The sequence below is a fragment of the Mya arenaria genome, chromosome 12 (genome assembly GCF_026914265.1).
Source record: "Mya arenaria isolate MELC-2E11 chromosome 12, ASM2691426v1".
Classification (NCBI taxonomy): Eukaryota; Metazoa; Mollusca; class Bivalvia; order Myida; family Myidae; genus Mya; species Mya arenaria.
The window spans coordinates 23,357,944-23,430,032 of NC_069133.1; the positions used below are offsets into that span (position 1 = coordinate 23,357,944).

The window sequence follows — 72,089 nt, forward strand, 5'->3', positions numbered from 1 at the left end:
AAATTGCATTAGCGATGATCTCAAGCTTTGCTTATTTGAAAATTAAATTGCATGTAGAAAGATGGTGTGTTATATTTCAAGTACATAATATCATAGCAATTACTCAATTACTCATTTCCAATATCTATTTTTATGATGCATCTTTTTTTCAAATGAAATAATTTACTTTTTTCAATTATCATTTTTACTGAGAATAAAAACTAGTAACAGATATCTGATTGAAATACATTTTATGCTTTGTTTTTGTATCTGCCCAAACAATGTCAATAATTTCAGTCCCATCATTGACACCAACCACATCATCAACAAAAAGTTCAACCGCACAAACCAAGCCGACGTCTTCAGCAGCTACAACGCCAACAACTTCAACTACTTTTTCAACTTCCACTGTATCCGCAACTAAACCAATACGGACAACGAGCATGTTGTTAACATCTTTATCTTCTGCAACATCTGTATCATCGTCGAAGTTGCCATCATCGTTACCAGTTACGAGGCCGTCAACAATACAATCTACCATGAACGTAGCCCAAACCATTTGGGAAACACCAAAACCAACTAGTTTGTCCGGTAATTTGTTCCGGAATTTGATGCAATACAAATTTTGATGAAGTTTCATGTTGTTTAGTTATTCTACAGTGTCCTGTTGTTTTGTCAGTCGAATTACACCTGAGCATACTTTTTCTCTACATACTTAACGTGTTGTAATAATTTCAGTTCATTCAGATTGAGGTGGCTTGGCGAATTATTTCTGGTTGTGTGTTTGTTTAAAATGAATTCATAATTAAGCTTTGAAATATGCATAAAAGTGGCAATTCAAAAGACCGGGATACCATTAAACCATTTATCAAAGTTTACCACTACTTTTTTTCATTTTCTATCGTAATGTGATACCAGAACGTGTATTTTTGAATACTTATGACACCTGTGTTGTAATGCTTTCATTCAGAAGCATGCCCCGCACATATGGGCATCATTGCTCCCGGATTGTGGACCTCCAGTGGCCATTGGTGTTACCAATTTGTGGCCGTCCGAGACACGTGGCAAGGGGCCGAACGTATGTGCAACATTCACGGCGGCCATCTTGTGACCATCGAAAGTGCTCAGAAGGAACAGTTTATTACCTCTTTTCTGAGAAATCACCTTGTGTCTGTTAACATCTGGATTGGCCTCATTGACCGACAAAGAGAATCTTTCTTCAAATGGTCCTCAGGTAAAACAGAATTGCTTCATTATTACTCTTGATGATTTAGAATAACGTACCTGTATATACAAAAATAATCCTCATGTCAGAATAAAGACCAAAATGTAATTTAATCAATTAAGTCATAAATTGAAGTAAGCCATAAACATATACACATTCAAATTAACGTATAGTAGATTGCTTTAAACATTGCCTTTTGTGTATTTTCTTTTTAGGGAAGCGTAGTTGAAGCATTTTGTTTTACATTTTACTCACAAGATGGATCTCTTTGCTGACTAAACACTCGTTTCTGGGAGCCATAGCCTTACTGAACACTTTTTTTTACTTTAGCTGTTATAAGTAATAAGTCATCTCCCTCTATGGCAAAAGATATCAGCGACAAAAAAAGCTTCTCAAACCTTTATTTTCTGATGATTTCTGATTTCTATCATTTCGCGTTTTCGCGACATATGCGACTTATCTGGTAGTCTTAATATTTCAATTTTGATTTTTTGCATTGAACATAAGGAATATCATATCAATGATATGTTCGTCCAAAATATAACAAAAACGTTAATTATAATAATTATATTTGTTTAAAGGTATTGAATCAAATTACAACAACATGGACTCAGGGTACAGCGATCCATTTGCTGACTGTGTCTATCTCCTTCCCTTTACTGGCAAGTGGCGTAAGAGTAACTGCTTCCTTGGCTTCAATTTCTACATCTGCCAGTTTAGTAAGTCTTAATTACATGCTTGATATAACAAATCATATAGTTCATGTTCTACATTTGCAATTTATTTTAGCAAGAATATGTTTACCTGTTGGTGTCGACCAGTCTCCATAAATCTGTGCCTTTAGACGTGGTTTTAATTCATAAGTACATTGTATCAGTTTCCGGGATGATTACGTATTTACTTTATATAAGCCCAGGATCAAAACGACTATTTATCATTTCTGAGTATGTCCGTTTAATCCAAGAATCTTACCATCTATAAGAGTACCGTTTCCATGTATTCAAATATCTTCTTTAGATGCCTCAGATCTAACCTACTGTTTCTATGACTTCCACTTTGTTTTACTTGATTTATTAGGATACCGTTTCTATATCTTCCTATTTAGTGCCATCTTATTTAGCCGCAGATCTAAAGGTCTACCGTTGCTACATCTCGATATTTAATATGAATTCTTGCTAGAAGCATTGGATCAATTAGACTATCGTTTCTATATCTTCATATTTAATATGAATTCTTGCGATAAACTTCGGATTAATTAGGCTATCGTTTCTACATCTTCATATTTAGTAAATATGCTTGCGAGAAGCATCGGATCAATTCAATTAGACTGCCGATTCAACATCTTCATATTTAGTAAATATGCTTGCTAGAAGCATCGGATCAGTTAGACTACCGTTTCTACACCTTCATATTTAGTACATATGCTTGCTAGAAGCATCGGATCAATTAGACTACCGTTTCTACATCTTCATATTTAGTACATATGCTTGCTAGAAGCATCGGATCAATTAGACTACCGTTTCTACATATTCATTTTTAGTACATATGCTTGCTAGAAGCATCGGATCAATTAGACTACCGTTTCTAAATCTTCATTTTGAGTACATATGCTTGCTAGAAGCATCGGATCAATTAGACTATCGTTTCTACATCTTCATATTTAGTAAATATGCTTGCTAGAAGCATCGGATCAATTCAATTAAACTACCGTTTCTACATCTTTATATTTTGTTCATATGCTTGCTAGATGCCTCGGAGCAATTAAACTACCTTTTCTACATCTTGATATTTAGTACATATGCTTGCTATAAGCATCGGATCTATAAGTCTACCGTTGTTACATCTCTATATTTAGTACATATGCTTGCTAGAAGCATCGGATCTATAAGTCTACCGTTGCTACATCTTTATATTTAGTACATATGCTTGCTAGAAGCATCGGATCAATTAAACTACCTTTTCTACATCTTGATATTTAGTACATATGCTTGCTAGAAGCATCGGATCAATTAGACTACCGTTTCTACATCTTCAAATTTAGTACATATGCTTGCTAGAAGCATCGGATCAATTCAATTATAATACCGTTTCTACATCTTCCTATTTAGAATGTTAATTCTTGCTAGATGCCTCGAATGTGACGTATGTGGCCGTTTTTCTTTCTAAAACCTTAAAGTGAATTTAATAATTGAAGCGATATCTTGATAAAAAGAAGTGTTTACTATACACAGTTGTCACAATTCCTGCCATTTTAACTTAAATCACGAATACTTTTTTATAGATACTTGCATGGATTTTTGTTTTATATTCTTTTTCAGATAAGAACACACACCAAGGAGTTCAAATTGTTGGTTAATACTTATACTTGATGGAACTAATAAATAAATATCCACTAATGACTCATTGAATTTCTTCGTGAAAGTGACGGTGTCATATAGTTTTAGAGCTTAATACTATTAGACCCAAGACTATATATGATTTGGCACCTCAGCTTTCCCCGTGGATTGGGAATGTTAAAGGGTCACATCACAGGGTGATAAAAAAACGAAAAAAGTAGTATGTTTATCTCATTCTCTTTAAAATGAATGAAAAAACACATGATTTGTGTACATAGAAAAAAAATAAGTGATACGTTGGCGTTTTTACTGGATAATATGTGGCCACGCATCTATTTATTTAAGACAACAAATTATAAATAAGGGTTAAAATTTATTTATATGTAGGAAAAACATATATAGTTTGTTTCTGTTTTGATCATTGAAGTCAAAAGAAATGGTTTAACATAATTTATTTTCAGAGAACATTGATATGCCACAGTATACAAAATATTGAATACAAGACTTGTGCTGGAATAAAAACGCGCTGAGAGCCCTTATAAAAGGTTTATGAATTGTAGATTTGGGCATATCATGGCTTTTCGGATAAACAATTATGAAAAAAGTTATAGGGATATAAAAATGGAAATCTTTAACTGTTACGTAAATGAATGGATGAACTGCCTGAAGTTTAGTGTATGAGAGTATAGAGGACAGTAGGAGGGCAAAAGAACATGAGAGTGGGAAGATGGGGCGACTTGAATTAAACCATTTGTTTTCCATTTAAATGTGAGCAAAGATTTTTATATATAGACTAATTGGATTGGGGACTAAGTGATACGGTACCGAACAGCTCTAGTGTTAAAGGTGTCAAAACGTGTTAAACATAATAATGCATTAAAATTTCAAAAACAGGGTTATTCATTGTGCAGTATACTATTGATTACAGTCCCTTTGCATTCGGAACACCTCGGCCATTTTCCATCGAAAACAACCTCGGGTGTATACCGGTACATCAGTGGTGGTAGTTCTGAAACATTCAAACAAAAGTAGTGTTTTTACGTATATTCTATGAATTCAAATTGCTTGTCAGTGACTTTTATAAAGTGCGTAAATAATTAAGATTCCCGAAGCGTAAATTAATTAGGTTTAACTGCTCAAATAAAATTATTACGTGATCTACTGGCAGCGAAGTCAAATAAAAAAAAAGTGACATTGTAAACAGTCCATACACATATGAGGTTGTTTTCGATGGAAAATGGCCGATAATTTCCGAATGAATCTCTGGCGAAACAAAAGCCTCGCCGGAATCGGCTGCAGGTTTGTCCCCGCAAACCCAGTTTTAATTGACGTCGCTGCATTAATCTGATGACATTTCAAAAGTTGATTAGCTAATAATGCAATAAATGTTCTTGTTTCGTTATGGTGTGGTATTCTCATTGAGTTATCATGTCCCCGCAGCATCAAATCTTTTATCACATATATTATTCACATATATAATGTAACACTTTCATTGTCGATAAAGTTGACATTCGTAATGTCACAATAACGATAGAACATTAAGACGGGTCACGCTTTTCTTATCACATTTGCAAACATCACATATATGGGACACATTCTGATTAAGAATAAGTATGTACTTCATAAAACGTTAGCATCATGACTGACTTTCTTGTTACCGTTTGTGTTTTGCTGTTTTGTGTGTGTCCGACCGCGGCCGACTACACGTGCATCTGTAACAGACATGTTGAGAGAACAGTATACAAAAATGTAAGATTTGTAAACATTTTATAAATACTAATGAAATTATTAGCGTGATTACGGAAATATCAGAAATATCATTGGCTTAATATAATAACAAGGTAATACCGTATACAAACAACATTTCAGCCCATGAGTTATATAATTATAATACAAACATGTACATTATATAAACATTTCCGATATTATAACTTCGAAATCAACCATAATGTATAAACAAAATAGTTATAACACGTTTGCTTATAATGCGGAAAAGTAAACTTAGTAGAGAAAAGTGTCTATCATCTATATTGACGCATTTCAAAGCCCCTAGAGAAAAAACAACAACATTGTTTTCTCAAATAATAATTTCATGTTCGCTGATGAATTTTGGAATATTTGGAGTGTGCCAATAATATCGCTTAATGTATGTATTAGACATTGTATAATAGACATTTTAGGAGAAAATGGAACTCATCTTGAACCAAATGTCTATTAGCAGTAGCAGCAGCTAATTCAGAATGAAAATGTTTAGTCATGGTATGAGAACTTCACTATACGGCCTGTCACATACTACCAATGCACTTCGCCGGGACTTTAAAAACCGACGCACATAATTAACGACGGCGAGAGAATCGGTGGAGCTCCGTCGAGAAAGCACTTGAAAAATCACAACTGGTCGTACCAATATCGATATAATACCGGCGTTAGAGATGATCTGCTACTGAAATACCACATTTCTGTCACCGATGTTATACCGAAGCGCCGCCATTGTTCTACCGATGTGCCTTTGCAGACCGGAGCTTAAGCGGAGTGATACCGTTGCGATGCCGTTGTACTACCTTTGTACGGTATAAGTATACGGAAGTAGTACGGTATTACATCGCTTAAAACGGTAGTACATCATTGGCTCATCGGCAGGACTACGGCTTCACATATGTTCCAGTACGATACATATGAAGGTCACCAGAGAGCCGCCGATCCAAAACTGAGCACTACCGGTGCTCTCCTGACATTAAAGAAGAAATACCGAATTCTCGTTGATATCTCCAGTAGCGCAACGGCAGAATTTATTGAGCAAGTTCAATTTATACCGTCTCCGGTTGATGCTTTGTTTTCGCCGTTGTTCCGACGATTTACTACCACTCCTAAGGACGTCATATCGTTGCGCTGCCGTACTTGTACAGATTCCCTAAAAATGGCAAAATTTGTGCTCCGGTAAAACTCGGATAACACGCCAAATCGGGTAGGTGTGACAGGCCCTTTATAATGATGGCACGAGCATTCAAAGGTCTATCAGATAAAGTATTAGATTCTTAGAAGAGCGATAATTTAGTAAGTATAATTCATGTAGTTAGAACGGGTACAATCTAAATGACTAAGAAGGGCAGTGCGAGCGAAATAGCGAACACTTCTTTCGATTTAACCTTATATGTCTGAGAATGTAACCTGTTTTAGCAGGATGGGAACCAAATAAACACGTCATGGTTTTTTTTTAAGTTTTAATACTATAAATCTTATCAACGAAGCGTGGTACTTTTTGAAGCCTTCCTGTTGATATTGTGTGTATCTCGTTAAGTATCGGTTAAGTATCGGTTAAGTATCGGTTAAGTATCGGTCCGGATTCAAACCTTGTGCATTTCAACAAAAGAGTAGCTTAAAGCTAGGCTGCTGGGCTTGCTACTGAAGTTTACATCGTACTTTTTCTACATTGTGTACACGTAAAGGGAGTGTGCGAAAGTTTAAGCGGGGTTTTGGAGTCTGCAACACCCTAGTTTGAAGTTTTATTATGGTTGATATTCAGCCTGGTGACACGTCGTTCCCTATCGACAACCTGTATCAAGATGACTGTGTGCAACTAATGGCCGGCACGACGTTTCAGAACTGGTTTGCTGTTGTAACCAATGGAGAGGTAATTAGGAATTGTCGTAATTTCTGTGGCAGGTGATAACTGAGATGTATATTAACAAGTTAAAGTTAATAAATAAGTATGTATTCAAGGTGCCGTCGATGTAAAATGGCTGGACGGAAACCTGTTTTAAAAACAAACACACAAACAAACGGCTTGTATTTTGGTACCCAGGTTCTGCATGGTCTTTGGTCAATATACTTGTAATACGCTTGTTCTATATTAAACATAAGCAGCGGTTTTTGATGAATATTTGAGGACATGAAATGGCATGTAGGTTCAAGTCAAAACCGCGTGTAATGGTTCCACTAAATATACTTTTTCGTCTTTTGACTACTACCAAGAATAATGTCATGTCGCTTTCTCTTAGTACCTTCAGGCAGGTGTATACCTAATTGTCTGTGCCTATAGAGTTATGAGGCTTTTTTCAGGTAGGCTACGTACTTAAGGACTATGAGATGGATATAACGAGCTGTCAAGGATCCCGTTAGTATTTAAGTTGTTATTTTGTATAAAGCATATTTCAGTGAATCAAGAAATTAATAATTGGCCAAATAATTGGCCAAATTAGAGGAATGACTAAGTTCAAAAACGTATTATATATAGTTTGATGCATCATATGTATGTATTATTCTGGCTTCATTTCTACTGCTCATAAATAAAAGTACTTGATATCTGCTTATTTTTTTCAACAAGTTTTTTTTGCATCTATTCAAATGATTTCCTTCATTTCAGCTCCATCATTAAACCCATGGACAGCATCCACAGCAGGTTCGACAAGTCAAACCCGGCCGGCGACTCAAGCAGCTTCAACGCCAATTATTTCCACTGTATCAACAACTACACCAGCATCGACCACCAACATGTCACCAACTTATTCATCTTCTGTCACACCTGTATCATCGTCAGCGTGGACTTCATCGTCACCATCTACAAAACCATCAACAATACAGCCTACCATGAACGTAGTAACCACCGGTAAAAAAACCTGTTGAAAACTAACTAGTTTATCCGGCAATTTGTTATAAAATAACACGTGACCTCAAATGCATCAAATCACGAGAATTTTGGCCATTAAACGATTTTTTTCTGAAATACAAATATTGATGATTTATATATTGGTATTTTATCCCAAATTGCCATGGTCAGTTTGTCTTAGACTGTCAAAATAGACTTGAGAAGATATTGCCTACACGCATTTCACGTGCCATTATGGTTTCCTCTTCAACCAGATCACAGATTCACCAGGTTTGGCGATATACTACTGATTTTAGATCTGATTGCAGATTTCATAATTAAGCTTTGCATTGTGCATCTAATGTATTAACACAAAGGTGAGTAGATAAAAATCTAGAAAACTGGTACTCAATTCTGACTAACTGTTCATCGTCACCTTCAATTGTAGTGTGAACTCAAAGCGTGTATATATATATTTAAATGATAATTACATTATTTTATTCAATATCGATTCAGACGCATGCCCTACACACATGGGCATGGTGGCCGCCGGATTTTGGGCCTCCAGCGACCAATGGTGTTTCCAATTTGTACACGTCTTAGAGTCCTGGCAGGTGGCCGAACACATGTGCAACATTCAAGGCGGTCATCTTGTCACCATCGAAAATGCACAAAAAGAACAGTTTATTACTTCTCTTCTGAAGGCTCATGGATTGTTTTCTAATTTCTGGATTGGCTTAAACGACCAAATGAGAGAGGCTTACTTCCAATGGTCTTCAGGTAAAATCTTAAGTTTTATGTTTTGGTATAGCATAAGTACATGTATTGCTAATAATACGAATGCGGATACGTATATAAAAACAATGCCCTTGTCCTTAAAAGTAAGAAGAATAAAACGCCAATGTATATTGCTTTGAACATTGTTTTGGGGAAATTGCTTGTGAGAGTAGCATTTACTAAATACGATCTTGGCATTTAAATATTGTATGTGTATATGATATGTGCTGAATTCAAATTCTGTTTCTCGATCAGGAATGATATAGAGCATGCGGATCGTCGCTGACTTAAGATTTCCACATTTACGAATGTTACAATTTTGCTTCATTGGAACTTCATTCTGAGAATTTCATATCTTATAATTGTTTTATGTTCGTAGGAATTGATGCACATTATAACAACTTTGAATCCTTGCATACACATCCATTTGCCGACTGTGTCTACCTCTCCGCTGCCACTGGTAAATGGCATGAGAGCCACTGCACCATCGCACGCCATTACTATATCTGCCAGTTTAGTAAGTTTAATTTTCTGGAAATGTCGGATCGTAATACACAGGTACAATATTTGCTAGTTCAGTAAGACTTTGTTGTCAGCTTTGCTTTAACCTTTGCTGTCAATGTCCCGTCTCGGTAAATCGGATTTCATACTTAAGACGTAAATTACTCTTCCATGGTATCAGTTTCCCGATTCTATTATCAACCCATGAAAACGAGTAACGATCTGTTTAATGTTAGAAGCCTAAGACCAAACCATTTGACTACAGTTTCTACATCGTCCCATTTAGTACGTTTAACTTGCCAAAAGCCTCTGATTTAGTACATAGTTGATATAGATAAGTAACAGAATAATCGAATGTGTGTTGGTTCTGTACATAGCGTTATTTAACAACGCCCCGTCCCAGTAATTCAATAATACCCAACGTCCCCGTCCCAAGAACTTCTCCAGTGTCACTAAACCGGGTTTATGTTTAAACTTTTTGTTACTGAGCTTGTTTCACATAAGTATCAAGCGAATTCCTCTATGTCTAAGGGACAACAAAAATATCTGCAATAAACAAAACCCAATCACAATTCCTGTCATTAAAACCTGGAAACAAAATTTCTGTCATTAAAACCTGGAAACATAATTCCTGTCATTAAAACCTGGAAACAATTTTACCTTTTCATTAATACTCGCATGCCACTTGTATATTCTTTTCTTTTTCAGATAAGAACATGTACCATGGAGTTCCAATCATTGGTTGATATGAATATATTTATTGTACAATTAAATAAATATCGAACCAATGACACAATTCCTTTCCTCATGATGGACATGTCGTCAAAATACTTAAAAGATATTTTACTAAAAGTAAACTATACAAATAGATTCATGCTTATTTCTTTGCACGCCGAAATAGGCTATGTTTATACTACTAAGCAAAGTTTATCGCGATACTTTATTGTTTTCGAGTTTATATTAGATGCCGTGATTAATGTATTATGTTAATGTGAAAGTAGGGACAGTTCGTTGAAATTTTATACAACCAATTGCAGTCATGCAATCCTTTGCCGGAAAATTAACATGATTTGATGTCGCAGTATCCTGTTGATGTAATGTCATAATGTAATTGACTGATTATTAGACGTTCTTTACATTTTCAGATGTCAAAACTATTGGTTGTGGATTAATATTCGTCTTGATAAAGCACAATTATTAATCAACAACCAATATTTTTGATATCCAAAAACATCAAGAATGTCTAATATTTAGTCAGTCAATTACAATTTGACATGTGTGTCACGGTGTGTGCGCGCGCGCGCGTGTACGTATGAATGTGCGCGTGCGCGTGTGCGTGTGTGATACGCAACATGTCAATTTCAATTCAATCAGTTTTAGACAAAAGATATCACGTCTTAAGAATTAGGAAATAACGGCACTTTCCTGAGAAAAAAAAAACAACATTATAGGTGTTATGTAATGTAGGTAATTAACATATTAAGCAACCTTAAAATGTATTTTACATGCCGTGAAAAATCCAAATATAATCCGGGAACATCGTTTTATAATACTACCCAAGTATGCATTTTATACCACCCATTCTTATTTCAATGTTTAAATGCATCAAGTGAACTTATTAAAGCATGCAATATATTTAAGATTTAGTATAATGTTGCCTTTTCTTTACCAAAAGGAAGAGACCTTCAGGAGTAATTTCCCTTTATGACCTAGTTAACCGGCACATGTAAACAACACAATCACGTTTCAATGTTATATTTCAGGATGATCACCGTATGACTTTATTTATATACTACTACCCTTTAATATACAAACATGGAGTATCCACCGTTCAAGCTCGGGTCGTCAAGATTTGACCAGGTACTTATAATATTACTTTAATCGTTTATAAACATAACATTATTGGTGTACATGCATGACTGATCACGATGTATTTATGTGGTACATGGTAAAGTTACTGCTCAAAAATATACATGTTTATATGTATTGCATCCAACAAATGTATTATGACTTGCTTGATTTACACATTTTTTATTTATTTCAACTGTGGGTATGCATATCAATATTAAATTAGTGCTTGTATTTTATCTGTTGGTCTAAAATAATAGAAGTGTTATACGGGATTCTTCCAATCCATAACTCAGGGAAACCATATAAAAAATCGTAAAAAAAATCCGTCAACGAACAATTATTTGGACTATTTATCTGTATGCAAGTTCGAGAGTCTTATCTATCTCATTTAGCTTAATAACAATTGAAACCAATGTATTTATAGCTTTAAACTTTCTTTCCGGATCAACAAGTGTATTCAATAATTTCAGTATTCAAACCCTGTTTTAAAGTTTGGACTATTTCAAAGTATAAGTACTAGTCTGGTATGAATGTCTCATGATTTCTTTCACCCGTCCGGATGCCCGGTTTGTTATTCCAGCTGTGTCATAGTTGAGGTTTTTATATTACATGTTACTATTTCTACTGCTACTATTTCTAATACTACTACTACTCCTGCTACTTCTACTTCTACTACTACTCCTACTACTAATACTTGCTATTTCCTACAGTACAAATGCTTTTGCTGCTGCTGTTGCTACTACTACTACTATAACTACCGCACCACCACCATAATCAACACCTACAACCATCGCTTACTACTGCTGCGAATCTAGTAAGGCCTAAAAAAAATATTTGGTTCGGGTTACCCGACCCTACCGTTTTTATAGTCAGTTTAAAAATAATATATGAAAAACAAAAAAATAAAATATATATATATATATGTATATATATAAAATTCAATTGCTTTTCAGTACGTAGTTTAAAGCCTTAAATGCTTACTCAGAAGATAACTTTAACACCATTCCGCAATGATGAAAATGACATTCTTCTATAAACCTAATAAAAAAGGCCTACCTACCTACCTATTTTTGAAAACGATGTAACCCTAACCAAACAATGTTTTTAAGGCCTAATTGATAAAGCAGATTCAAACAGTAAGCCTGACCAGACCTCTACCAAAATAGAGGATAGGAAACCTTGCCGTATAATATACATGTATAATATGTTAGTACAGAGCTGAGCAATATATTGAGGTACATAGAAGCCCGAATTCGAACTATATAAAGATATTACCAAATATAGACCTAGTTGGTTCTATGAGAGAGACACGTTTTGTGGTGTGTAGGCAGCGATGATTTCTCCAGCCGGTTGCCATTAAACGCTTCGTGCAAATAAATGGTCGTTGGTACCAAGGTGAATATGACCTCTGGTGCGACGTGATCAGACCGGGAACCGAGCCAAAGTCATCCTTCATCAGAAGCGCACGCAGATCCACTTACCTGTTTTTGTATCGACGTATACTGTATTTTACCTATATAACCTGTCACAACCACCATACATGTGCACTTGGTATTGGTCTAAGAGAGCCCTACTTCGGCCATGGTGGTGGGAACCAAAACATTCTTTTTAGAAAGTATGCTCAGCGGCTACGCATCTAATATTATAACCGATTTACAAACTTAACAATTAATGTATTTGTTCTTCTTCTGTTTATAGAGCCAATTTTCTGGACGGTTTCGTCATCTATTAGATCTCACAGACCCAAGGCCTCTATTTACATCCCAGGTTTGTATATACCCGAGAAAGACTAAATAGTTTACACAGTTGAAATATTAATTGTGCTGGTATATGACATTGGATAATGTACATCTTGTGAAGGAAGTCACTGACCTATTATATTTTGCATCAGGTTTAAGCAGGCATACCGTTATGTCTTTTGTGTTTGACTTCCAACCAAGCCCTGTTTTATTTATATGCATATATCTTTTGGAAGGTAATTCCTTTTCCGATTGTTCACAGACAAGTACTGTCGTTTTTCGTTGGTTCACAGACATATTGACCTGTAATTTTACAGACTCACAGACATATATGAATAGGTTATACATTTTCCATTGATCACAAACATATATTGATAAGTAATTCATTTTTCATGGGTACTTAAACATATAATGAAATGTTATATATTGTCTATTGGTCACATACATATAATGATATGAGTTCACAGACTTATAATGATACATTTTCCATTGTTCACAGACTTATAATGTTACATTTTCCATTGTTCACAGACTTATAATGATACATTTTCCATTGTTCACAGACTTATAATGATACATTTTCCATTGTTCACAGACTTATAATGATACATTTTCCATTGTTCACAGACTTATAATGATACATTTTCCATTGTTCACAGACTTATAATGATACATTTTCCATTGTTCACAGACTTATATTGATAGGTTATTCATTTTTCATTCGTTCACAGAAAAAGCTGGATGCGAGTATAGCCCTACTCGAGAACTTTAAACGCAACAGCCTTCCACCCGGTGTTACAGACAAGGAGCTATGGCAGGCACAGAAAATAAAACAGGTTTCACCATTCATATAATGAAATGATTATTCATGAAATTGCTTTGTATTTTTAAATGTATAAATACCGTCTGCTTTGGTAGTGTATACTTTAAATATGGTGGCTGTCGGAAAACGGTCCATCCACATTAGACATATGCCAATGCATGATCCGCGAATTATTAAACATAAAACTTTAACATGCCTTCAGGTTAAAACATAACCAGTCCCTTATAACGGGATTAAGCTAAGCTCACTAATTTTGTACGTTATAAGATGTGTAATTTATACATTCTATAGAGTTTTTATTCTTTATCAGGAGAGTATATTAGTGATATTCACTGATGACCTCATTTAAATCGGATCAAACGTCGTTTTTCAGAGTTTCATTGAACATATGAATGTATTAAAAATGTATTAACATGTGTAGTGTTTATCTGTTTCAAACAATTCATAGTCATGCTCAACTGTATTATAAATACAGTCTACATATCGTTTTACCTTGATTATCTATCTGACGAAGTTGTTAGTTGCGCATACGGAAAAAAAGCATGCCAATGTCAGTGCACTGTCTTAAGGTGTCTTGTATAATTATGTGAACGTTAGTCATCTTTTTTATCATTGTGTCACATAACAAGATCGAACCGTTCAAAGATAGAAATCTCATCATTATTTCAGGGATGACAAAGTTCATGATTTATCCTGACCGTCTGTGGTGTGAAATATTACCTCGGATGTCTTGTTTAAGAGCCTACATTACGTTTCTCCTGTTCAGCTTCTTTTGGTCGTTGTTCCTGCCTTTAAACAAACTCATTTTAAATGTGTAGTCGCTAGACGCGTCTTCGTCATCTGCATCGTATTTACGAAAATCATTGACATTTAATTTCAGAGCATACTTCATCCTGATACGGGCCAGAAGATACTTATGCCATTCCGAATGTCAGGTATTAAACCAGTATTTGAATGTTTTTGTTCACAGCAATGTGGTTTATTACTGAGTACAACAAAATCACACATTAAACTAAACTACATAAATGACAATGAAACTCGTTGAAAGGTATTCTATGTAGATGAACACACAGTGAAATGCTTAACTTTTTTTAAAAATTGTCTAAATCGTTATTTATCGGATATTTATTCGTTTTGCTCTTTACTCGAATTGTTACTCATTTTAATAACTTCTTTTATCTCCGCAGGTTACGTCCCTTTCGGAACGCCAATTGTAAGTTGTACAGACCTAAGTTTAACTTTAAATAGTATAACTGTGTTCAGTTTAATGTAAGCGAATAAATGTTTGGTATGGGTATGCCTTCGAAAACATTATTTCACAGTTATTATAAATTTATTTAAAAAATAACAAACCAACCATAGCACTAGCTTACTATTAAAAATAGTTACATACATAAATATACGTATCATCTGCACATGGTTTAGAGTTGTTCAAGTCTATTTGTGTAATAACGCGTGTGTAAGAAAGCGTACTTGACTGTTTTACCTATTTAGCCCATCGAATAGATGATTATACTTACACTATTTTTTATTGATGGACACAGTTATGTAAGTAATGCCTTTATCTTGGAGACCACCGAACGCCGTCTGCACTTACGGTACACATTCCGCTAATACTCCATGATGGAGCGTTGAGCATTATCGAGTTCATGTACCGGGATATCCGTCGGTGCTTTGGGATACAAAGGCCGACGTATGCACATACTGGTGTTGCTATGTTAAAATTAGATGACTTGAAATTAGATCTTAATACTTAAGATAAGGCGGAGTGAGTGTAGCCAATGTGTGCCTCACCTTGCTCATATAAGACAATGACTGTTGTTGTTACAGGTAGTGGGCATGTTACTTCCTAATCTCACCTTCCCCCAGATGATCTTCTGGCAGTGGCTTAACCAGAGTCACAACGCCTGTTTCAACTATTCAAACAGGAACGCCACAAAGGTTTCATTTATGATGTATACGTTCATTCTGAAAAGGTATCTCTGAAGTGTTAAATACGAAATCAGCAGTCTTAAGGTTTATTGATACTGTTTATTGACAGTAATTGTAAGCGCATCTCTGTCAAGGCCCATGGACACAGGCTTGAGCGAACTAATATTTTCAAGAATCAGGCACCAGCCATACATGTCTTATAACAATTTATGATTTAAAGTTAGAACACAACATTAAATTTAGAATGGCATATACGTGGATGTAAACATAGAGATCATTTGTGACTCAAAGATTGTGAAAGTATCTAATCATATTCTATTTTTATGAACTATGAAAGGTTTTTTAAATCAGCATGTTTGTAAGACAACTATTAAGCATCATCTTTATTTGTTTTACCTTTTCAGCCGACCCCGACAAGTAGATTTGTGGCGGGCTATCTAGGGGCAGTAACCAGTGCAATATCAATAGCTGTGAGTAGAGTTGTAGTTGCTTCCCCTATACATGAAATTAAAGGTACATGATCAATAAACTGAGTAAAAAAGACATTTCTCTTTAAAAGGGATGGTGTATCATATGAGACGAATGCGATATGGATATGAAAACAGCTGTGTGAAGTTAACTAAACATACGACATTGGACATTCAAAATCATATGATATGCTGGCACGACATTGGACATTCAAAAATGAATGTCGTGCCAGCACGGCATTGGACATTGGAATTTCGAAAATGAATGTCATGCTAGCACGACATTGGACATTTCGACATTCGAAATCGAATGTTGTGCTGGCACGACATTGGACATTCAAAATCGATTGTTGTGCTGGCACGACATTGGACATTCAAAAGTGAAAGTCGTGCTGGCACGACATTGGACATTCAAAAGTGAAAGTCGTGCTGGCAAGACATTGGACATTCAAAAATGAATGTCGTACCAGCACGACATTGGACATTGGGATTTCAAAACTGAATGTCGTGCTAGCACGACATTGGACATTCAAAATCGAATGTTGTGCTGGCACGACATTGGACATTGGACATTCAAAGGAGAAATTCGTGCTGGCACGACATTGGACATTCAAAAATGAATGTCGTGCTAGCACGACATTGGACATTGGGATTTCAAAAATGAATGTCGTTCTGGCGCGACATTTGACATTGGACATTCAAAAACGAAAGTCGTGCTTGGCAGTTCACGCGTCCATGAGCTGAATAATACGGGACCAGTACTGTTGTCGAATTTAACTGTTTGGTTTATATTTGAACTATTATTGAGCGCGGTATTTATGAAATGTTGCAGATGTTAGCTACAATAAATTGAAATCCAAATTGAACATAGTTATAGTCATTGTATACATAAAGGCAGTAGATATATCATTACATAATGATCCTTTACAATTGTTACTGTATAACCTCAATATAAATTATTGTTTGGTGGGACGCAATTTTGCAATCGATTGTGTTTTTGTTTTTTTACTCATAAATTGTGTTGATTGCATTTATTGTTGTTATACAACATACGTCTGATTTCAATTTTGATAGTTTTAATCCATCAAAGTTGGACACCCTGCTGAGAGCCGGAATATGTTCAGTAAAGGTGTTATATTTTTATTGCTCAATATAATCCGCAGAAACAATAACGCTTTAACTAGCTCTTTAATTTCACATTTTATTACTTTCATAATCATCAAAGACTTTTGTTTGAAAAATAACAAGGTTTTCATACTTCTGGTGACCAATCAAAAAACCTGATATTAAAAAGGAATATGCCATTTTGTGAACATATCTAAGTAAACCTCAGAGAATGAATGAGTGTCCAGCGGATGATTTCAAACCGTTTTGATTTTGAATGTCCAATGTCCAATGTCGTGCCAGCACAAGATTGGATTTTGAATGTCCAATATCCAATGTCGTGCAAGCACGACATTCATTTTCGAAATCCCAATGTCCAATGTCGTGCTGGCACGACATTCATTTTTGAACGTCCAATGTCGTGCAAGCACAACATTCGATTTTGAATGTCCAATGTCGTGCTGGCACGACATTCATTTTTGAATGTCCAATGTCGTATGTTTAGCTAACTTCACACAGCTTATGAAAACACTATCTGATGGTTGCATTTTTAATGTTTAATATCCAATTAACAAGCGATAGCCTATTTAAGCTGCACTCTCACAGATTGAACGTTTTGACAACTTTTTTAATTGTTGTCTTGGAACGAGCCAATTTATGTGAAAATGCATGTACACCAGTCATATAAGACTGCTTACAAAAAATAAGATCGCAGATTTTTATTTTTAAATTCAAAACTTAATATTTTATGCCTTTTTCTTAAACCGTTAGTAACGCGTTTAGCCATTAAACAATATGGAACGGAAATATGAAAATCTGCGATCTGATTTTTTGTCAGCAGTCTTTTATCATTGGTTTACAGATATTTACGCAAGATTTTGCTAATTCCAAGACAAAAAAATATATAAAAGTTGTGAAAACGTTAAATCTGTGAGAGTGCAGCTTTAAGTGTATATTACATGTAATTTTGTACTAAAGGAAAGTAATGCAATTCAATTCACCAACTTTTTTAGTCATGCTGGACTAGTACATGTACAACACAACGGATGATAAGTCTTGTATTTTTTGTAAATGGTCAATTCACTACAAAGGGACATAACTGTGTTTGTTTGCTTTTTTGGCTAGAGTCAACTGCAAGGGTCCAGAATTACGTGCTATGTCCAAAACCCTGAAAAATATGAATTAAGTGGAGATGAAAAGAACTGTATTTAACAACAATTATGAACATGTGTAAAATATTCAAGCAGCTTTAAACAAGCAAGTTTTATTTGTAAATATCTATTCATAACAACATATTAATAATTTGTCTTTTTTTCTCCAGGTTGGCCTAAGTTATCTGATCAAAAAGTCGAGCTCTTTTTCCCCTGCAACCAAACTAATGATACAGAGATTTGTGCCTTACCCCGCTGTCGGTACGTTGACAAGGACTCTTCTTCCTGTAAAATATACGGTTAATTGCAACCTTTTGTGATCTCGAAAAGGGTCCTTTTAACTCCTAGATGAAAGCTGATGTTGATTCCTTGAGCAAGATTTTTAAACTAGCACTTATATATTGATACCTTCTATTGTTTTTGAGAGAATAATAATGTCCTAACAATAGTTGCGTCGCAATTTTTTATACATTTTTGTTTCCACTTCCAGCGTCAGCGAATATATGTAACGTGCTGTTAATGCGAAACAACGAACTAACGGAAGGTATTGACGTATGTGATGAAAACGGCAACGTTGTTGGGACGTCGAAAATCGCCGCAAGACAGGTGCGTCCTTATAATAGCTTTCAAAAATGACGGAAAATGCACTTGTTATACTTGGACGTTCTTGCATTGTGCCACTTGGCCGGCTTGGTGACCACTAACCAAGCTCACATGCGCCCAGGCCGGGAATCGAACCCAGGTCGCCTTTGCGAGAAGCGAGTGCGCTTACCACTGCGCTTGCCGGACCTCTAGACACTAGACATTGGAAGGTACTTTGCTGTAGGATGTGTTCCTTTATATTATCATGATTCAGATTGTATTTGTTTATATCCATTAGTTGGTTTAGCCAGTGTCCATTAGTAAGTCGATAACTCTTGTAATATCATAGTCATTGTCATTTAGTGGTTTGATAACTTCCATTATGCCAGAACCGTTATCAATAAGTGAGTTGATAAAACTTTCGCTAAGCCATATCCATTGTCCATTAGTTGGTCGATAACTTTTGTTATGCCATAGTCATTGCCCATAAGTCAGTCGATAACTTTTGCTATGCCATTGTCATTGCCCATTAGTGAGTCGATAACTTTTGTTATGCCATAATCATTGCCCATTAGTGAGTCGATAACTTTTGCTATGCCATTGTTATTGCCCATTAGTGAGTCGATAACTTTTGTTATGCCATAATCATTGTCCATTAGTGAGTCGATAACTTTTGCTATGCCATGGCCATTGCCCATTAGTGAGTCGAAAACTTTTGCTATGCCATAGTCATTGCCCATTAGTGAGTGGATAACCCTTGCTATGCCATTGTCATTGCCCATTAGTGAGTCGATAGTTTTTGCTATGCCATGGCCATTGCCCATTAGTGAGTCGATAACTTTTGCTTTGCCATAGTCATTGCCCATTAGTGAGTCGATAACTTTTGCTACGCCATAGTCATTTCCCATTAGTGAGTCGGCATCTTTTGCTATCACATAGCCCATGTCCATGAGTGGATCGGTAATTTCCGCTATGCCATAGCATTTATCAATTACTTGGTCGACAACTTCTGCTATGTCAATGTTATTGTGCATAAGTGGGTCGATACAACTTCCCCTATGCCATAACCATTGTTCCACGTCTCTACTGTTTCTTCTGTTTCCAGGCTGTGCTGTCCACGGCCGGGACGCGAGTCATCTTGCCAGCTCCTCTCCTCATCATTCCACCAATCGTCATGTCTCTCCTGGAAAAGTAAGATGATTCACTAAAATGATTGAAATAAGTTAAATTCTTGAAAATGATGACAAAGTTTTAGTTTCACGTATACCAATTGCAACATTTAAATGTATAGGCATAAGCGCTCATTTGCAACATGGGTAAGAATGTTGTTTATTGCGTCAAGAACCGCATAATTCACAAGACATAAAACAATTTTGTTATTTGCAGGACGCGATTCCTTCAGCGCAACCCCCGATTCCATTTGCCGTTTAACGCTCTTGCCTGCACGTTGTCGTTTGGGCTTGCCCTTCCGGCGTGCATCGCTCTCTTCCCGCAATATGCATCGGTAAGTACAAATTGATTGTTGCTCGCCATACAAAATTCTATACAGTGGTAGAAAATCTATTGGTGTTAGTCGGCGGTCGTTTCTGTATATATTTACATTTTCCACCATACGTCTCTATAAGCCATTTAGCCAGTGAGTTAAAACGACCATTCGATGACATCATAATTGCTCGTCAACTGTACGTATTCTACGCGGTATGCCAAAAATGCATGGCGATAGGTTGTTGTAAATGTTGTTGCCCTTCTCTCGTCCCTCTGGTCCCCAACTGATACACTCGCCTAGTCCAGAGAAAATATGAAAAGGCCAATTGACTAAAACTAGAATTTAACAATAGGCAAAGAAAAACATTATGTAAAATACATTGCATGGTTCGGTTCGGAAATAGCAGGCAAAATTGTCTGTTCCTATTATCTGTTACGGATAGCGGTATAATACCCTGTTTGGTTTTGATGTTTAAGCTCCTGTTGCTGCCTTCTTAGTAATGTCAGGATACCTATATTCGTACTGATGAAAGCCAAATCAAGTCTAGTAGTCGGTTAAACGATTGTCTTTTAGTCTCTCTCTTCCAGCCACGGTCATTCTCTTTAAACTACGGTTTTTCACCTCCAACTACGGTCGTTTCTCTTCCAGCTACGGCTGTTTCATTAAAGCATGTGAGTACACGGTGAACTCATTAAAGCAAAAGCTGTTCTCTTCTAGGTGCCGTGTGTCTCTTAAAGCTGCGGTTGTTCCCTTCCAGCTACGGTCATTCCCTTCAAGCTGCTTTGTTTGTTACCTTCCGGCTACGGTCGTTCCCTTCAAGCAATGACCACTCCCTTCAAGCCACGGTCACTTAATTCCAGCTACGGTTGGTCTATTCGAGATACGTCGTTTCCTTCAAGCTACGGTTGTTCCCTTTCACTTACGGTCGTTCCCTTCCAGCTTCGGTCGTTCCCATCCAGCTACGGTTGTTCCCTTCCAGCAACAGCCGTCCCTTTCCAGCTACGGTTGTTCCCTTCAAGCTACAGATATTGCCTTCAAGCTACGGTCGTTCCCTTCAAGATACGGTTGGTTGTTCCCTTCAAGCTACGGTCGGTCCCTTCCAGCTACAGATGTTCCCTTCAAGCTACGGTCGTTCGCTTCAAGCTACGTTCGGTCCCTTCCAGCTACAGATGTTCCCTTCAAGCTACGATCGTTCCCTTCAAGCTACGGTCGGTCCCTTCCAGTTACAGATGTTCCCTTCAAGCTACGGTCGTTCGCTTTCAGCTACGGTTGTTCCCTTCAAACTATTGTCGTTCCCTTCCAGCTACGGTCGTTCCCTTCCAGCTACAAATGTTCCCTTCAAGCTACGGTCGTTCACTTTCAGCTACGGTTGTTCCCTTCAAACTATTGTCGTTCCCTTCCAGCTACGGTCGTTCCCTTCCAGCTACGGTCTTTCCCTTCCAAATACAGTCGTTCCCCTTCAGCTACGGTTGTTCCCTTCAAACTATTGTCGTTCCCTTCCAGCTACGGTCGTTCCCTTCCAGCTACGGTCTTTCCCTTCCAAATACAGTCGTTCCCCTTCAGCTACGGTTGTTCCCTTCCAGCTACGGTTGTTCCCTTCAAACTATTGTCGTTCCCTTCCAGCTACGGTTGTTCCCTTCCAGCTACGGTCTTTCCCTTCCAAATACAGTCGTTCCTCTTCAGCTACGGTTGTTCCCTTCCAGCTACGGTCGTTCCCTTCCAGCTACGGTCGTTCCCTTCCAGCTACGGTTGTTCCCTTCCAGCTACGGTCGTTCCCTTCCAAATACAGTCGTTCCCTTCCAGCTACGGTCGTTCCCTTCCAGCTACGGTTGTTCCCTTCGAACTACTGTCGTACCCTTCCAGCTACGGTTGTTCCCTTCCAGCTACGGTTGTTCCCATCCAGCTACGGTCATTTCCTTTCAGCTACGGTCGTTTCCTTCGAGCTACGGTCCTTCCTTTCCAGCTACAGTCGTTCCCTTCCAGCTACAGTCGTTCCCTTCAAGCTACGGTCGTTCTCTTCACGATACGGTCGTTACCTTCCAGCTACGGTTGTTTCCATCCATCTACGGTTGTTTCCTTCCAGCTACGGTCGTTCCTATCCAGCTACAGTCATTCCCTTCCAGCTACGGTCAATTCCCTTCAGTTACGGTCGTTCCCTGTCAACTACGATCGTTCCCTTCAGTTACGGTCGTTCCCTGTCAACTACGGTCGTTCCCTTCAGTTACGGTCGTTCCCTGTCAACTACGGTCGTTTCCGTCTAGCTACGGTCGTTCCCTTCCAGCTACGGTCGTTCCCTTCAGTTACGGTCGTTCCCTGTCAACTACGGTCGTTCCCTTCAGTTACGGTCGTTCCCTGTCAACTACGGTCGTTTCCTTCTAGCTACTGTCGTTCCCTTCCAGCTACGGTCGGTCTTTTACAGCTACGGTCACCATATTTCTTCACTTATATCTGGTGATTGACATTACGTCACATACAATTCTTTGTGTCTTAGCGAGTTTGGGAAGTGCTCTGCCGTTTGACGACGACTTTCTTTACCAACACATGGTGAATTATGGTTCCCATATTGTTATAAACTAACAGAGTGAGCAACGTCAATAAAAACGAGACTCCAGAATGGCTTAATATTTACAACTATCGAGTTTGAGACGTTTCTTAAAGGTTGATAATGACTGATGTCCTGTATGATGTTTGAAAAAAGGCAACATGTTGGAAAAGTGTATCCTGAAACATTTCTTTACACTATTTTGTAATACGCGAGTGTTGGCAATTTACGGGACCATTTACGTTTTATTACCCCATGCCATGGGTTCTGGTAATAGGTTTTGACAGACACCGACAAATACACCGTGTACTCACATGCCGCGAACACCCGCTGTCGCCTCCAATCTTGTAAATGACCGAGTTATGGGACTTATCTCACATCATCTAGATTACAAGCTCTTCATAATGGCAGCGGAGAATGTGTATCATTAGACGACTTGACACATTGTTTTTACATTGTTCAGTACCAATATAAAAATAGACGGCTTGTTCCGAGAGGCAATTTCCCCATTTTTTGTCTCTTTCTGTGCCATTATGAGGATAGATATGCTAAATGTTGATAGATCCTGGCCAAGCCACCCACTGACAGGCAATTTGTCAGGGAACAGGGTTTATAGCTCCAATAAAGAAGTAATAATAGGCTTATCATAGCAAGAAAACTTCTACTAATTGACGTGCAGTCGGCCTACGAGTTCTATAAAAACATGCGAGTTGATAGTTAGCATGTGTAAAACAAGCTTGTTTCAGTGTTTCTACAGACTGGGTGTTCTGTCACTTAACTGACAATTTATTAAACAGTTTGTTTGGTTTCCAAAAGTTAACGATTGCTACCCCCTTTATTTGACTATTCGTCATGTGTATAATTACAGTCACACCCCGTTGGCTCGAACTCCTAGGGACATGCGAAAATACTTTGATATGAATTCGAGCCAGCGGGAATGCTTACATTCAGTTTAAATAAATCGGTACTTGACCTCCAGTTCGAGCCAACGAAGAATTGGAGCCAAGCGAGCTTTGACTATGCTTGTCATATTATTCGTGTTGATAGGTGATGGAGCATTTATTAAGTGATTAACCAAGCTTATTTTAGGTGTTTGTTACAGACCTATTCTAGACCTATTCTATACAAGTTTTAAAAAAAAGGTAAAAAAAGACATAAACTTAGTGTAGCATCATTAATAAAAACGCTTAAACAAAAACGTTGGGATACACATTTTCATCAACTCGAATGTTCAAATAAAAAATAAACAAGTGTACGCCAACACATTGTATGGATAAGACTAACATAAGCCTGGCAGTATTGTAAGTAGAAAGGGCGTAGCGATGACGTAGCAACAACAGTATTTGCATAGTTGAGGCGCAGTTTGCAAGGATGGAGTTGTCACTTCGTTGTTGCTACAGTCTAACCGTCAATACAACGTCTCCTGTATGTCTACGCTACGTCAACTGTGCTGTTAGTACCGCTTTAGTAGGTCCCTACTGCGTCCTGGTTGGGCAGTGTCCGCGCTACGTTGGTTTTGAAAATGTCCAAAGTCCACGTAGGAGGAACGCATTCTCCGAAAACAATGTAGATCATATAACGTCAATGAAATGTCCCCAACGTGTCCTCAGTACGTTCTAGGAGTTCGCACTGTGTCCCGGCCTTTTCTCATGGACGCAGCGATGTCTTCATGGACGTACCTCTGGTTTGATTGGGTGTAGATAATGACAAGGAAGACGAAATTAATCTAATACTTGTATATTATTTCTAACACAAAAAGAAAATTGCAAAATAATATCCATGTCATTGTTTTTGAAAATAACTGTTTGCGTATTCTGGCGTAAGAGACAATGCCAATTTATTTTTATTTTTCTCAGATTCCCACGAAGGACTTAGAACCGGAAATTCAAGCTGTTACTTCCGAGAAAACGCTCATCTTCAACAAGGGACTGTAACTCTAGGTGTCAGGGGCGCTGACTCTGTAACACTCTGTCGGATTAGGAGTCGGTCTGGAACGCTTCGCTGAGAGATTTAACGAGGGCTTAGTGATAGACAATTGCAATCCTTTAATTTTTAATCGATTTACAGCCGTCTTTTGCCGAGCTCTTGTCAAATGGATTATCTGCCCCTGTTTGAAAAACTTCATTCATTCGGTCGGACAGTGTCCACATATCAACTGTTGAGTGATATAAGTCGGAATGAAATTAAAAGAGGTTAAACTATTACACCGGTAAAGGGTAAACTAAATATGGCCAGGAATCACTATCTTTTTAATACAAAAGTTTAGAAGTTAGTTTAAAGATTTTTTAACATTTATTTGCTCATAATTATGCTCAATATCTGTCGATTCCAAAGTTTTTTTTAAGAAATGTACAAATCATTTGTGTAATGCAATAAACATAATAATACTTAACCCATATAAAATGTGATAAACTTAACATTTATAAGATAATAATTGCATTTTTTTTATTTGCATGAAGTTGTACTAATGGTTAGTGTGTAAATGTGTACCTACAAAACCAATGGTTCGAAGTGACCCAGTCGCATAAACACTTATATTATGTACTTAACTTACACTCTGTAAATTTTAGTGGTCTATATTATATTGTGTAAACTACCCACTTATTTGGCCTGTCATTGTTTATTTCTACCGCTTTATCTGATTAAAATCAATAACGGCTTACTGCTGTTTTATTGTAATATATATGTATTTGAAAACTTTAGAAATAACGCCTTCTTACTGAACAAAATATAATGTTGACCACTGTTTTAATGATATATTTGCTTCGGTTAGTTTGCAATAGTAATGTTGGTAAGCTGAAGTGATACAAAACAAAATCTTGCCTATTATGTTATAGCTTCTTTGTAACGTTTATTTACGAGATCTGTATACACTTAGTACAGGTACTATCGCGTATATTATTTCAATTTGTTGACGTCTTTAGCTTGCTGTTTCTACATTTCTTCGATTGGTTTTAAGGATAATCGTTTATGCTTATACATTTATGTGATGTCGTTAGCGAAAATGAGGCTTGATTGGAAATTTTGAATATCCAATACAATTCCAGCTCTGAGTTCTGTTCAGGTTAACTAAAGGAGTTTGCGCAAATGTTTAAGATCGCTTGTGTGTGCGCGCTGTCATAAAATAGGGATACAAAAACAATAGAGCTAACATGAGCGACCCATAGCAACAACAGGACGCAGGCCAGGCCCCAATTCCTCGAAACATGGTAAGTCCTGTATAACAAGATAAAGCTAAGCCCACTATTAATTAGTTGTTGTTGTTTTTCTATATCGTTCGTTACATTTACTTGTGTAAGTCTGTTTAACTTCAGTTTCGAGAAATTTGGGCCAGATTTTTTTTGCATGATATTTCAGATACTTTGTATAAGTCGTAAAAATATGTTTATTTCCATGAACTCGACCGGCCCTATATTTTCATCCAGACACTACACCTTTTCCCGTAGTGTGACATTAATAGTTTCGTAATTTCCTAAAAAAATGTGCATTTTTCGATTGAACATGTTGTAATTTAAGCATTTTGTATTTTTTCTACAATGGTGATTGTGCATTTTGTGAGTGAACATGTTAAAAATTGACAATTTTATATCTAAAATTTTCTACAATAGTAATATACCCTGATATAGGTGGCAATGTTACAGAATCCCGGTTCTCAAAATAATGGAACAAAGTTATGACTACCTACCTACACTTTTGTTTTAGGAGATGTAAGAAGAAACAAGGAACTTTTGTTTTTTGCCTTACAAATGATGTTATTAAAACACAAAATACTATTTCTACGATCTTTTTTTGACACATGACACATTCATGAATGTTATTTCAAATTTCTCTTTTGCCCCATTTTCGCTAACGACGTCACCAAGTTTCATACATGAACTTATATGTCCTTGTGAAGGTTTTTATTCTAGCTATCATATTATTTTTTGCAATAAAAATATAATATAAAATTGTTATCTTGTTATAAATTGTTTTCATGTCTGTCTTCTTATAAATGCCACGAGTTTTTAGACTAAAAATGACAACGTCATGTTTATATCTGGAAACGATCAGCGATCTTTAGCTTGATTTCAAACTATTTCAATTAAACAACTCAGGGATGTGTTTCAATAATTATCTTAATTACTTTACTGTCAAGGTATTTTTGTTCAAATTACTGTGTTTAGAAAACAAATTGATTTCCAAATCCGTTCCTTATTAATAATTTCACGCTGAGATGTGAAATTGAATTAGAACGGCATTAAATCATAGAATTAACCAGGGGGATCGACTTTTGTCACTGGTGAATCTCCAAGTTGAATCTAAATGAAAAACGAAAACTGGTGTTTAGCTAATAAAGCATGAACCCATATATAAGGAACCCCATTAATACTGGGTATTTTATGGCTCCTGTATTGTTACGCAGATCGTTAATGAAATAATAATGCCGTTAATTTTACGTTAATTGAAGAGCTATGACAGTTTGTCCTGTAGATATCGGTGGTGATTTGGTGACAGTTTTGTTATGAAATCTGATTGTTAATGCCTCATTACGCTTTGCGTATTAATATTTAAAGCACTTGCGTTCCTCCGAGACCCGGCTGTTGGAATCGCATGGCGCCGCGGAACTATTTCCTTTATTAACACACTCACTTTTTCTGTCAGCATTACAAATCGTAAATCTTGTTTAAATTATTTTATTACATGGGTATTCTGCCTTGAAAAGCGACACTTCACTAACGGGTGGGCTACAGTTTCCATCTGGGAAAACCATTACCATTATTGATATATTACCGTCACCAAATTGGCCGTGAAATATCAAATGTTGTCCCTTTCTCTTGACCAATTGTCGGATAGTACCATAAGAGATATATCTTTTCATTTTAAATAGATTACCAGTATCGCTGAAGTTTTCAAAAATGGTAATTGTCCAATTAATTCCATGATTTGTGAATTACTGTGTCAAATTTATGACCGTGTCAAACGAGTGGGAAGATAAATGTTATTCGATGTTTGTTATTTCGAACTTAAACCATAGAATTAGTGGCAGAGGGACTTCACGGCTGACTGTGAAAGACTGCATGGGTGTGTCTGACCGTGACGGACCGGAGTTACAAAAACAAACTCCGCATACCGCTGTCCTTCGTCCGCCATCACAGCCATCAGATGTTCTGTCGTGTCTTAATTTTCGATCGGCCTCGTTCGAACTTGATTAATATTTGATAGTTTATTAAAGTCTTATCAATACAACATATATACATCACCTATTAAATATACATTCAAATATGCATTGTCACTCAGTATATGAGTTATAAGAGGCTATAGCACACACACAAAAACATAAAACTATACATTACTTATTTAACATCTAAAATCGATAAATACAAAAGTAAGAAACTAGAAACCAATGCTAATCTTGTTTTTAAAACTTAGTTAAATCAAACAAAATAAAATACTGAAAACATGAACGCGCACAAACGTGCATACTTACGAAATGGGTGTAAAAAATCGAATATCACACCGGTCAGACCGTAGATGAACTGATTAGCACTTATTTCTAGCTTAACGTAAAATAACACAATAATTTAAGTTTAAAAAACAACAACAACATTACTTACACAAATAAAACATCCTATAATTAAGAATATCGTTGCAGGTTTTGGCACTAAGTCTTGATTAATGTTGTTAAAGTGACAGTCTTATTCAAAATAAAAACATACACATGTATGACAACATAAAATTGAGTGATAAACCTTTAACTATTTACAAAATATTTATGGAAAATATCAAAAACTGATAAAAGATGGTAACCGTGTATTTTAAAGCTGAAAATGCAAAAATATTAAATGATTGGTGAATGTTAAAAGATTGACTGTGATCCACTATCGTCGCATAAGGTAGAAATAATGTGTTTTCTGCACCTTTCTTCCAAATTTTAAACGCGGTATCATTCATAAGAACCATTGTTTTCGACACTTATTCATCCTTTTAGGTATATTTAAACATTTCCTACCCATATACTCCATTATGTGGCCTTCATATAGTTCCTGTCCATATACTCCATTATATATCATTCCTATAGTTCCTGTCCATATACTCAACTATGTGTCCATCCGCAAGTTTAGATCCCTGTACTCTATTATGTATCCCTCCTAAAATTCAATCCATATTCTCCATTATGTGTCTTCCCTATAGTTCATATCCATATACTCCATTATGTGTCATTCCTATAGCTCTTATCCATATACTGCATTATGTGTCCTCCCTATAGTCCCTATCCATATACTCCATTATGTGTCCTCCCTATAGCTCTTATCCATATACTGCATTATGTGTCCTCCCTATAGTCCCTATCCATATTCTCCATTATGTGTCCTCCCTATAGCTCTTATCCATATACTGCATTATGTGTCCACCCTATAGTCCCTATCCATATACTCCATTATGTGTCCTCCCTATAGCTCCTATCCATATACCCCATTATGTATCCTCTCTATAGTTCCTATCCATATACTCCATTATGTGAACTCCCTACAGTTCCTATCCATATACTCCATTATGTGTCCTTCCTATAGTTCCTATCCATATACTCCAGTATGTGTCCTCCCTTTAGCTCCTATCCATATACTCCATTATGTGTCCTCCCTTTAGCTCCTATCCATATACTCCATTATGTGTCCTCCCTATAGCTCCTATCCATATACTCCATTATGTGTCCTCCCTTTAGCTCCTATCCATATACTCCATTATGTGTCCTCCCTTTAGCTCCTATCCATATACTCCAGTATGTGTCCTCCCTTTAGCTCCTATCCATATACTCCATTATGTGTCCTCCCTTTAGCTCCTATCCATATACTCCATTATGTGTCCTCCCTATAGCTCCTATCCATATACCCCATTATGTATCCTCTCTATAGTTCCTATCCATATACTCCATTATGTGAACTCCCTTCAGTTCCTATCCATATACTCCATTATGTGTCCTTCCTATAGTTCCTATCCATATACTCCAATACGTGTCCTCCCTAAAGCTCCTATCCATATACTCCATTATGTGTACTACCTACAGTTCCTATCCATATACTCCATTATGTGTCCTTCCTATAGCTCCTATCCATATACTCCATTATGTGTCCTCCCTATAGCTCCTATCCATATACTCCATTATGTCTCCTTCCTACAGTCCCTTTCCATATACACCATTATGTGTCCTTCCTATAGTCCCTATCCATATACTCCATGATGTGTCCTTCCTATAGCTCCTATCCATATACTCCATAATGTCAACTTCCTACAGTCCCTATCCCTATACTCCAGTATGTGTCCTCCCTACAGTCCCTATCCATATACTCTATTATGTGTCCTTCCTATAGCTCCTATCCATATACTCCATGATGTGTCCTCCCTATAGCTCCTATCCATATACTCCATTATGTGTCCTTCCTACAGTCCCTATCCATATACTCAAGTATGTGACCATCCTACAGTCCCTATCCCTATATTCCATTATATGACCATCCTACAGTCCCTATCCATATACTCCAGTATGTGTCCTCCCTATAACTCCTATCCAAATACTCCATTATGTGTCCTTCCTATAGTCCCTATCCATATACTCAAGTATGTGTCCTCCCTTTAGCTCCTATCCATATACTCCATTATGTGTCCTCCCTTTAGCTCCTATCCATATACTCCATTATGTGTCCTCCCTATAGCTCCTATCCATATACTCCATTATGTGTCCTCCCTTTAGCTCCTATCCATATACTCCATTATGTGTCCTCCCTTTAGCTCCTATCCATATACTCCAGTATGTGTCCTCCCTTTAGCTCCTATCCATATACTCCATTATGTGTCCTCCCTTTAGCTCCTATCCATATACTCCATTATGTGTCCTCCCTATAGCTCCTATCCATATACCCCATTATGTATCCTTTCTATAGTTCCTATCCATATACTCCATTATGTGAACTCCCTACAGTTCCTATCCATATACTCCATTATGTGTCCTTCCTATAGTTCCTATCCATATACTCCAATATGTGTCCTCCCTAAAGCTCCTATCCATATACTCCATTATGTGTCCTCCCTACAGTCCCTATCCATATACTCTATTATGTGTCTTTCCTATAGCTCCTATCCATATACTCCATGATGTGTCCTCCCTATAGCTCCTATCCATATACTCCATTATGTGTCCTTCCTATAGCTCCTATCCATATACTCCAGTATGTGACCATCCTACAGTCCCTATCCCTATATTCCATTATATGACCATCCTACAGTCCCTATCCATATACTCCAGTATGTGTCCTCCCTATAACTCCTATCCAAATACTCCATTATGTGTCCTTCCTATAGTCCCTATCCATATACTCAAGTATGTGTCCTCCCTATAGCTCCTATCCATATACTCCAGTATGTGACCATCCTACAGTCCCTATCCCTATATTCCATTATATGACCTTCCTACAGTCCCTATCCATATACTCCAGTATGTGTCCTCCCTATAACTCCTATCCAAATACTCCATTATGTGTCCTTCCTATAGTCCCTATCCATATACTCAAGTATGTGTCCTCCCTATAGCTTCTATCCATATACTCCATTATGTGACCTTCCTACAGTCCCTATCCATATACTCCAGTATGTGTCCTCCCTATAGCTACTATCCATATACTCCATTATGTGACCTTCCTACAGTCCCTATCCATATACTCCAGTATGTGTCCTCCCTATAGTTCCTATCCATATACTTCATTATGTGACCTTCCTACAGTCCCTATCCATATACTCCAGTATGTGTCCTCCCTATAGCTCCTATCCATATACTCCAGTATGTGTCATCCCTATAGCTCCTATCCATATACTCCATTATGTGACCTTCCTACAGTCCCTATCCATATACTCCAGTATGTGTCCTCCCTATAGCTCTTATCCAAATACTCTATTATGTGTCCTTCCTATAGTCCCTATCCATATACTCCAGTATGTGTCCTCCCTATAGCTTCTATCCATATACTCCATTATGTGACCTTCCTACAGTCCCTATCCATATACTCCAGTATGTGTCCTCCCTATAGCTTCTATCCATATACTCCATTATGTGACCTTCCTACAGTCCATATCCATATACTCCAGTATGTGTCCTCCCTATAGCTCCTATCCATATACTCCATTATGTGACCTTCCTACAGTCCCTATCCATATACTCCAGTATGTGTCCTCCCTAAAGCTCCTATCCATATACTCCATTATGTGACCTTCCTACAGTCCCTATCCATATACTCCAGTATGTGTCCTCCCTATAGCTCCTATCCATATACTCCATTATGTGACCTTCCTACAGTCCCTATCCATATACCCCATGATGTGTCCTTCCTATAGCTCCTATCCATATACTCCATAATGTCAACTTCCTACAGTCCCTATCCCTATACTCCAGTATGTGTCCTCCCTACAGTCCCTATCCATATACTCTATTATGTGTCTTTCCTATAGCTCCTATCCATATACTCCATGATGTGTCCTCCCTATAGCTCCTATCCATATACTCCATTATGTGTCCTTCCTATAGCTCCTATCCATATACTCCAGTATGTGACCATCCTACAGTCCCTATCCCTATATTCCATTATATGACCATCCTACAGTCCCTATCCATATACTCCAGTATGTGTCCTCCCTATAACTCCTATCCAAATACTCCATTATGTGTCCTTCCTATAGTCCCTATCCATATACTCAAGTATGTGTCCTCCCTATAGCTCCTATCCATATACTCCAGTATGTGACCATCCTACAGTCCCTATCCCTATATTCCATTATATGACCTTCCTACAGTCCCTATCCATATACTCCAGTATGTGTCCTCCCTATAACTCCTATCCAAATACTCCATTATGTGTCCTTCCTATAGTTCCTGTCCATATACACCATTATTCGTCCTCCCTACAGTCCCTATCCATATACACCATTATGTGTTCTTCCTATAGTTCCTGTCCATATACACCATTATGTGTCCTTCCTATAGTTCCTGTTCATATACACCATTATGCGTCCTCCCTACAGTCCCTATCCATAAACTCCATAATGTGTCCTTCCTATACTATAGACCATATCCATATACACCATTATGTGTCCTTCCTATAGTTTCTGTCCATATATACCATTATGTTTCCTTCCTATAGTTCCTGTCCATATACACCATTATGTGTCCTTCCCATAGTTTCTGTCCATATACACCATTATGTGTCCTTCCTATAGTTTCTGTCCATATAGACCATTATTTGTCCTTCCTATAGTTCCTGTCTATATACACCATTATTTGTCCTTCCTATAGTTCCTGTCCATATACACCATTATTTGTCCTTCCTATAGTTCCTGTCCATATACACCATTATGTGCTCTTCCTATAGTTCCTGTCCATATACGCCATTATGTGTCCTTCCTATAGTTCCTGTCTATATACACCATTATTTGTCCTTCCTATAGTTCCTGTCTATATACACCATTATGTGTCCTTCCTATAGTTCCTGTCTATATACACCATTATTTGTCCTTCCTGTAGTTCCTGTTTTTATACACCATTATGTGTCCTTCCTGTAGTTCCTGTCTATATACACCATTATTTGTCCTTCCTGTAGTTCCTGTCTATATACACCATTATGTGTCCTTCCTATAGTTCCTGTCTATATACACCATTATTTGTCCTTCCTGTAGTTCCTGTCTATATACACCATTATGTGTCCTTCCTATAGTTCCTGTCTATATACACCATTATTTGTCCTTCCTATAGTTCCTGTCTATATACACCATTATGTGTCCTTCCTATAGTTCCTGTCTATATACACCATTATTTGTCCTTCCTGTAGTTCCTGTCTATATACACCATTATGTGTCCTTCCTATAGTTCCTGTCTATATACACCATTATTTGTCCTTCCTATAGTTCCTGTCTATATACACCATTATGTGTCCTTCCTATAGTTCCTGTCTATATACACCATTATTTGTCCTTCCTATAGTTCCTGTCTATATACACCATTATTTGTCCTTCCTATAGTTCCTGTCCATATACTCCATTATTTGTCCTTCCTATAGTTCCTGTCTATATACACCATTATGTGTCCTTCCTATAGTTCCTGTCTATATACACCATTATGTGTCCTTCCTATAGTTCCTGTCTATATACACCATTATGTGTCCTTCCTATAGTTCCTGTCCATATACACCATTATGTGTCCTTCCTATAGTTCCTGTCTATATACACCATTATGTGTCCTCCCTATAGTTTCTGTCCATATACACCATTATTTGTCCTTCCTATAGTTCCTGTCTATATACACCATTATGTGTCCTCCCTATAGTTTCTGTCCATATACACCATTATGTGTCCTTCCTATAGTTCCTGTCTATATACACCATTATGTGTCCTCCCTATAGTTTCTGTCCATATACACCATTATTTGTCCTTCCTATAGTTCCTGTCCATATACACCATTATGTGTCCTTCCTATAGTTCCTGTCTATATACACCATTATTTGTCCTTCCTATAGTTCCTGTCTATATACACCATTATGTGTCCTCCCTATAGTTTCTGTCCATATACACCATTATTTGTCCTTCCTATAGTTCCTGTCCATATACACCATTATGTGTCCTTCCTATAGTTCCTGTCTATATACACCATTATTTGTCCTTCCTATAGTTCCTGTCCATATACACCATTATGTGTCCTCCCTATAGTTTCTGTCCATATACACCATTATTTGTCCTTCCTATAGTTCCTGTCTATATACACCATTATGTGTCCTTCCTATAGTTCCTGTCCATATACACCATTATGTGTCCTTCCTATAGTTCCTGTCTATATACACCATTATGTGTCCTTCCTATAGTTCCTGTCCATATACACCATTATGTGTCCTTCCTATAGTTCCTGTCTATATACACCATTATGTGTCCTTCCTATAGTTCCTGTCCATATACACCATTATTTGTCCTTCCTATAGTTCCTGTCCATATACACCATTATTTGTCCTTCCTATAGTTCCTGTCCATATACTCTATTATGGGTCCTTCCTATAGCTCCTCCTATACAAGTATAGGATGACATGACTAGTTTACATTATGACATATTAACGTTCTGACTGAGTGACATTATGACTGAGTTTGACTGAGTGACATTAAGACTGAGTGACTTTATGACTGAGTGACATTATGACAAAGTGACATTATGACTAAGTGACATTATGACTGAGTGACATTGTGACTGAGTGACATTGTGACTGAGTGACATTATGACTGAGTGACATTAAGACTGAGTGACATTATGACAGCTGGAGAATATTGTGACTGGATGACACCTACACAACATCTTTGAATAGGAATTTTGTCTTTGGTTTTAAATATATGAAATAATACTTCCTTCAGGTGAAACACAATTGTTATTTCTAAACATTGAGTTTTAAAGATTTTGTCCATAACTTCTGTACGCAAAAATGGACTGCCAAATGCAAATACGAGAGACAATTTGCCATTTAACTCTACAGATAATTGTTTTGTTCATGCTTTAACTGACAATCCACTTATAATTATTACGAATGGCCAGTCATGTAATACTGAATGATTTGTTGAAATTTCCGACGTACTGATTCCGTTCGAACCAAAACAGATCCTTAACAATTAATACAAATTCTGGTTATAAAACATTTATTGTGATTTATCTTCTGGCATTAATGAAGTTGTCTTGAACGGAATCAAATCACTGATAGACAACCCTGGAACGACCGTGTTAATCTAGGGCCAAATTTAATTGGGACCGAATTGCCTCAATGATTACTGGCGGGCCTCGACGGAGCACCCTTAATTGTAACAAATATGGGTCTAGTGGTCGACAAGAGATGAGCTAATCAGAATTTTACAACATTTCTAGGTGAAGCGTTTCCATAGAATTAACTGGTTAAACAGATTATGATTACCGTGATGGATTGATGGGCCTCCCTCTGGCCGTCCGTGGGTCCCTGATTGCCGCTTGTTGGCGCGATGGTCTCTCAAGTTTAACCTTCAACCATTTAATGTTTTTGAAATAGCATCAGTATTAGTGTCAAATGAGAAATAGAAGACTTGTGCTTAGAGATATTGAGTTTCAAAGGAGTATCTCGTTATTGGAACAGAGAGAGGCGACCTTTTGGAAAACTCATACAATCGTTGTCTCTGTCACAATTTGTCTATGACTTGCATTTTATTCGATAATTGATTTTTCAGTAAAAGACGTCGATCATAATTCCATTCTGTTATTAATGCTTATAATGCGTGGATTAATTTCAAATTAAATAAAATTGCTCTTTCTTGTTTTGTATTAGATAAAAATGCAAAACACACAACGCATCGAAAGGTTGAAAAGATAGCTGATGACTTTAAAAACCTTGTCGGACAAGAATGTTATCTCTTGCGTTTAACCAGCTTAATTGATTAATTTTGTAAGGAATATTCAATTTTCGGTGGATTTTTCCAGATTTGGTAGTAGATAGTTTTCAAAAATCTTATCGCGCAAGTGCGAATTTAGCAAGTGAGTAACAGAGGTCCTTCTAAAATTCACCGGTTCCTTGGTCAATGGCAAAGTGTCAAGAACGACGGATGATCGCCTTATTTAGACAGTTATGTTGCATTCAAAATCAGTTATGTAGAAAAATTGTTTGTACGTTACCCATGAGAAAAATCGGAGAGGACAGACCTCTTTGGGTGTTTACGGGGATATTAAACGGCATATCTGATCACGGGTTTTCACCAAGTTAACTCAGACTAAAGCGTTAATATAGTTGAGAGTCATTAAATATTGCATTGAATATTAAGAATCTTGATTGCTCTATTGACAATGAATATGATATAGCAATAATATTTATTGGCATATCTTGAAGGTTACCAATCATTGAAATGATAAGCTCTGATCTAGTTATAAGGTTTGGTAATATTTTTAAAAAATGGTAAAACATACATGTATTTAGAGAAGGAAAGGGAACTGCTTAAGACCGAGCTTTGGTATAAAATTGATATTTTCTTTCATATGCACATTATTTTCCCAACAACAGATAGTTCCTAAATGATCTCTGTCGGAATAGTATGCCTTTTTTTCTAATAAATTCATGTGCAGAAAACAGAATAAGAACACGACAACAACGGACGACGTTGTTGTTGCTATTGTCGATGATGAGAAAAGAAGCAGAGAGAAGAAATAGTACGAGGAAAAGGAGAGTGAGGAGGAGAGAGAGGAAGTAGGAGGAGATTAGTGGAGGAGAAGGAGATGAATAGAAGAAGGAGGAAGATGAATGGGAAGGGGGTTGTCGAGATTGAGAAGGATGAGAAGGAGGAAGAGAATCGAAAGGAATAGGAGTAGGATGAAGACAATGAGGAAAAAACGAATGAAGATGAACGTTATGAGGACGAGGATGAGTTTTGAGTGAAGTAGGATGAAGAGGATGAAGGAGAGGGGGAGAAAGTGAAAAGAAAGATGATAGAGAGGAGGAGGGTGAATATGAGGAAGAGGAGGAGATAGAAAATGAGGGGGAGTATGATACAGCGGGATGAAGAAAATGACGATGAAGTGAAGAAGAAAGAAGGAGGGGCAGAGGAGGAGAGTGAGGAGGAGAAAGAAGGAAATTAAGCAGAGAGAGGATGAAAAATATTAGGGAGAGGCTGTAGAAAATGAGGATGAGGAGGAGGAGGAGGATCGAAAGGAGCAGGATAACGAGTAGTAGGATAAAGGGGATAAGGTTAAAAATGATGATGATAAACATGAGGAGGATGGAGAAGAGTGTGATGTGAAGTAGAGTGAAGAGGATGAGGGTAAGGAGGAGAAAAAAATGAAGAGGAAGATGATAAAGATTGGGAGGGTGAGGAGGAGAAAGAGGAGACGATATAATATAAGGAGGATGAGGATATATCGGGAGGTTGAAGAGAAAGACTTTAAGAGGGTGGACTGAAGAACGGCGAAAAGAAGGAAGATGTGTAGGAGGAGGATGAAGAGGAGGTTGAAGATGTGCACGATGAAGAGACGGAGGAGGATGAGGAGGGGAAAAAGGAAAGATGTAGAAGAGGGGGGATAACAGTAAGAAGCGAAGGAGACAAAACTAGGTGAGGTCGGTGATGGTAATTATTGGTAGTAGATATAACTTAAAAGATATACATGTATGTTAATTAAAGTATTTGAAATTATCGGATATCCGCTTAGCCTTGAACCAACGGTTTCTCCTGACCCTTTAAAGGGGCTACATCCTCAATCGTCTCATGTCCAGAAGCAGTACCGGGTACCCATTAAGGCCGACGGTATGTATGATCACGACCCGAATTGTTTATGCGGCGGGAAGACTGTCAGTGGTGAGCTGCTGCGCTCGCCCGCCGACGGAGCTGGAATGATAATGCGGCAAACGGTAATTGCTTTTTTGCATGTAAAGTTCACATATTTGATTCAAATGAATAACATTACCGTAGTTTGACACTAAGTAGGCATATCAATATTCTTGTCAGTAAACATGATAATGTCTAAGTGAGCATAATTATTTATAAGTCATTGCAAAGCATTAATGAATTAAAATGATATTTAAAATGCAAGTGTCCGTGACATTATTTAAATCACATATTAGTTTAAATTATGTATTTATCTAGTTCTCAATGACTGTTAAATACCGTTTAGAAAGCCAAGAGGCCATATAGTTAGCATTCAATGTAAGAAGTTCAGTAAGTACTTTGGTATCAAGGTGTTGATTCTTTTCTTACAGGCACATAGGGCCGATTGTTCAGAACTTTGTTAAAGTTAACAACTTGCTTAACGACATCGTTGTTAACTTTTAAAGCTGCACTCACAAAGATTGAACGTTTGACAACTTTTATAAAAAAATTGTCTTGGGACGAGCCAATTTTACGAAAATCCTTGGAAACCAGTTATATAAGACTGCTGACAAAAAATAAGATCGCAGATTTTTATAATTAAGTTCAAAAATTGATGTTTTATGCATTTTTCTTAAACCACCATAAAACATTGATTTTCAAACGGAAATATGAAAATCTACGATCTGATTTTTGTCAGCAATTTTATATCATTGGTTTCTATATTTACGCAAACATTTGCTCTTTCCAAGACAAAAAAATAAAACGTTGTAAAAATGGTAAACCTGTGAGAGCGCAGCTTTAACTATGAACTGTTTGATGATGCGCTCATGTATGTAAATATGAACGAATACAGTTGAAACAGTTGTCTTAAATGTTGTAAGAAATACAGCAGATCAAAAGTGAACCAGTTAAACCGACCAGAGCATTTACGATTTGAAAGTTAACAACGATGACGTTAACAACTTTGTTAACAATAATAAAGCTGTGAACAGTTGGCCCATTTCGTCACGCTTTTGTTTGAAGTTTTATGTTATGGAATATTATCAAATATGAATTCATGTCTGAAAGTGTTATTTCATTGAGACTTTCCTCCTTTCTGACATACATACTTACACTCAGTACACAAACGAGTTTAATGTGCCGTCCCCAACCCCCAACTTAACCTTTCAAGGTCAATTTCGGCGAAATGAACAAACAAAATACGCAACAATCAATATTTCAGACTAAATATATTCTAAATATTGATCGGTGAGGACTCCAAGACCCCCTACCCACGTACAAATATATGCATTTACGTATATCGGTTCTGGGCGAGGGGGGAGGCGTGTGTAAAAAGACTCCCTAATTAACCCCACCCCATCCTAACGCCAAATATTGTAAAACATTATTCAAAGCCTGTTGGAAACTTAAACTTTTAAATACAGATCCATGGCCGTCATTTTTAGAAGTATTTTACAGGCAAAATACAACACCCTGTCAGTGGATAAGTTTCCAATCTCCTTAATTTTAAATTATACAAACTTGGTATAGATGCTCAAGTGTTTTAGATTTGCATTGACTTTTTAAGTGAGTGTTGCTTTGGCAACAACGGATTCTTTTTCAGGCAACTGTTTTCTGTCAGTTTGATAAATGAACAACTATGGTCCCTTAAGAACTCGTATTTAAAACGCGCGGATATGATAATTTGACCTGAGAGACGAGACTAAAACGCAAATTAAGAAATCGCATTAATCAACGTTAAATGGACATCATGAATCAAGTCATGATACGATATCCCACGACTTGACAATTATTATAAACAGGGCTAATTTGGAATCTATTTAGTATTGTATTAGATCGATCGAGCGGCGGTCTGATAAATTGATGATTTTCAATTGCTATCAAATTTGCGATTCTTACAGCGTGTTTAAATCACGATTTGTCAGGCGGGTAATTGCGGAAATTAACAAAACGATATAAAAGGACAGATAAGTAGAGGCAAATCAGTGTCACTTGATTGATTTAAATGCTATTAATTTGTCAAATATCGGAGATCTACATGGAAAATGGCTGATAAATGGCCAAAATAGGTAACGTAAGGACGGATGGTACCGCGAAAGATCCTGGGCAGATATCTATGTTTTTCTTGCCCCGGACCGCGGACCCCTTCCCGTAGCCATGACTCCCATGGACGTCTGCGGGACCCCGGGGACAACGTAAATACTGGGGCGCACCTGATTGTGACAAGACTTTCATAACACGTGCAATTATATAATGACATTGCAGTTTTAATGGTATATTTCTTATGATGGAATATTATATTTCAAAATGGATGTTAAGTTTCATTGTATCATTGAATTTAAAGATCAAACGCTTCTTAAATAATTCGTGTTTTTTTAACTTTTAGAAAACGTGCACATAAAAAACAACTCTTAAAAAAGTTAGACAGCTATGAATAAACACCGATATAATGGTTATCTTCGCTAAATTATCAAATATAATAACAATTAATACCTCCAACCCCTCCCCCCTCACAAAAAAAATGATAAGAATAGTTATACAATATGGAAATAATTTATATTACGATAACATGACAGTATGAAATTGAAAGAAGACAGAAATAAACTATCAATAAATAAGTAGTGCTGATAGAACCATTGAGGACGTACTGACAGACAGACAGACATACATGATATAAGATAATCATGTGCTATGCATGCTGAGAGATAATATAAAAAACACTGACATGTAACTTTGTAATTAGCTTATTTTGATTAAGATACTAAATTAAAAATGTTTTGACAAGGTTAGACCAAAGACAACCAACTACCGCTTATATGAATGTTTATCTTATAAATTCATACAAAGGCATGATTTTTTTTTCAAATACTACAACAATACCAGCAATTCGATATTCCATCATGATCAATTATTTTCTTTTTCGTTAAAGAATATTAAGAGGGTAAAGGGTGATTTAAAAGAACGAATACATCGAGAAAATTCTTGTTAATAGGAGAAAAAGGTTACTCATTTGCCACATTAAAGCAAAGAATGGGATTTCTCATTTATTTCTGATTAATTAAGTCCGTTTATACACTTCCAACGCCCTCTCTCTGATAATTGAAACATTATCCTCACATTACGCCCACTATTTTAAGCCCCGCCCACTAAACTAGTCCTCACATTAAGCTCCGCCCACTAAACCAGTCCTCACATTAAGCACCGCCCACCTCATGAATATTGAATTATTGGAGATGATTTTTATAGTGGTATATATGAGAATTCGATTATCTGGTTGTGAAAATATTTGATAGGCGAAATATACTGTTTCACTGTAGTGAAATAAATTCCAATTATGTTTATGTTTTCTACTTTTAATAATATCAAATAAATATTAAACGGACATGGAACTGTGTGGTATATAAAACATGCATATGATTTTTATATTAGATCAAACTTTTTCCTATACGAATATTACGAAAATAAAACTAGAATACTGCAATAAATTGCTAATAACTTCAAACTTCAAAAGAATGATTGTGAAATATTGAAATCAGAACAAAAGAATCAACTTGATCCTAGAACGTGTGTCGACGTCACAGATTTCAGGAAAAATTCAATAACTTCAACTTCCTGACTTGCGCTGTCTTGTTTACTTTTACCCAATACTTAAAATTAATTCCTTGAACAAATCTTTACATAGCCAATTTCAAATATGAAATAAAAGAACAATTTAACAAAAAGAGTAAATACAATCTGCGACAAATTGTTGACAAGATCAATATTGCTTCGTGTCAATATTATAACTTTCTGCTGCAATTTGTTTAATTAAGCAGATTTTCTGAAATTTCACAGAGACGGAATGCACAATGCAATTTAGTAGCAGAAGTTTAAAGCCCGGAGTCCTAAGACACCAAACTCCCCCTCCAAAAACGCTTCGCTAGCTTAGGGTATCAATTAAAGAAGTCTGTCAATGTTTATTATTTTATCCGAACCAATGAAACAACGGCCTCCCGTTCTATTCATGAGACTGTTATATGACACCATGTTTTCCATTAAACGCCCGATGGGTCAATTCCAACATTTAAGGACTCATTTTTCTGCTTTGTTCGGTTTAAGAACCTAGGTCATTTTTCACTTTTAGAGGGAAGTTTCAAGGATTAGTATTGTGAATTCGATCGCTGTGATTTGTCAGTAATTAGTTCGCGAGAATCAGGCTGATGTGTGAATCATTAATTCAGAAGAAGGGATACTGGCACATATAGTTGAAAACAGACTTAGATTTCTTGTTTATTTTAAGGAACGTTTAGATATTTATTATAAAATAGACTTCGGAAATGAGTTCAACGAAAGTGGCACCGGTGATACCCATTCCTAAACGGGCGAACGGGTTTTCTATAGAGTCAATCATGAGGAAAGACAGCCAGCGTCCTTCAACGTCATCCGGTGACGAAAGCGACTCCGAGAGCGCCGACGACGCACCCCGCCGCCCTCCGTCCCACGAGGACTACCACCCCCAGTCCCTCGGCGCGAGAATACCTCCCCTTCACCCTGCACTTCCGGCGCACGTGCAACAGTTGCTGCTCAGGGACGCAGGTGGACATGGCGCCGCTGAACTGCTTTCAATGCGATCCCAGGCGCTTGCTTTTGGTAACCACCAGCTTGCTGGGATCCCTGGTCTCGGAGTTCACGGTGCAGCTGCGCTTCCGGGTTTCGCCTCTCAGTTCGGGACTCACCAAGGCCCGCTCCACCATGGCCTCGCCCCCCATCCTGGGTTGCTGTCTACAGTCGCCGGAAGGGAGCCGCTCAACTTTCCCCCATGGATGTACAAGCCGGGGTTTATGGGATATCCTTTTGGTAAGTGCATCATTGTGTGAAATGTAAAAACAAATTGCAAATTTGCATAATATGTTGAAAAAGCACGCTTTCACAAGCACAATATCGTGGTTAATTTGTTCTGATACAGTATTTAGTTTATTCTTTAATGTTTTTCCTACCTATTCTATGGGATTTTATTTATTTATTATTTATTTATTTATTTATTTATTTATTTATTTATTTATTTATTTATTTATTTATTTATTTATTTATTTATTCATTCATTCATTCATTCATTCATTCATTCATTCATCACTCACTCACTCATTTATTTATTTATTTTATCTATTTATCTTTCAATTTATTTATTATGTATTTTGATATAGAGTGTCTCATAGTTCATTCTAGGAATATTCTATTTTATTTATTCATTTATTTCCGTATTATTTTTTGTTTTGTTTATCATTTATTTATTCTATCGTTTACCTTGAATTAATTAATTATATGTTAATATAGTTATTATATTTATTTATTTATTTGTTTCAGTCAACCAGTAAATCAATCGTTCATTCACTCATTAATTTATCGATCGATTCATTGATTCGGGTCATTATATTATTTATCTGATATGTGTGTTCATTTTCGTTCGTTCGTTCGTTCGTTCAATCGTTCGTTCGTTCGTTCGTTCGTTCGTTCGTTCGTTCGTTCGTTCGTTCGACTCACCCTCTCATTTTCATTCATCAGTAAGCTATCTACTTTGATTATTGTTTTAAACAAAAGTCTAAGACCTTAGCACGTGTTCTCTTCAAAAATGCCTTCTCGCAGTGCCGTAGTTTCTGAGAATTTTCTTAGAGACAGAAAATAAACAAGCTTTACATGAACAAGTGACAGCTATATGGCAAAAACATGCTCTAATTAGCCGAAAACACATGTTATATCACGGGACGTCCACAAACTCACACGAAGATGTAAATATTGTATACTTTCGAGACAAAAACTTTCACGAGGTACAGGTTTTTTCGCACATTAGACATAGCAATTTACTTGGAAACGTATGTAATGATAACGAAAGTTGACGTCAATTTTCAAGTTCATTTAATTGATTTATTTTATATTTTCTACTTTGCCTGAATTTATGTCATGGAAATAATTATGGTGTAGTTATTATAAAATATAACTTAACATTTACGGATCAGACGGTTGGTTGGTGTTTTGGACTTTTTTTAATTATCAAACTATCAGTATATAAGCAATTCAGAATAAATTGAACATAAAATATAATTTATTAAGAATTGTAAAAAAGTGCATGATCATTCAAAAGTCCTTCGAATAGATTATTTAATCGAATGATGGTTTTCTTATATTTTGTACATTTTATAAGTAATATATTGTTGATTTTATTCTAAATTGCCGGGTGAAAAAAGTCGCCATCGGATACACCTAAGCTAAAAGAATCATTACATGTATAGATGTTGAAAACTATTTATTTATATGTATTAACTTAGAAAATAACCAACATTTATGATCATTTTATCAACGGACTTATCTTATGAAGGATTGTTTTATTGTAATTTGAAGTTATATAAAAACGAATAGTTTAACTAGAAATATTAATCTATGTTTACTTGAATTTGCAAGTTAAGTATTGTATTCGATTTTTGGCACTTCCATACTGTTCAACTAAATTTCCTGTCAGATAAAGCGATATCTTTTTCGCAAGAATATTGATAAGGTTGCCCCATTGTGTATATGCACTTACATAAAATTGCCAAAATCTCCTGACCTATACTATCACCTATGGTATGACCCAAACAACAAGCTTTTCTACCTGAGAGCTCAAAATTACGTTTATATCAGAGTTTAATTTTGGCGATCTGTAGAAAATAGAGAGCCGCTCTTTTTGTGCAGATCGTCGAAATTGGACTATAATTTATTTTCTTGTTTATATCGAAAAGCATCATCAAAGATGATATACGTTTAACTATTGAACAGAAAAAAATGAAAAAAATCTCGATTGTCATTGGTCCACATACAAATGCAAACACCAATTATATCCTACTTTAACTACTGACAATAGTTATTTAACGTTTGGTGCATTCGTAGCTATAGATGTGGCGGATCCGTGGGCTAGTGGTAATACACTTGACTATCATTCCAGGTTCGATTCCCCGTCGCATCACTAAAAATACTAATCGTTTTCCGTGAGGGACGATAAATGGGGGGTCTCGTGTGACAGTGCTATACACTGGTGCACGTTAAAGAACCATGGTAGTTCTAACCAGAGTTCCACTCTGTCTGTGCACTATACTCCAAAAACATACAATGACTAACAATCTTATAAGGGCACTCGCCGAATGGGCAAGGCCCAAGTGAGAGTATAAATAAGCTTACACACCACACCACCCAGCTATAGATCTACGTAAAAAATTGAAAAATCCTCGATTGTCATTGGCCCACATAAAAATGCAAACACAAAGTGCATAATATTATGTATGCTACATTTGTTATTGTTCTAGTTAATGATGTAACTGGAACCTAATTCGACCCTTTTACGTCAAAATCTGGAGCTAAGGCCAGAAAACACCCAAAACTTCTTCATCTATGTCTCTTAGAGCCCACGAAATATTTTTGTGTGTGTTTGTTTATGTTTTCATCATATTGATATATTTATTTAATCATGTTTATTTTGGTGGAAATGTAAACCCATTGTGCTTTGTGCAGCCTAGGTATCGTCTTGCGCGCACCTGTCGCCTGATCTTTGATCTAACACCGCGATAATTAGCCAGCGGAATCATGTGATATATGCTAAATATGAAAATAATATCTCTGAATCGAGATCGTTTTTTACCAATTATCCTGTGCAGATACAGCTTTAGAATATCTTACCTACCTGCGCTATCAATAAACAACATACAATCATTTAATATTAAACATTTTATAATTATGTGAATTTATGGTCGTATATGAACGAAATCTAGCATAAAAATTACACATTATAAAATATCTATATTAATTCATAATTATATCTTATCCTCTTCAACAATTTACAGGAGCAGTTCACATTGGATTTATTTGTAAATGACATACCTTCCGAACTTTATTTAAAATACGAATATTTACTTTCTCAATAAACTGTATGCGTTACTTATTAAGGCAATATGCTTTAGGGCTTAATTAATGTATTTTGATCTTCTATGAAGTCCTTTCAAGGTGTTCCTTCTTTAAACTTAATCCAGTTCAAATTGTAAACAAAATATCAATACAAAATCAAAGCAAATTATCCATTACAAGTGTTAAATATGCAGGCGTATCCATTACAAAGCATACAACCAATTTGTATTTCAATTCCAGTAAAGTATAAAATCAAAAGCTCTTCAGTGGTCAAGGGCGCGGCGGGCTCGCTACATCAAAGTCGAGCCCACAGCCGGTCAAACATGCATCTTGTTTGCAATATCGCGACTCAGGTGCTTGATTCCGCGCGGGTTGGGCTCGGGTGTAAGCGAGCTTGAAATGGAGCCCACTCCAGCAGATTAAGACTACCACACACAGACCTGTGCACAGTCTGGGCTCTGGGCTTTTTTTGCAAATGCAATATAATCATGATTTTTTTTTTAAGTTATTAAGTTCATTCTATGCTTTGCATAAGTGTTTCCGAAATACTTCAGCATGTGCTTTATCTAATTAATACTATGTCATGTCTCTTGTGTCTAGGGGTAAAGCGTTCAATAAAACTTGGCCTCTAGTGGTCAAACGACGTAAACAAATAGCCATGCACTTTTAAACATGTATTTCTTGGTGTTTTGCGGTGAGATATGGAATGTATTTTTCCCGTTCTTTCAAAATCAAAATTCGTTGGTAATGTTCAGCCATGCACTTTCGAACTCTGATTCAAAATTACTTAAATTCCAAATTGTTCATGGTGCTTTTGTACAACTCAGCATAATCGTCGTAAAATACTGCTGAATTTGATCATTTCTATTTTCTCACATTGAGCGAGGACATCCTGCTGACCACAAAGTGATCACGCAATGGTCATTGCCGGGTAATTATCCCCGGGCTGACCAGGTAAGATGTATACAAACAATCACGATGACACTTAATGGGCCCTTAATGACCAGTTTCCACAGCTGGGTCCGAGCCCTGCACCCTAATGCCGGACCTCGGCGCAATATGTTACCGAAGCCTGTCAGCTATATTTATACTTGGTCGTTTGAAGTGTTTCGTCGTCCGGTGAAAGGGCGATTATTAACCGCGGTCCTAACGACAGGACTGCAGTGAATAGGAATCCGCCATTAAGCTCGAAATTGAATATAAAGATGTAAAAGAGAGCATCATCTTTATAGCGGATAGCAGCGTTAATGACAGGGTTTACACGGAATGCTTGACCAGTGGTCATTACATTAAAGATGACCACCGATTAGGTCAAGGCATATATCACAATAATTTCTTCAGATATTTGACACAATGCCGTTTTCGGCCAAATACATAACTGGGGATTATTTCACCGGCATTACGTGTTGCTCTAAGAAAGACAAGGGGTTTGACACTGTTTCTAACGATGGGTAATTTATGGGCACAGAAATGGTCATTTTCGGCAATGGGCACAAAATAATTCGCGCTATAAATAACTATCTTGCCTCATTAAAATGGCACAACGATTATTACCGATGGCTAAATTATGAGTTTTAGCGTGAGAAAGAGAGTTTAAAATCTCCGAGCTCGGTGAATGTACAAATTACTTTTATAGGTAACAATTAATTAAGTATTTATTTGTGGTGTAAATGTGTCACTTCAAAGCCAATTTAAAATGGAGATTTTCAGCTCAGAAGTCAAAATAGTGGACAAATATATATGACGTCAATAATGCAATTACCATGGTCACAAATATATTGAGTCTGACTTTAAGACTCAGACGTAGGAAAGCACATTTAAAGCTTGTTATGAATACTCATACAGAAGTAAAGATTGTAAAAATAATGAATATGTAGCAACAATCTCTTCTACATTCACACACACGTATTTCTGTCAAATAAAGTGTATTATAAATGTTTTGAAATGTTTAACAGTGTCTGTCTGAAACTCAAACTAAAGACATTAGTATATATGAGCCTATGGCTTGCATTTACAAAGCAACTAAGTAGAATATGTCAACTTTGTGGAAATTCACATAATTTCAACAAGGAATAGTATGTCTATAACAATAAATCGAGGGGTGAAGGCGAAAAGTATCTAAATGACATTAAATAAAAAACAAAACAAGATAGAACCTTTTTGCTTTCACCCCTCGAATTAAACTGATTTACTAGACGAAGATCTACTCTTGTTTGCAGCTAATTGTATACAAATAGTAAGGTTTTTAGTTTGGTTAAAGTTATCCATACTATCTGTTGATTGGTCAATGTCTATCCAATAACAAATATTAACCAATCAAATCGACTTAATAAGTAAACAGGCAAAATATATTCTCAGAATTGCGCGGACCGGCGGACGCGTACATATTGTACAAAAAAAGTCATTATATTTCAAACAAAGGGGTCATAAAAATTAATATCATTTTAAAGCAATATCATTTATAGGCTGCATGGAATTCTTAGTACCAGTAGACAACTTATAAAAGTTTTATACAGCTGGACACTTGTATTCAAAATCAATGCATACACATGTATAACAAACATAAATTTTATGTGATAAACCTTTAACTACTTACTAAATAATGAATTTATGGAACATATTATTAACTGATAACAAAATTGCACCTGTGTGTTTAATAGCTGAAAACGCAAAAATCATGGACCTATAAACCATCCGTGCAAAAATATATTAAATGATTGGTGAGAGTTAAAAGACTTACAGTGGTCTACTATTGTCTCATAAGGAAGAAATATTTTGTTTTCTGCAAATTTTCATCAAATTAAACTCGGTATCCTTCATAAGAACCATTTTTTTAACATTGTTCAACCTTTTTGGTATATAAAAACAATTGTATAAACTGTGGTAAATCTTATTTGGGAGTAAGAGTGCATCTTTAACTCATCTTCCAAACAAGCCAATTTTCAGTAATGTAGAAAATGTACTCTAAGGTGCTTTATGAATATGATATCAAGGCATTTCTCTTATTACTAATAACTCGAATGCTCATATTTTTCTGTGTTTTTTTCATGATTTACAATTTACGGGAACACATGCAGGTGAAATGCAATTTGTTTCGTGCCTCTAAATGTGAAATAAAAGGTGCAGAATTGAAAAAGGAGCAGGTATCGGAATACAAGAAGTAATTTGTCAATGTCCTCATTAAATATACATTACCATGATCTTAATTTCGTTTGGAGATATAAAGTTTCTTTCGACTCAAATGTTTAATACCGACTGTTTCTTAATGTATGTATGGTTAACTTTCAAACAAATCGTGGCTTTGACGGATAAGTTATGTTTTTAATGTTTAATGCCGAATCTATGTGAGGGTTCATAATTCAACGAACAGCAATTAAATATGCATTTTCATAAACGTTTCTTTGTGACTTAGCTAATCATATTTGAGTACTTTTAAAAATTTATAACAATCTAGTTTCGAGCAACTTTAAACGTGTTTCATCGAGATATTGCGCCTAACACAGCTTATGACTCAAACGAGAAATGCATTGCGCCTAACAAACGTTAATGATTCCAATGATAATAAGACATTGCTCCTAACAAACGTTATGATTCTAACGAGAAAAAGACATTGCTCCTAACAAACGTTATGATTCTAACGAGAAAGGAACATTGCTCCTAACAAATGTTATGATTCCATCGAGAAAGAGACATTGCTTTTAACTAACGTTATGATTCCAACGAGAATAAGACATTGCTCCTAACAAACTTAATGCTTCCGACGAGAATAAGACATTGCTCCTAACAAACTTTAGGATTCCAACGAGAAAGAGACATTGCTTCTAACAAACGTTATGATTCCTCCAACGAGAAAGAGTCATTGCTCCCAACAAACGTTATGATTCAAACGAGAAAGACACATTGCTCCTTACAAACGTTATGATTCCCACGAGTAAGGAACATTGCTCCTAACAAACGTTACGATTCAAACGAGAAAAAGATATAGCTCCTTTCAGAATTTATGATTCCGACGAGAAAGAGACATAGCGTCTAACAAACTTTATGACTCAAACGAGAAAGGGACATTGCGCCTAACAAACGTTACGATTCCAACGAGAAAGGGACATTGCGCCTAATAAACTTTATGATTCCGACGAGAAAGATACATTGCACCTAATTCAGCTGATATTTCCAACGAGAAAGAGACAGCGCGCTGTACATAGCTTATGATTCTAGCGAGAAAGATACATTGCGCCTTACAAACTTTATGACTTTAACGATACAGATAAAATGCGCATAACACAGATCATGACCCCAACGAGAAAAAATCATTGCGCCTTACAAACTTCAAAGATAAATTGCGCCAAATACAGGTTATGATTCCAACGAGAAAGAGAGATTGCTCCTTACAAATTGAATGATTCCAACGAGAAAGAGAGATTGCTCCTAACAAATTGAATGATTTTAACGATTAAGCGACACTGCTCCTAACAAACTGAATGATTTTAACGATTAAGCGACACTGCTCCTAACAAACTGAATGATTTTAACGATTAAGCGACACCGTTCCTAACAAACAGAATGATTTTAACGATAACGCGACACTGCTCCTAACAAACTGAATGATTTTAACGATTAAGCGACACTGCTCCTAACAAATTGAATGATTTTAACGATTAAGCGACACTGCTCCTAACAAACTGAATGATTTTAACGATTAAGCGACACTGCTCCTAACAAATTGAATGATTTTAACGATTAAGCGACACTGCTCCTAACAAACTGAATGATTTTAACGATAAAGCGACATTTTGCCTAACAAATTGAATGATTCCAACGAGAAAGAAACATTGCTCCTAACAAACTTTATGATTCCAACGAGAGAGATACATTGCACGTAGAACATCTTATGATTCCAACGAGAAAGACACATTGCGCCTAATAAACTTTATACATTGTATTTCAAACGTGAAAGAATCATTGCGCCTAACATAGCTTTTGATCCCAACAAGAAAGATAATGTACCTTACAGAAAGATAAATTGCGCTTAATGCATGTTATGATTCCTACGAGAAAGAATCATTGCGCCTTTAAAACTTTAAAATTTCAATAAGAACGTTAGTGATCAGTCCATGGTGTCTTCATTGAATGCCTTGAGCCACAACATGTCTCGTATGTATGTATGTTAGACCTTGCACTTTGTTAGGCCTTGGACCTTGAGCCCAATCAAGGCCGTAGTATTTTTGTATTTTTGTGTGTGTTGTTGTTTTTCTCTTCTGACGTTTTTCTCCTAGGCTTTGTCTTTATATTTCCATGGCCTTATTAAGATATTAAAGATAAATATGTCAAACTTATATCAGCGTTTCTTTTGAAATTACGGATTAAAAACTAGCAAAATATCGAGTACTATATGCTCAATGTCTGCCGAGCAATCTTCCATCCAAGAGTTCAATGACGGCCAACCAGTCTTCCAACCAAGTGTTCATGCGTTTTGGGCTATCGGTGTTAGCTTGGCTGTCAAGATCATATCTCATGTCTCGCTCTATACACTCTGTTAAAGGCCGCGTAAAATTAGCAGTAATTATTACAAAGCCACGGTATATGAATGAATCAAGATTGAAGATAAGGGGTGTATGGGTCATAGAATTCAATTTCCACATAGCTTAATTGTTTTGTCGGCAAGACCACCGCAGGAATGAGTGAGGACTTGGGTGGGGTGATATTTGGTGGGGTAGTATTGAGTGGGACAGTATTTGGTGGGGCAAGACCACCGCAGGAATGAGTGAGGACTTGGGTGGGGTGATATTGGGTCGGGTAATATTGAGTGGGACAGTATTGGGTGGGGCAAGACCACCGCAGGAATGAGTGAAGACTTGGGTGGGGCAATATTGGGTTGGGTAATATTGAGTGGGACAGTATTGGGTGGGACAAGACCACAGCAGGAATGAGTGAAGACTTGGGTGGGGCAATATTGGGTCGGGTAATATTGAGTGGGACAGTATTGGGTGGGGCAAGACCACTGCAGGAATGAGTGAAGACTTGCGTGGGGCAATATTGGGTCGGGTAATATTGAGTGGGACAGTATTGGGTGGGACAAGACCACCGTAGTAATGATTGAGGACTTGGGTGGGTCAATATTGGATGGGGTAATAGCGAGTGGGACAGTATTGGATGAGGCAAGATCACAGCAGGAATGAGTAATATTAGGTTGGGCGAAACTGTGGAGCAATATGCCAGTTTGTTTAGTCATCTTCAGTGACAAGCATTGAAAAAGGATAAGTTTGTAAATCGAGTAAACCTATAAACCCTTGATATACTTCCTTTAAAAAAGGATGCAACTTTTAGACTACATATTTAACATTTTAACTTCTGCCATTAAGATAATTAATATAGTTGTGACAGCGTATGAACCGTAGATATACATGCTTCTTCCATAAAGAGAATTAAAATCATTGTGAAACCATATGTTGCTACACCATATGACCCTTGCCGGGCCTCGTATGGTAACCAACCTATCGAAGCATTAAAATCAAAAATTCAATTTTGACTCCCGAATCTCATTGCCTCGATCTTAATCAGTTAACTAATTACCGGTTTCAACTTTTCTCTACAACGCATATTGCTCTTAATTGAATGTTAATTGCCCGTGTTGTGTATGGCCTGAAAACAGCGTGGAAACGGCTATCAGCGCTTACATCGTTGTTTTAATTCGTCCAAGACACGGGGACGGCGTTTAAGAAACCTGATCAGTGTAAAAGAGAAATCGAGTCTTATCAATAAACGAACATCGTGAGAACTATTACATAAATTGTGTTTAACATTCTTCTAACGAAAGAAGAAAACCTTGACTATGGTATTAGTTAATGAGGTATTTTGCCATCAAAGCGTTTTGAGGTTAAAAGCATGTTCACACAAAATGGTGGAAATCATTGCATAGACATAATATGTACTACATCACCTTGTTTCATGATCCATGAAAATCTTAAACAAAGATATGACCTTTTTTGTGAGAACAGTTTCATGTCATCTTGTTTTCCTTGTTTTGCAGTCTTCTCTAAACCATTGTAAATGTCATTAAATCAGTGCGACAATCTAAACACCTTATGTATACTGACTTTGTTCATTAAGGTAGACCACAAATAAACTCTAGTAAACAGACTTCCTTCAAAATGTAAATAGCTATTACATCTATATATACAAGCTTCCTTTATAAATGGAGACAAGCTATACACCTTAGATAATATACAGACTTCCTTTTTAATGGGAGACAAGTCACGTGAATAAACTAGAGATATACAGACTTCCTTCATAAAGGGAGACAATCTATAAACTATAGATATACAGACTTCCTTTATAAAGCGAGACAAGCTATAAACACTAGATATACATACTTCCTTTATAACGGGAGACAAGATTTAAACACTAGATATACATACTTCCTTTATAACGGGAGACACGCTATAAACACTAGATATACAGACTTCCTTCATAAAGGGAGACAAGCTATAAACTAGAGATGTGCAGACTTCATTCATGAAGGGAGACAAGCTATAAGCACTAGATAGTTATCAATCATAGATATGCAGACTTCCTTTTAAAAGGGAGACAACTTTTTAACCCTATATATACATACTTCCTTTATAAAGGGAGACAATCTATAAATCCTAGATTGTTATAAACCCTACATGTACAGACTTCCTTTATAAAGGGTGGCAACCCATACACCATAAAGGCAATTAATATTACTTTGGTAAACTTTAAACCCTATATATGCAGATTTCTTACATAAAGGGAATTTAAATCATTGTGACGACCTCTTAACCCTAGAAATGCAGAATCCTACCTAAACGGAATTCGAGTTATCATGACTGCCTATCAACCCTAAATATGAAGACTTTTTCCATAGTATTGTTACAACCTATAAGTCGTTGATATACAGACTTCTTCCATCAAGGAAATTAAAATGATAGTGACAACCTATAAACCCTCGATATACAAACTAATTCCATAAAGGGAATTAAAATCATTGCGACAACTTATGAACCGTTGATATACAGACTTCTTCCATAAAAGGAATTCAAATCATTGCGACAACCTATGAGCCGTTGATATACAGACTTCTTCCATAAAAGGAATTCAAATCATTGCGACAACCTATGAACCGTTGATATACAGACTTCTTCCATAAAAGGAATTCAAATCATTGCGACAACCTATGAGCCGTTGATATACAGACTTCTTCCATAAAAGGAATTCAAATCATTGCGACAACCTATGAACCGTTGATATACAGACTTCTTCCATAAAAGGAATTCAAATCATTGCGACAACCTATGAACCGTTGATATACAGACTTCTTCCATAAAAGGAATTCAAATCATTGCGACAACCTATGAACCGTTGATATACAGACTTCTTCCATAAAAGGAATTCAAATCATTGCGACAACCTATGAGCCGTTGATATACAGATTTCTTCCATAAAAGGAATTCAAATCATTGCGACAACCTATGAACCGTTGATATACAGACTTCTTCCATAAAAGGAATTCAAATCATTGCGACAACCTATGAACCGTTGATATACAGACTTCTTCCATAAAAGGAATTCAAATCATTGCGACAACCTATGAACCGTTGATACACAGACTTCTTCCATAAAATGAATTCCAATCATTGCGACAACCTATGAACCGTTGATACACAGACTTCTTCCATAAAAGGAATTCAAATCATTGCGACAACCTATGAACCGTTGATACACAGACTTCTTCCATAAAATGAATTCAAATCATTGTGACAACCTATGAACCGTTGATACACAGACTTCTTCCATAAAATGAATTCAAATCATTGGGACAACCTATGAACCGTTGATACACAGACTTCTTCCATAAAATGAATTCAAATCATTGCGACAACCTATGAACCGTTGATACACAGACTTCTTCCATAAAAGGAATTCAAATCATTGCGACAACCTATGAACCGTTGATACACAGACTTCTTCCATAAAATGAATTCAAATCATTGCGACAACCTATGAACCGTTGATACACAGACTTCTTCCATAAAATGAATTCAAATCATTGCGACAACCTATGAACCGTTGATACACAGACTTCTTCCATAAAAGGAATTCAAATCATTGCGACAACCTATGAACCGTTGATACACAGACTTCTTCCATAAAAGGAATTCAAATCTTTGCGACAACCTATGAACCGTTGATATACAGACTTCTTCCATAAAAGGAATTCAAATCATTGCGACAACCTATGAACCGTTGATATACAGACTTCTTCCATAAAAGGAATTCAAATCATTGCGACAACCTATGAACCGTTGATATACAGACTTCTTCCATAAAGTAGTCATGCCTACCTCGAGGTTGGCTCCCAAAGGATAGATACTCGTATGTTTAACAGTCGATTATGACTAAGCCAAGGTAATTCAAATATGTCATACATTGATATAGGTAGCGCCTAACATTGTAATTCTATTTACATTCAGATTAAAAATTACACATGGAGATAAGGTACGAAGAAAACAAGCCTTTCAAATTGTGGACACAGTTATTATTGACAATGACATATTAATGTCTAATATTACTAATATTGTCAGTGATTTATCTTGCTGTGCATCCCGCGTCCAATACGCATTGTATTCCTGAAAAGCCATTATTCATAAACATGTGCATCAGAAGGATGTATTGTTTTGACGTCATATGATCACAAAACTAGGCCTTGGACTGCCCGTTTTCTGCTTAAGACCCATAGCTTTAAAGTACACTAGAACTCGTGGGCTCGAATTCGCTTTGCTCTACTTACTCGTTGGCTCGAATTTGATGTAAAGGACCGATTTTTTAACCCTATGTAAGCATTCCCGCTTGGCTTGATATTTGCGAAGCTCGATGTATTTAGGCCGGTCACTGGGATATCGAGCCAACGGGTTTCTAATGTATTTGGCTCCCTGGGACCCGATTCAACCCACGAGCATTCCCATTTGGCTCGATATTTGCGAGGCTCGAAGTATTTTTGCCGGTCCCTGGGACATCGAGCTAACGGGTTTCTACTGTATTCAAGTCTCTGGGGCGCGTTCAGGTTGATTTGAAAACAGTGAATCAATTGTCCACGTATATTTGCAGGTCCCCCTGAGGGCGGGCTCTTCTTCCATCCCTACCGAAAGCCTAAGAGGATACGTACGGCGTTCTCCCCGTCCCAGTTGTTGAAGCTGGAACACGCCTTTGAGAAGAACCATTACGTGGTTGGGCAGGAGAGGAAAGAGCTGGCGTCCAAACTCAACCTTACAGAGACGCAGGTAATTACTCCAGATAAAGATCGAATGTACACTCGAAACTCACTATGTCGAACTCTGTTATCTCAAAGTTCTGGTAAAGTCGAACTTTTTTTAACTTTTTTTTCGGTTAAGTTGTACACTTTTTTATTTCGGTTATGTCGAATTTTTCGTTATCTTTAAGTGTTTCCCCATGGCCCTAAGGACTTCGACATAGCGAGTTTTTACTTTAAAAAATACTACATTTATAAAGAGATCTCACTGACCACCGTAACCCTATTGTTGAGAGATATTAGTCATTAAAACAGGTAACTGGTAGTATTTACGTTAGTTTTGTGGCTGATCCGGTGACTAGTGGTAAGACACTCGACTTGGATCGTATGTTCGATTCTTCTCCTCACCACTCATATTATAAACGTATTCCGGGAGGGACGTAAAAGGGAGGGTCCGACTGACCCTGCTATATGCTGGCGTATGTTACGAAACCAGGTTAGCTTTGATCTGAGTTAAACAATCTGTCTGTGCTCTATATCACCCAACCCACACTGACTAAAACTCTCACTTGGGCCGAGACTTTACATGGCTTTACAAAGTCATAGGTTACTGCTCTTTGAAAATCAACATGATAATCCATGAAACCATGGTGGATTTGATACCAAGTTGACGCTTGCTAAAACGTTGAGATAAAGAATGCTGCTAACATGAAAGCATATCATTTAAAAAAAAATACACAATACATTAAAAATATACTTTTGATTATATTTGAAAACAAACATTTCCAAAATTCAGCCACAAAACTGTTGATTGTCTCTACGGTTTTGTCTTAAAGCTGCACTCTCACAGATTGACAGTTTTGGCACTTGTTTTAATTTACTCTTAAGCAGCGTAGGGTTTACGGCTAATATTTCAAATTAAAACGGGCCCCAATTTCTCGAACCTTCTTCAGTCACTTACAACAGGATTAAGCTAATCTCACTATTTTTGTTTCCCTATAATCTATGTTATACCATATTTTTAGAGATTTTAGACTTTAAATAGGAATTATCACAATAAACATTTTTTCATTCATCGAACTCCAATTTCAGTATTATTTTTGCTAAGTGAAATAAGCTACGTAAGTCTGTTAGGCTTAAGATGTCTCGAGAAATTGGGGCAAGGGCTCTGGGATAACCGAATTACGGTGGAAATTGTCGCATGATAGGTGGTATACTTGTATCTATTTTGTTCACCAAGCCATTGTCGAACGTACATATAATGTTACCTGATTAGTTGTGAGCGAATGCATTGCTTTGTCTGTAAGCTAGGTATGATTTCGAACAATAATTATGATCCTAGCTATTACTCTGTCGAACTCTTCAGAAACTAGTTTAATATTGTCTGAATATGGATCAAGGTAAACCATTTCTAAACGGTAAAATATTTCTAAACGGCACTTTCTCAAACGGTAAATTTAAAACATTCCTAAATGGTAAACTATTTTTAACAGTAAACATTTTAAACGGTGAAATATTTCTGAACGGTAAAACATTTCTAAAAGGTAAACTATTTCTAAACGGTGAAAATATTTCTAAACGAAAAAAAAAAACATTTCTATACGGTAAAAATTTTCTAAACGGAGAAATATCTCTAAACGGTACATTCCTTACAGTGAGCATTCCTAACAGTAAACTTTTTGTAAATGGTAAAACATTTTTAAAAGTAAACATTTCTAAACGATTATTGAATGTGCAATTATTCAAACAGGTAGCATTCTTCTGTCGTGCAAATTCATCTTTTGGACTGAAAATTGGAGAAGCGATAGATTGTCCTGCGACTTAATTGCCAGGTATTGAGCGAGAAGAAAAATGTATTATTAATAGACAAGATAATTATGGCAAATTGCTATTGATGGTCTATTACGGTAATTTACCGAACGTCGATGTGTGTAAGGTGAAAATATACTGAACCTAGGCATGGTACAAAATAGGAGCCGAATTGCGCAATCGTGGCGATGAACAAAGACAGCCTGTATGAGACATAGGCTTTGAGACATGGAATTAGAATTCTCATAGAAAACTGGAAGAACCGCGCACGTTAATTACCTTTCGATCGGTCGAAGACTCTTATTTCTTTTATTTATGTTTTTTTGCAATTTAATCGATGGCTTGGAAAAATGGTGCAATAAAACCCATGCCGGCAGTTATCTGAACATCTCACTAATGGACTCATATTGTCGGATGCCCATTTAGTGTCGGCGATTAACATGTTCTGGTGGTAATTTTCATTAATATGATAAAGATAATATCCCGTAATCAATTTATATGGTTTAATATTTCAATAGCCGCTATAGAATTCCATAGGTGCCATCTTGGAGCGGAGTGACAGTTTAGCACATTAGGGTACACGCCAGAAAATCCGCAGGGCCGCTTAAGCGATGAGGCACCCAGTGCTTTAGGTCAATATCATCTGATATTGCCCCGGTGTTGCGCTGTCGCCTAATGCGTTTTAAATCTGAAAGCCGTGTTATTTTCCCGTGTAAACAATTAGCAATATTAGAAAGGATACTTAATCAGGGTTGAATGTATGAATTCTGAATAAAATCAGTCCAATTTCCTGCCATTACCGCGCAATATAAGGGACTCGATTTACAGGGCGCGAAGAATCAGTGTGCCCAACGTGACTGAGCATGGAAGGGATGCAAATCGAGGCTCCGTAGCAGAAGCACTTTGGCTTCTGGATTAGGAATATTCAGTTACAACTGCAACCAGTATGACAACATTACAATATGGCTGTGTTTTTTATCATTTGTCAGCGTCTGCCTTCTTTAGACATACTAAAAACCAATCGGAACTCCTCGGTCATGCCGGTGCATTTGTAGAAGTAGTTCGTCAAATTAATTAAGATATTATTTATAAATTGTAGCGTTTTAACATGTTTTGCTTAGTTCAGATTGATTCGTGGGAAAGTGTAGCTTATTACAAATTAAGTGTATTGTTGCATTATTAATTAAGATTCCTAAGAGTAAAGTCCTAAGGCATAAATACTAAATTGAAATTACAACGCGATCTTGCAGCGTAGTTAAATGTAAAGAGTTCTGACATTGTAAAACGTCTACATACATCCGTGGTTGTTTCGAAAGAAAATGGCCGGGGTGTTCCGATTGACTAAATACTAAATACTAAATACGTTTTGCTCCGAACTAACTTGAACGCATGCACTTAACGTGGAGATTGTTTAACTAAAGTTACCAATTTACGCCATTTGAATTGCTTGCCGAGATGAAACATTCTTGCATTTTAAAAGTAATCAAACGAAATCAAATACAATTAAGCCATTAAATGTCAATAATTGTTTCATTTAGGGTACAATGATTTCGATGTTTCCTCACGATTTGTAGAGCGAAGTAATTTGTAAAATGTCTGCAATATCCGGTGCGGTCAAACAGCGTGGAAGCCCGTGCCCCGTCGCCCACGACACGTCGTTCGCTGGCTAGCTGTTCCAGTATCCATGCGTCAACTCAACCTTTGCAATTCAATTAGGGATCAATTATCTGAAATAAGACCAACAACTTAACAAACAGCTAGGGTTTTGATGAAATCATCTCTGGAAATAATGTTCCAAGCGTTTCTGATAAAACGTCGGAATCAAAAGCTTCTGTCTGGATTGTCAGCTATCTGTTGCATAATAAGCCACCGTGGCTATTCATGTGTAGATTAGGGTCTTTTAGAAGTGCAATGGCGCGTGCAGGGGTTCCACTAATGCCCGGATCAGTGCTGTACTCTCGGGACAAAGTTCCGGTCCATCACGCGTATTAATTTTCAGTTATTTGTTTTCTGACCTCCGCGAAAGAATATAATCCCCTTAAATAGCATAACCGCATGCTTAAATGACGCAGACATGTTGCAGAAGGATCTCTGGTTTTGTCTCGCAGTAAAATATCTATTTAATCTGTGAGTAAACCACAAAAATCACTTCAGCTATTAACATTTGATCAATAATAAAATTATGCCTAATTAGCCACTAATTTACTTGAATCAGAATCAATTCAACTTCAGTTGAATACATTTCCACTTGTCTCAAGACGAGGCGTTTTAGAGCTGAAGTCTGACATTACGTGTTCTGCAACTTAGGTGGCAGCAATTACGAACAGTGACGTGTCTGAGTTCAGATCCTAGACTCAAAGTAACATTTTTGTATTTCTTTTTGAAAAAGAATTGATGCCGGTGAACATTTATTACTACAGTCGAAACTCGTTAAGTCGAACTCTGTTATTTCGATGTCTAGGTTATGTCGACTTTTTTTCGAACATGGTTGGTATTCGGTTATCTCCAATTATCGTTATCTCGAATATTTCACGTGGTCCCAACATCTTCGATATATATAGTTTTGACAGTATTTAAATGTATTACTAGTCTTTTATAAATGTATGTAATAGAAATGGAATAAAGATGATTTTTGTTACTTAATAAAAGTTCCTTTTCTGATTCTGAGTCTAGGCTCTGACTAAATGAGACAGTTTGTAATCATGGCTCCAGCAGGTTAACTTGGTGTTGCGAATACTTTTTTTACGATTAAGAAAATGGCTTAGACTCAAGCGGCAAAACTTTAAATCTTCAGTTCATTGTAACTTTCTTTCTGTCCGAGTTTAAGTAATGAAATTTGCTATATTTTATTATCATTCGAAATCAAGTTGTAGAATAGTTTACATTTATTTTTGTAAAACAAATGGATAAAGGATTAAAGTCTTTGTAATTTTCTAAAACTGCTTTGGGTCTGAGTCCATACTTGGACTTTAGACAGTTCGTAATCATGGCCCCTGAACCTGTTCAGTTCCAGTCTACGTGTAAGTTAAGTTTGCCAAAACAAGGCTACGCCAGTGTAATTACAAATAAATGCATAGAATGGTAATATATGGAATTAGATTATTTTATTTAAGAAAATGTGTAATTCACTGTTAAATCAGAGTATTTCCTTTATTAAATAATTGATGCTTACAAACAAATACATTTGTTGACATAGTGCAGGAAGAGTGCATTAATTTCGTCAGAGCAATAAATAAACATGAAATGTCAAATGGTGCCGATCTTTTCCGTTTTATTAATTAAGGAAATTATTTATGACATATCTCTAACAGAACAATATGGGTTTTCTACAAATATTATAGATGTTGATCTGATGAGGGTAATTAACCATGTTTTACCTGTCTGCTGTCAAAGATAGCTTTAAGCGGGCGATATTTTTTGGAACTGTTTCTTTGTGCGTAGGCATAAAGCAGAACAAATTGTATTCCGTGTTACAGGGGCGCTTTGATAAGGATCAGAAGCTTGACAACTGATATGGACTATTAGTTTACCGGACTACTTTTATGGGTTATCGCAGGGGTGGTATGTCGGTTCTCAATTATCGTGTATAGACAATTGAATAACTCCCTATTCAGATAATTGTTTTTCGAATTCAAATTTTTCAATAGCGCGGCAGAACTTAGTGTGTTTCTCAAACGCGGCGTAAATATAAGTATACCCTTTCTTGTATATGGTTTATAGGAATTCGCCCACCAGAACTAAACTATCACCTCAACCATATTTGAAACAATAGCACACAATGCGGGAATCAGTCACTGAAATTTGAACTACAGAGCGTATTGTTTCTAACAATGGAATTCAGTTTTCAAACACGCGCTAATTGATTTAAATGAGACTAATTAAATTAAAACAGATAAGGCAGTGAATCGAACACCGAATTGACAACTGAGTTCACTGAGACAAGAATAATTTTCAACGTTCAAGCGATTGCTTTTTGGCAACTAATGTTTAAATTATTTGTAATTGCTAATACCAGAATAACCTTTGTGTCAACGCCAGATTTTGTACAGTGTTAGAAAACAACCTACATTTTTCAGCCAATGAAATTGCAGATCGGCAATCATTTAACAATATAGGCTTAATCATTAAGAATTTCAACCTTCGAGGCGGGAGGTAAATGTCCGCCTATTGCCACCAATCCGATATACACTCCCTGTGTAGGTTTTGTATTGACAATGTGTCAGCCAATGAGGTTGTATTTTAAGTTAGTAGATGACCTGAAGTAATATGTTAATGATAAAGAAGTACTCGTCCGCTATGCTCACTCCGGCAATTCTTAATCATTAAGATATTACTTCATGTCATCAAACTATTCCTCGGACCATATTAATACACTAAGTAACAGTTATGTTTTGTTTTGCTTTACTTAAACATTAAATCATTAAGTAATGAAAAAGTAAGTAAATAAATAAATTTCTTAATGTGTGTCACGAATGCCTATATACTAGACACTGCGAATGGACAAACCACCAAATAACCCACTTAATAAAAACCACTGTAATTAAATGGGACACCTGTTTTACAAGATAGTTTCAATTCACTGTGACGGCCATTTTAACTGTACCGTGTGTAGGATTTTATGAGTGATGACGTCATATATTTCAGCACTACACATTAACTGAAAAGATGAGTGTAAAATGTTGTACAAAACTAAACATCTGTTTTACATGATACTTTCAACTATCGGCCATTTTAAAAGTGACGTGTGTATGTGTTTTATGAGTGATGAGTGATGACGTCATGACTTTAAATGGCGATCAGCCAGCATATAATATCATTATTGTCATGACAACACTTTTAGCAGAGCCTATTTTGTTATAAAGAGAACAACTGCTTTCACCAAACACAAGACGCTCACAAGACGCTCATATACTATTATTGCATTGAGTTCCCTGGTATTACAAGTCCAACCAATAAGGCGCACATTGAGGTTCAGTCTTTCTTGGTTCGAACCTGTTGCCTGTGAGTACTGCGCCAGTGTCATGCATTTTATGTGTCAACTGCAATCGTTTTGCAATAACTATGCTCCTTTCATGTGGATACGTATATGGCTTCAGAGGGGCTTTGTCCCCAAGATTTCCCACAAGGAGCAATCGCCAATGTGAACTAAAATCGTGCGTACAGTTTAAAACCCTCTAGCTACGCCCCTGCGGGTATTGGTTTAAACCTATTAACCTACACACTTTGGTTAATTATTTGGAACCTTATTTCCCTACGCATTGTCTAAAAGCAGGCTCGCTTCTAATACTCGCTACATCCATGCACGACTGCCCGTAACATGCATTTAATAATTCAGCTATCAAACAATACAACTGCAGCGCTCAAAAAAGGACATTTCCAGAAGTTAAGTGGCGGCATTGTTCAATATTAAATCTGTAATTATTGAATTAAATGAAACCAATTTCTCTGAAATGCATTTAAATATTTGCAGATTAGTAACTGTTTAGTGTAATTCCTGTGCACTTAACGCTTTGCAATGTCCACACTAAGTCTGTTCTATACAGATTCACGAATTCAATTACAGAAGCTCTGCTAATGACAATAGACAAAATACCCTTTAATTCCATTTTGATACCACGAATTCGCAATCATTATGATAAACAATTAGGGGAAAGTTCTGAGGTTGGGATGTGATCAGCGCAGGAAATTGGACTATCCATGTTCAATGGCGCGCTACAACGAGTATCATTGCACGAGTTTAACGTGGATGAGTGAATAAGCGATACTTTCGGAACACCTTGGTCATTTACCATCGAAAACAACCTCGAATGTATATGGACGATTTACAATGTCAGAAAGCTTTACATTTAACTACGCTGCAAGGAGATCGCTTAGAATGTAGCTGTAAAACTTAATGACTACTCTTGTGAATCATTTTATGTGTAAAATAGTACACTTCACTAAGAAGTCAATTGAAATTCAGATATACAAAATTCATGTTAAACACTATGATTAATAAATTCTATAATTCAAACTTTTACTATCTACTTCTACTTATGTACCGGCATACATCCGAGGTTGTTTTCGATTGAAAATGGCCGCGAAGTTCCGAATATAAGCGATAATGTTGTCGGTTTTGCATTTGTTTCCATAGTGTCATTTGGAACCTTTTCTGTTTCAACTCAAGTTCCATCCCAAAGAGCATCCAGTTTACCCATATTGTCATAGACAAACAAAACAATATCAAAGAGTGTCAGTGACAGGGAGTGGTCTAGTGGTCTAGGTGTCCGCCTCCTACGCAAGTCGTTAGCTATTCGATCGCCATCAAGGGTGTTTTTCTCGGCCTCAGTATAAGTTTCTGCCGAGAAAAATGGACAAAAGAATGTTTTTATAAGCTACCAGCTTTCGTCACAATAGAGTGCATCTATTCTTGACAGTATTTCGTATTTCGGTGGACACTTTCAAAGGAATTAGATTAAAACTATTTCAATCGAAGCGAATTCGTTTGCAATTAAGCTCGAAGCGAATGTAAGGTAATACGGAGCTAATCGTTCTACATACTTAGTCCTCCTCAATTTAGAACATTTTCTTTTGGCATAACTCTATTACCCGTGCTTAATAAACTGGAAACAATATGATATATATTATCCCCGAACAAGAATCTCCCGTGGGCTGCTCGCGGGTCCAGTGAAAAGGTCGTGGTGCTGCTACTTTCTGGGACTTGTATGAGGCGCGCCGGGGGACCGATACGTGCAAGGACCGTAATGTTACAAATCCTCTTAATCACACCGATAAGCACCCATCCATTAAGTGTCAGGTAATTCATTTTCATCGAAAATGTATCACCCTTAATATGAAGACTTATTATCGGTATTAAATTTTGTTTTCTTTTCAATTCAATTTTAAATTTTGACGGATTAGCGCTGTATACGATGACAGCGGTCGTATAGATAGTCTTTATTCAAATCGCGTAAATGATTCTATTGAGGAAGATATTTATTCCGCCACTAAATGGAGTATCGTTGCATGATTCCCTGCCTCATGAATGCTTCAAGTAATTATCGCCAAATGCGTGCCCACGGGGGTGCCGACGATGAAATTTATGTGGTACACTTTTTACCCGAGACGTATTATTGCTACTCACAGGTGCTTTGACGATCCGACCGCAATCTCCGACACGAACAGATTGCCTAATTATGTATATGAAATCGCAAATGAATCATTTTAATCTCCGTGTCATTAAAAACCATATTAATAACTTAATAACTGTATTTAATCATTATTCCAAAATAATATGTTCTAAAGTACATCCTCAAATAAGACAGTACTCGATGTTGTACACACTCAATCGAACTGTCGTAAACAACAGTCTGTAGAGCAATGATATATAGCTATGGGAAGTTAGCTAAACATACGACATTGGACATTCAATAATGAATGTCATGCCAGCAGCGAGCACAACACTGACCATTGGACATTCAAAAATGAATGCCATGCCAGCACGACTTTGGACATTGTACATTCAAAAATGAATGTCATGCCTGCGTGAGTTTCATTTTTGAATGTGCAATGTCCAATTTTGTATGTTTAGCTTAAGAAACCAAGCTGATATATTATATACAGTAGTAAGCCATCATAGACAACCATTTCCTAACGACCCATGGGTTGTTGTTATCTTCTTTCCCATGTCCTCCAAGAAAATATGGATATAAAGATGATTAGAAACTTTAAGTATCAAGTTAATAATCACAAAATGGCATTTAACAAATAAAAACAACATTTCAAGGGTGTAATGTACTTTTGGTGTCCACTATTTATTTATACACAACAATCACACACTAAAACTACCGTAAATATTGTTCATGCACTCCAAACCAGGCAATAAGCCTATTTTATTAAAAGATGGCGGTCCTGAAACCCGCTTTCTCTCTGGCCCAAGAGCGACTGCAATTGTCGCTGTCAGTTGAGGTTACACACCACTAGTTATCGTGTGAGTCGTCATGACGGGTTCAAATAGTGTGTGCATGGTTTATTTACAGGTGAAGGTCTGGTTCCAGAACAGACGCACGAAGCACAAGCGAGTCAGATCGGACGAGGAGGAGGAGGAGGAAGATGGTGAAGCAGAGGATATTTCTGTGGATGATGACGTCATCGGACCGACTTCAAGTCACGTGACTAGTCCTCGACTTGATCAGCAATCCGGACGCGTGGATTCGGATAATTACGAACACAACACAAGTACTGAAAGTTTACGGGAATACAAATCATGAATCGGGAGTCCTTGTGTATTCCTTTGACAAAAGATAGTGTGATAAGCAACACAAGAAGTGCGCCATTTTAAGTTGCAAACCAAACGACAATTAACGTCGGAGTGTATGTGTGGAGCATAACTTAAATTACACGTATTGCATACTTTTAACGATATTATTTTTATGAATACATGTTCACTTATTTTACAGAAATAAAAATCTGATAAATGTTTCCATTCTCATGTTATTGGTGTTGTTTTCTTCCTAACAATCCAATGTAAGTGTTTTTAGCCCTGTATGACCGACCGTTCAGTGGCTTGAATAATAAATCGTTTAAACAAAAATCCTCAGAATCATAAGTGAATGTGAAAGCAAGTTGGACTTACCTTAGCTATTATAGTAAGTTGATTGAATAAGACTAACAGTTTTAACATTTTAAGTGTGTTTTTTTTCTCAGAATCAGATGAGTTTGATATCAATGCCTTCAAATCTGTCATATAAGATAATATAATGTGCCTCTGTCTAAGTTCGACTTTACTTGCACATTTAAACAAGAAAAGGAACTCCTCTTCAATGTTATTTGAGTTGCAAACTTGGCATGAACGTTCATGTCTCTGAAGGCACATATCGAACTGTATCGGATAGCGAGTTCCAGAACGATATGGTTGTTGGCAAGAATAATTGTTAAACGGGCTGTGAGGTTAGCGATATAACGCTGAGTTCTAGTGTTTCACAACACCCAACACCATATATGGGATGTTCCACTTGTGTACTTAATATGACACGACATTAAAAATGTTTACGTTTCCTATTAGAAAACTAAAATTGGTTGAACGTAACCATTAATTATTCGATAAAGTGACCACATCCGGTGTATAAGTATAAACAATGTGGTAAAATTGTAAACAAAAACTAAAGATGCAAAGAAGCCAATGATCAGATAAGGTATACACATGCTATGATTTAATGTCATGTTTAAAAATAGAAATGACAAGTAACTCTGTGTAAGCGCTTCCGAAAGGGAGTAATTTACCCTGTTAATTGTTCGGGAGTTTCTGAGGCTGCCGTATAGGTAGTTATATCTCATCTAGACAGGGAAAGAATATAGTTTACATAAAGAGGGATTTGTCGAAAGGAACATCTTAAAATAGACAGGCAATGTTTGTTATCACGTCTTAAATTAGGTAGTGAGTCGATGCAGTTTTCGGTTTTTGAATCAATCAAGAATGCCAGTTTTTCGCCGCTTCTTAATAAGGTCATCGTGCATCCTCTGAGATAAACTATGTACGGTATATAAGATATAGACAAATCTGACAGTGACTTACGACCAATTTATTTTACATTGCTTCATCGCATTGGTCATTCTTCATGCATTATTTTTATTTTTGATAACGCGCATGTGGATATACATACATGTAGTAATACGATGGTGCGTGGAGGTTCGACGTCCTGAGTTTCAGTGTTGAGTTTCGCTGTGACTCCGTTTTGGATGGTTAAAATGAGCCTTGCCGAACGCCCACCAGTGTTTACACCAGATAATACAAAGCACTGTTTTCTATCAATATCATAATTCTTTGGACGTAGTGAGAAGCTGACTAGATATACCTTAACGTTGAAAATTGAAAAGGAGGCCATGATGCTAAACTCTGTCAAATGCTTTCGGTATATCACAGAACCCATCCCGCTGAACAACATGAATGATATATAGATGTAAGGTTGTTAACAATAGAGTCGTTTTGAATAAGCCTTAACTTGTAGGGTAATGTTTGTGAGTATAGAGGGACCATAAGTAATACAAATATGAATCTCAAGACAACGGTGTAGACATTTTAAGCCGTTACTTCAACTAATAGTAGTAATGCTAAACTAGCTTTACCCTCATTGTTGTCTGAATACATTTGGAATAAAATAATTACATTAATGTATTTGATTTTTTTACAGACTTGGTCACTCCTACTTCATTAAGTCTCAAAAGGCTTATATATCCTTTAGGCTAGATCGTTGGTAGGGGTGACCCCTTGAATTTGAAAAATTTGAAAATTTTAATATTTTTTTTATACTTTTACGTTCAATGTCACTACCCTTTAACAGGTTATATGACACCAAATCAGGATTTCATTCTCTTCAAACGACTATTTGTATTCCTTGGCTTAGACGACAGTAATATGTGCAGGTTTCTGTTTTGACATTTGGCAAAACTCTGATTCCAGTTTTTTGGCCGTGAGAAAAATCTGTTGACAGCCTGTGCCAATTTTCAATGGTACGTCGACTTCAAGCCTATCACTTTTCTCTATCGGCCGCCAATCTGTCAAATAATTGAAAAAACTAAGAGTTATAGTGCAAACGTTGCGTAATGAGAGTGACAATGGCACTAATATCTTATTGAAAACAAATCATGTAAAATAAGTGTCTATCATTACATGTTTTAGTGCTCCTAATAACGGCGGTGTTATTTCTCCGAGTGTGTAATTATTGTTATTTATTATTATATTTCTGAAAGGGAAAAATGATAATGAATTTTGCAATTGAATAATTATAATTCATATATTTCAATTAGTGAAATTATGAGATAGGCTGAGTGGCAATTTGTTAGTCTAAATGATTAAACAAGGTCGAAGATATATACCCTGGTCAAAATAATTTTAAAGTCTGTCACGTTGAGTGTACGTGGTCCGTATATCAATCCCGTAACCAATGTGTACGGGATCACAATGTGTACTGGTCCGTATTCCTATTCCGTATACGCAACGTGTACGGGTTCTGTATTTCTATTCCATTATACGCAACGTGTACGGGGTCTGTATTTTTATACCGTAAACGGGGTCTGTATTTCTATTCCGTATACGCAACGTGTACGTGGTCTGTATTTCTATTCCGTATACGCAACGTGTACGGGGTCTGTATTTCTATTCCGTTTACGCAACTTGTACGGGGTCTGTAATTCTATTCCATACACGTTACGTGTACGAGGTCCGTATATATCCCGTTGCATGTACAGGTATCGTACTTCCTCCCCGAACATGTTTAAGGGGTCCGTACATATAACTCAACTCCATCTCATTCATGTATGCTAGGATCTTAATGAAACGTTGATCGCGAGTAGCTTTTACTTTGCTCTCTTCATTGCACATAAACATATATTTCAAACAATGTTGATGTCTCATTTTTAATGCGGCGGGAAAAACACTAGCAGGCCCTGTGGTTGGGATTCCGACGCCCCTTTCGCATAATCGTCCAAGTTGTCTTTTTATTATCAATAAAGGAGAAAAAAGTAATAACATACGCCGAAAATGCACCATCTCGGACTTGAAATATCTTTGGGAAGAGTGCCAACACTTTAAACCTCAAACATTTCGGTCCTTGGCCCCTTATGTACGCCCCCTCTCTCGTCAAATTATGGAACCGCCCCTGGAAATAAACTTTTATTCAGACTGCATTGTGTTTTATGCGTTTGAATGTACCTCAGCCATTATATATCACGCTGTATCCATTACCAAACTAAATGATAAAACAAATTTGATCAAATTTCATAAAAAAAAGATGCTCATTGAAAGTGTTTTGTAACAATGCTATTAATCATTTAAACTTTAAAAATCAGATTATGAACTAGTACTTTTCGCTAACGTGTTCATTGCCGATAGACTGTGCCAATAATTAGATATTTGATATTCTTTTATAGCAGACAATATCAATTAAATATTGTCTCAATCGAATGTTAATTTCAATCAATTTGCCACTTTTCAATATCTCTAAATCAGCTCGTGTAAATATTTATAACGCAAACATTTATGAAGCCGAGTCTATTGTATTAAATATTTTAAAAGGTTAGCAAAGTTTTAACGTTGATTGTATACGTTCTGGCAATTTTGTTTCATTTCCTGCCGCTAATTAAATGCGTTGGTTTTTATAAGTATTGTCATTAGTCAGTATTTACGGTCTCGTTATGTCAGTAATTGAAATGGAAAAAAATAGATACTCAAATTATCGAAACATATATCTCTTGTTGACTAGAAAGTCCCGTGAACTACCGTTACGCTTTGATCGTGTTTGACACAGACGACTTCTATTGAAACAGTCGGAGTGGGGGAGCTTTACTTTGTCAACCCGTGAAATTGTCAGAATACATGTATCTTTGTTATAATGGTCATCCAGTTATTCATTATAATGGATATTCTCGTGGGCTAGTATTGCCAGACACGTTTTAGAAATGCAATTTTCAGCAAGATACGTTCTAGATTTGCAATTTTCATCTAGAAACGTTCTAGATTTTTAAATTCCAGCAAGAAACGTTAAAGATTTGCATTTGTCTGCAAGAAACGTTATAGATTTGCAATTTTCTGCAAGAAACGTTCTAGATTGCAATTGTCTGCAAGAAACGTTCTAGATGTGCAATTGTCTGCAAGAAACGTTCTAGATTTGCAACTGTCTGCAAGAAACGTTATAGATTTGCAATTTTCAGCAACAAACATTATTGATTTGCATTTTTCAACAAAAAGCGTTCTAGATTTGCATTTTTCAACAAGAAACGTTCTAGATTTGCATTTTTCAACAAGAAACGTTCTAGGTTTGCACTTTTCTACAAGAAATGTTCTAGATTTGCAATTTTCAGCAGTAAACATTATAGATTTGAAATTTTCTGCAAGGTACGTTCTCGATTTGCAATTTTTAGTAACAAACGTTATGCTTTTGCAATCTTCTGCAAGAAACATTATAGATTTGCAATCTTCTGCAAGAAACATTATAGATTTGCAATTTTCTGCAAGAAACATTATAGATATCCAATTTTCTGCCAGAAATGTTCTAGATTTGAATTTTTTTGCAATAAACGTTCTAGATTTGCAACTGTCTGCAAGAAACGTTCTAGATTTGCAACTATCTGCAAGAAACGTTCTAGATTTGCAACTGTCTGCAATAAACGTTCTAGATTTGCAACTGTCTGCAAGAAACGTTCTAGATTTGCAACTGTCTGCAAGAAAAGTTCTAGATTTGCAACTGTCTGCAAGAAACGTTCTAGATTTGCAATTGTCTGCAAGAAACGTTCTAGATTTGCAACTGTCTGCAAGAAACGTTCTAGATTTGCAACTGTCTGCAAGAAACGTTCTAGATTTGCAACTGTCTGCAAGAAACGTTCTAGATTTGCAATTGTCTGCAAGAAACGTTATACTCGGAATTGCATTTTTTCTGCTGGTTAAAATCAAGAATTTCGGTTTTGTTCTGTTCGATCTCATAAATCAGGTTTTAAATTAGTTTAAAAAAAATCATTAACGATTGAAGTTTATCATATCTGGCCCGAATATCACAAAACTACTTCAGTAGCATCTTAATGTCAATCTCTACTTATATTCATAATTCATATACTACTATTTCATAGTTTATATTTTGCATTACCTTTTCATTCACCATGTTTGTGTTTATATATATTATGTGGTTA

The 72,089-nt window shown here is 36.6% G+C and overlaps 3 protein-coding genes across 3 annotated transcripts; all 3 read left to right on the forward strand.

Moving 5' to 3' along the window:
- Positions 1-7,434: 7,434 nt before the first annotated feature.
- LOC128210561 (snaclec bothroinsularin subunit beta-like) lies at positions 7,435-10,149 on the forward strand. The gene is made up of 5 exons (XM_052914911.1): positions 7,435-7,441; positions 7,904-8,146; positions 8,642-8,905; positions 9,282-9,419; positions 10,112-10,149. Exons 1-5 carry the CDS (start codon positions 7,435-7,437, stop codon positions 10,147-10,149), a joined length of 690 nt encoding a protein of 229 aa, XP_052770871.1.
- A 971-nt stretch (positions 10,150-11,120) lies between these two features.
- On the forward strand, positions 11,121-27,021 carry LOC128212464 (sideroflexin-5-like). Its single transcript, XM_052917939.1, has 12 exons — positions 11,121-11,263; positions 12,953-13,021; positions 13,725-13,829; positions 14,697-14,751; positions 15,004-15,029; positions 15,647-15,757; positions 16,153-16,218; positions 18,641-18,731; positions 18,961-19,076; positions 20,158-20,243; positions 20,439-20,556; positions 24,937-27,021. The coding sequence occupies exons 1-12, from the start codon at positions 11,219-11,221 to the stop codon at positions 25,012-25,014; spliced, it is 966 nt and encodes a 321-aa protein (XP_052773899.1). The 5' UTR covers positions 11,121-11,218; the 3' UTR covers positions 25,015-27,021.
- Positions 27,022-42,501: 15,480 nt separating this feature from the next.
- Positions 42,502-66,871, forward strand: LOC128212290 (homeobox protein EMX1-like). Its single transcript, XM_052917668.1, has 3 exons — positions 42,502-43,282; positions 56,480-56,652; positions 66,449-66,871. Exons 1-3 carry the CDS (start codon positions 42,763-42,765, stop codon positions 66,677-66,679), a joined length of 924 nt encoding a protein of 307 aa, XP_052773628.1. The 5' UTR covers positions 42,502-42,762; the 3' UTR covers positions 66,680-66,871.
- The last annotated feature ends 5,218 nt before the right edge of the window (positions 66,872-72,089 follow it).

Bases quoted from the DNA above. Each gene is read 5' to 3' on its own strand.
- LOC128212464 (XM_052917939.1), top strand. From the start codon at position 11,219: ATGGAGTATCCACCGTTCAAGCTCGGGTCGTCAAGATTTGACCAG. The intron at 18,732-18,960 runs GTACGTTGACAA...TTCCACTTCCAG, and splicing joins TGTGCCTTACCCCGCTGTCG to CGTCAGCGAATATATGTAAC. The intron at 19,077-20,157 runs GTGCGTCCTTAT...TTCTGTTTCCAG, and splicing joins CGAAAATCGCCGCAAGACAG to GCTGTGCTGTCCACGGCCGG.
- LOC128210561 (XM_052914911.1), top strand. The intron at 8,147-8,641 runs GTAAAAAAACCT...ATATCGATTCAG, and splicing joins CATGAACGTAGTAACCACCG to ACGCATGCCCTACACACATG. The intron at 9,420-10,111 runs GTAAGTTTAATT...TTTCTTTTTCAG, and splicing joins TTACTATATCTGCCAGTTTA to ATAAGAACATGTACCATGGA.
- LOC128212290 (XM_052917668.1), top strand. From the start codon at position 42,763: ATGAGTTCAACGAAAGTGGCACCGGTGATACCCATTCCTAAACGGGCG. The intron at 43,283-56,479 runs GTAAGTGCATCA...GTATATTTGCAG, and splicing joins GTTTATGGGATATCCTTTTG to GTCCCCCTGAGGGCGGGCTC. The intron at 56,653-66,448 runs GTAATTACTCCA...GTTTATTTACAG, and splicing joins TCAACCTTACAGAGACGCAG to GTGAAGGTCTGGTTCCAGAA.